Source organism: Lolium rigidum, chromosome 3 (genome assembly GCF_022539505.1).
Source record: "Lolium rigidum isolate FL_2022 chromosome 3, APGP_CSIRO_Lrig_0.1, whole genome shotgun sequence".
NCBI lineage: Eukaryota > Viridiplantae > Streptophyta > Magnoliopsida > Poales > Poaceae > Lolium > Lolium rigidum.
Genome location: NC_061510.1, coordinates 331,817,213 through 331,889,301, shown reverse-complemented (window position 1 = coordinate 331,889,301; position 72,089 = coordinate 331,817,213). Strand labels below are relative to the sequence as shown.

The window sequence follows — 72,089 nt, the reverse complement described above, 5'->3', positions numbered from 1 at the left end:
CAAGAAGTCTCTTGTGTCCCCAACACACCTAATAGGTGCACTAGTTCGGCGAAGAGATAGTGAAATACGAGGTGGTATGAATAAGTATGAGCAGTAGCAACGGTGCCGGAAAATAGCTTGCTGGCGTGTAGTTGATGGTGGTAGTATTGCGGCAGTAGTAACGCGAGTAAAACGATAAACAAGCGAGTAGTAACTCAGCGGTATTTAGGAACAAGGCCTAGGGATTACACTTTCACTAGTGGACACTCTCAACATTGATCACATAACGAGAATAGATAAATGCATACTCTACACTTTGTTGGATGATGAACACATTGCGTAGGATTACACGAACCCTCAATGCCGGAGTTAACAAGCTCCACAATAATGCTCATATTTTAGTAACCTTTAGTGTAAGATAGATCAAGAGACTAAACCAAGTACTAGCATAGCATGCACACTGTCACCTTCATGCATATGTAGGAGGAATAGATCACATCAATATTATCATAGCAATAGTTAACTTCGCAATCTACAAGAGATCATGATCATAGCATAAACCAAGTACTAACATGGTGCACACATCTGTCACCTTTGCACACGTGCAGGAGGAATAAACTACTTTAATAACAAATCACTAGAGTAGCACATAGATAAATTGTGATACAAAACATATTGCAATCATAAAGAGATATAAATAAGCACTTCACTACGCCATTCAACAGTGAATAAGTATTCTGTGAAATATGGCCTAAGAGACCCACACGGTGCACACACTTGTCACCTTTACACACGTGGGACAAGGAGTCTCCGGAGATCACATAAGTAAAACTCACTTGACTAGCATAATGACATCTAGATTACAAGCATCATCATATGAATCTCAATCATGTAAGGCAGCTCATGAGATTATTGTATTGAAGCACATAGGAGAGAGATGAACCACATAGCTACCGGTACAGCCCCGAGCCTCGATGGAGAACTACTCCCTCCTCATGGGAGCAGCAGCGGTGATGAAGATGGCGGTGGAGATGGCAGCGGTGTCGATGGAGAAGCCTTCCGGGGGCACTTCCCCGCTCCGGCAGGGTGCCGGAACGGAGACTCCTGTCCCCCGGATCTTGGCTTCGCGATGGCGGCGGATCCGGAAGGTTTTGTGGTTTTCGTCGAACGCCCCAAGGTTTTTAGGTCGGGGGCTTTATATAGGCGGAGAGGCGGCGCAGGAGGGCTTACGGGGGCCCACACCCTAGGGGGCGCGCCCCCCTTGGTCGCGCCGGGGTGTGGTGTGGTGGCCCCTGCCCCCTTCTCCGGCGGTTCTCGTGTGTTCCGGATGCTTCCGGGTAAAATAGGAACACGGGCGTTGATTTCGTCCGATTCCGAGAATATTTCGTTACTAGGATTTCCGAAACCAAAAACAGCAGAAAACAGCAAGCTGGCACTTCGGCATCTTGTTAATAGGTTAGTTCCGAGAAAATGCACGAATATGACATAAAGTGTGCATATAACATGTAGATAACATCAATAATGTGGCATGGAACACAAGAAATTATCGATACGTTGGAGACGTATCAGCATCCCCAAGCTTAGTTCTGCTCGTCCCGAGCAGGTAAAACGATAACACAGATAATTTCTGGAGTGACATGCCATCATAATCTTGATCATACAATTTTGTCACACGTTCGTTGGGCAACCCCAAGAGGAAGGTATGATGCGCACAGCAGCAAGTTTTCCCTCAGAAAGAAACCAAGGTTTATCGAACCAGGAGGAGCCAAGAAGCACGTTGAAGGTTGATGGCGGCGGGATGTAGTGCGGCGCAACACCGGAGATTCCGGCGCCAACGTGGAACCTGCACAACACAACCAAAGTACTTTGCCCCAACGAAACAGTGAGGTTGTCAATCTCACCGGCTTGCTGTAACAAAGGATTAACCGTATTGTGTGGAAGATGATTGTTTGCAGAGAAAATAGTAAAAACAAGTATTGCAGCAGATTTCTATTTCAGTATTAAAGAATGGACCGGGGTCCACAGTTCACTAGAGGTGTCTCTCCCATAAGATAAAAGCATGTTGGGTGAACAAATTACAGTCGGGCAATTGACAAATAGAGAGGGCATAACAATGCACATACATGACATGACAAGTATAGTGAGATTTAATTGGGCATTACGACAAAGTACATAGACCGCCATCCAACTGCATCTATGCCTAAAAGTCCACCTTCGGAGTTATCGTCCGAACCCCCTCCGAGTATTAAGTTGCTAAACAACGGACAATTGCATTAAGTATGGTGCGTAATGTAATCAACAACTACATCCTCGGACATAGCGCCAATGTTTTATCCCTAGTGGCAACAGCACAACACAACCTTAGAACTTTACGTCACTCGTCCCAGGTGTCAATGCGGGCATGAACCCACTATCGAGCATAAGTACTCCCTCTTGGGGTTAAAAGTAAAAACTTGGCCGAGCCTCTACTAGAAACGGAGAGCATGCAAGATCATAAACAACACATGTATAATAACTTGATAATTAACATGACATAGTATTCTCTATCCATCGGATCCCGACAAACACAACATATAGAATTACGGATAGATGATCTTGATCATGTTAGGCAGCTCACAAGATCCGACAATGAAGCACAATGAGGAGAAGACAACCATCTAGCTACTCGCTATGGACCCATAGTCCAGGGGTGAACTACTCACTCATCACTCCGGAGAGCGACCATGACGGTGTAGAGTCCTCCGGGAGATGATTCCCCTCTCCGGCAAGGTGCCGGAGGCGATCTCCTGGATCCCCCGAGATGGGATCGGCGGCGACGGCGTCTCAGTAAGGTTTTCCGTATCGTGGCTCTCGGTACTGGGGGTTTCGTCACGGAGGCTTTAAGTAGGCGGAAGGGCAAGTCAAGAGGCGGCACGGGGGGCCCACACCATAGGCCGGCGCGGCCGGGGGTGGGGCCGCGCCGCCCTAGGGTTTGGCCACCCCGTGGCCCCTCTTCGTCTCGTCTTCGGACTTCCGGAAGCTTCGTGGAAAAATAGGCCCCCGGGCTTTGATTTCGTCCAATTCCGAGAATATTTCGTTACTAGGATTTCTGAAACCAAAAACAGCGAGAAAACAAGCAATCGGCACTTCGGCATCTTGTTAATAGGTTAGTTCCGAGAAAATGCACGAATATGACATAAAGTGTGCATAAAACATGTAGGTATCATCAATAATATGGCATAGAACATAAGAAATTATCGATACGTCGGAGACGTATCAAGCATCCCCAAGCTTAGTTCTGCTCGTCCCGAGCGAGTAAAACGATAACAAAGATAATTTCTGAAGTGATATGCCATCATAACCTTGATCATACTATTTGTAAACATATGTAGTGGATGCAGCGATCAAAACAATGGTGATGACATGAGTAAACAAGTGAATCATAAAGCAAAGACTTTTCATGAATAGTACTTCAAGACAAGCATCAATAAGTCTTGCATAAGAGTTAACTCATAAAGCAATAAATCAAAGTAAAGGTATTGAAGCAACACAAAGGAAGATTAAGTTTCAGCGGTTGCTTTCAACTTGTAACATGTATATCTCATGGATAATAGTCAACATAGAGTAATATAATAAGTGCAATAAGCAAGTATGTAGGAATCAATGCACAGTTCACACAAGTGTTTGCTTCTTGAGGTGGAGAGAAATAGGTGAAACTGACTCAACATTGAAAGTAAAAGAATGGTCCTCCATAGAGAAAAAGCATCGATTGCTATATTTGTGCTAGAGCTTTGATTTTGAAAACATGAAACAATTTTGTCAACGGTAGTAATAAAGCATATGCATCATGTAAATTATATCTTATAAGTTGCAAGCCTCATGCATAGTGTACCAATAGTGCCCGCACCTTGTCCTAATTAGCTTGGACTACCCGGATTATCACCGCAATACATATGCTTTAACCAAGTTTCACAAAGGGGTACCTCTATGCCGCCTCGTACAAAGGTCTAAGGAGAAAGCTCGCATTTGGATTTCTCGCTTTTGATTATTCTCAACTTAGACATCCATACCGGGACAACATAGACAACGAGATAATGGACTCCTCTTTTAATGCTTTAAGCATTTGACAACAATTAATTCTTTTCTCATTAGAGATTTGAGGATGTTTGTCCAAAACTGAAACTTCCACCATGGATCATGGCTTTAGTTAGCGGCCCAATGTTCTTCTCTCACAATATGCATGCTCAAACCATTCAACTCAGTGTAGATCGCCCTTACTTCCGACAAGACGAACATGCATAGCAACTCACATGAAATTCAACAATGAGTTGATGGCGTTCCCCAGTAAACATGGTTATCGCACAACAAGCAACTTAATAAGAGATAAAGTGCATAATTACATATTCAATACCACAATAGTTTTTAAGCTATTTGTCCCATGAGCTATATATTGCAAAGGTGAATGATGGAATTTTAAAGGTAGCACTCAAGCAATTTACTTTGGAATGGCGGGAAAATACCATGTAGTATAGGTAGGTATGGTGGACACAAATGGCATAGTGGTTGGCTCAAGTATTTTGGATGCATGAGAAGTATTCCCTCTCGATACAAGGTTTAGGCTAGCAAGGCTTATTTGAAACAAACACAAGGATGAACCGGTGCAGCAAAACTCACATAAAAGACATATTGAAAACATTATAAGACTCTACACCGTCTTCCTTGTTGTTCAAACTCAATACTAGAAATTATCTAGACCTTAGAGAAACCAAATATGCAAACCAAATTTTAGCATGCTCTATGTATTTCTTCATTAATAGGTGCAAAGTATATGATGCAAGAGCTTAAACATGAGCACAACAATTGCCAAGTATCACATTACCCAAGACATTATAGCAATTACTACATGTATCATTTTCCAATTCCAACCATATAACAATTTAACGAAGAGGAAACTTCGCCATGAATATTATGAGCTAAGAACACATGTGTTCATATGAACCAGCGGAGCGTGTCTCTCTCCCACACAAGCATGATGTAATCCAATTTATTCAAACAAAAACAAAAACAAAAGCACACAGACGCTCCAAGTAAAGCACATAAGATGTGACCGAATAAAAATATAGTTTCAAGAGAAGGAACCTGATAATTTATCGATGAAGAAGGGGATGCCTTGGGCATCCCCAAGCTTAGACGTTGAGTCTTCTTGATATATGCAGGGATGAACCACCGGGGCATCCCCAAGCTTAGACTTTTCACTCTTCTTGATCGTAGTATATCATCCTCCTCTCTTGACCCTTGAAAACTTCCTCCACACCAAACTCGAAACAACTCATTAGAGGGTTAGTGGACAATAAAAATTAACATGTTCAGAGGTGACACAATCATTCTTAACACTTCTGGACATTGCATAAAGCTACTGGACATTAATGGATCAAAGAAATTCATCCAACATAGCAAAAGAGGCAATGCGAAATAAAAGGCAGAATCTGTCAAAACAGAACAGTCCGTAAAGATGAATTTTATTAGGCCACCAGACTTGCTCAAATGAAAATGCTCAAATTGAATGAAAGTTGCGTACATATCTGAGGATCACTCACGTAAATTGGCATAATTTTCTGAGTTACCTACAGAGAATTAGACCCAGATTCGTGACAGCAAAGAAATCTGTTTCTGCGCAGTAATCCAAATCTAGTACTTACTTTACTATCAAAGACTTTATTTGGCACAACAAAACACAAAACTAAGATAAGGAGAGGTTGCTACAGTAGTAAACAACTTCCAAGACACAAATATAAAACAAAGTACTGTAGCAAAATAACACATGGGTTATCTCCCAAGAAGTTCTTTCTTTTTAGCCATTAAGATGGGCTCAGCAGTTTTAATGATGCACTCGCAAGAAATAGTATTTGAAGAAAAAGAGAGCATCAAGAGGCAAATTCAAAACACATTTAAGTCTAACATGCTTCCTATGCATAGGAATCTTGTAAATAAACAAGTTCATGAAGAGCAAAGTAACAAGCATAGGAAGATAAAACAAGTGTAGCTTCAAAAATTTCAGCACATAGAGAGGCATTTTAGTAACATGAAAATTTCTACAACCATATTTTCCTCTCTCATAATAACTTTCAGTAGCATCATGAGCAAACTCAACTATATAACTATCACATAAAGCATTCTTATCATGAGTCTCATGCATAAAATTATTACTCTCCACATAGGCATAATCAATTTTATTAGTTGTAGTGGGAGCAAATTCAACAAAGTAGCTATCATTATTATTCTCATCAAGTGTAGGAGGCATAGTATAATCACAATAAAATTTACTCTCCATAGTAGGTTGTACCAAAAGACCACTATCATTATCATCATCACATATGGGAGACAAAGTATCATCAAAGAAAATTTTCTCCTCAATGCTTGGGGGACTAAAAATATCATGAAAACCAGCTTCCCCAAGCTTAGCATTTTCCATATCATTATCAACAATGGTGTTCAAAGCGTTCATACTAATATTACTACCAGCATGCAAATAATATTTCATAGGTTTTTTAATTTTCACATCAAACAATCCATGTTTTAAATCAGGAAATAGAATAAGAAGCTCACTCTTGTACATTATGCCAAACTAGTGTAAACAAGAAACAACAAGATGCAATTGCAGGATCTAAAGGAAATAGCTTCGAGCACACACACAACGGCGCCAGAAAAATACTTTACCTGAGACCGTAGTATGAGAGCCTTTTACCTTTCCTCCCCGGCAACGGCGCCAGAAAATAGCTTGATGTCTACGTTCCCCCTCCTTTCATGTAGACAGTGTTGGGCCTCCAAGAGCAGAGGTTTGTAGAACAGCAGCAAGTTTCCCTTAAGTGGATACCCAAGGTTTATCGAACTCAGGGAGGAAGAGGTCAAAGATATCCCTCTCATGCAACCCTGCAACCACAAAGCAAGAAGTCTCTTGTGTCCCCAACACACCTAATAGGTGCACTAGTTCGGCGAAGAGATAGTGAAATACAGGTGGTATGAATAAGTATGAGCAGTAGCAACGGTGCCGAGAAAATAGCTTGTCGGCGTGTAGTTGATGGTGTTAGTATTGCAAGCAGTAGTAACGCAGTAGAAACAAGTAAACAAGCAGTAGTAACTCAGCAGTATTTAGGAACAAGGCCTAGGGATTACACTTTCACTAGTGGACACTCTCAACATTGATCACATAACGGAATAGATAAATGCATACTCTACACTTTGTTGGATGATGAACACATTGCGTAGGATTACACGAACCCTCAATGCCGGAGTTAACAAGCTCCACAATAATGCTCATATTTTAGTAACCTTTAGTGTAAGATAGATCAACGGACTAAACCAAGTACTAGCATAGCATGCACACTGTCACCTTCATGCATATGTAGGAGGAATAGATCACATCAATATTATCATAGCAATAGTTAACTTCGCAATCTACAAGAGATCATGATCATAGCATAAACCAAGTACTAACACGGTGCACACACTGTCACCTTTGCACACGTGCAGGGAGGAATAAACTACTTTAATAACAAATCACTAGAGTAGCACATAGATAAATTGTGATACAAAACATATTGCAATCATAAAGAGATATAAATAAGCACTTCACTACGCCATTCAACAGTGAATAAGTATTCTCGTGAAATATGGCCTAAGAGACCCACACGGTGCACACACTGTCACCTTTACACACGTGGGACAAGGAGTCTCCGGAGATCACATAAGTAAAACTCACTTGACTAGCATAATGACATCTAGATTACAAGCATCATCATATGAATCTCAATCATGTAAGGCAGCTCATGAGATTATTGTATTGAAGCACATAGGAGAGAGATGAACCACATAGCTACCGGTACAGCCCCGAGCCTCGATGGAGAACTACTCCCTCCTCATGGGAGCAAAGCAGCGGTGATGAAGATGGCGGTGGAGATGGCAGCGGTGTCGATGGAGAAGCCTTCCGGGGCACTTCCCCGCTCCGGCAGGGTGCCGGAACGAGACTCCTGTCCCCGGATATTGGCTTCGCGATGGCGGCGGCTCTGGAAGGTTTTTGTGGTTTTCGTCGAACGCCCCGAGGTTTTTAGGTCGGGGGCTTTATATAGGCGGAGAGGCGGCGCAGGAGGGCTTCTGGGGGGCCCACACCCTAGGGGGCGCGCCCCCTTGGCCGCGCCGGGGTGTGGTGTGGTGGCCCTGCCCCCTTCTCCGGCGGTTCTCGTGTGTTCTGGATGCTTCCGGGTAAAATAGGAACCCGAGCGTTGATTTCGTCCGATTCCGAGAATATTTCGTTACTAGGATTTCGAAACCAAAAACAGCAGAACAACAGAACCGGCACTTCGGCATCTTGTTAATAGGTTAGTTCCGAAAATGCACGAATATGACATAAAGTGTGCATATAACATGTAGATAACATCAATAATGTGGCATGGAACACAAGAAATTATCGATACGTTGGAGACGTATCGGGCGGCGACATGGAACCGATGGACGAGGAGACGAGGAATTGGTACCGGGGCCACCGCAGCGACATCCTCCGAGCCACTACGGCCGGTCCTTCGTCGTCTCCGCCGGCTCCTACCTCGTCTACCTCACCATCTACCTCGTCGACCGCGGCTGCTTCGACGTCCACCTGCCGCTGCTTCATCGTCGCCCGCCGCAGCCGCTTCGGCCACGGCGTGTGAGGAAACTGGTCCGTCGGACACCACCGTGCCGGCCGGGACTGCCGACGAGCCTGTCTCCGTGTAATTTCCCTCCGATCGCCAATCTGTGGCTGATCCTTTTGCTCCTTTTGCCGATCAACTGGCCGTACTTGTAGCGCGGGACGGCGATTTGTTTGAATTTAAACTCTATCCGCCGAACTCCGGGTGGACGACTGGAAATACGGTACTCCCCACAACTTAATTTCGTCCAATCCAGCGGTTGTTTCGTCTGGATTTGGGCGTGGGGAGCGCCAACGAGTGGGGATGCTCTAAGAACATGAATTGTTTTCCTTCTTGTAATGTTTGATTTAGCACAATTGTAAACGTGTACTTATATTTCTTATTTGTGGATTGAAAGTACGACACACAGAACTCAACATAAAATATCCAAGAAAATGTTTCTAGGGGTAGTACGGAATACAGTGACTTTGTCGAACACATCAAAGCGGAATAAACAAACCGCATGCATGCACACATATGGTCCTGATTAACTCTAATATTGTTTTCGGCTAGATAGGTTGGGCATAAGTTGAGATTCGTAGTGATCTCTTCACCGTCCACAAACATGTTAGAGATGCCTATGGCGAAAGTGACGGTACTCTTCTTTTACGACTCTTTACGAAACATAGTACAGATTTGGAGTAAACCATACAGTGATACAAGGGATATTTCCATACGAGACAGTTACACTGATATTCCCACGCAAAAGAACACAGACATTTCCATCTCCCCGTACACGCAACTTTAACCGCAAGTAGCAGCACGGACAAGAAACAAAGGAAACTGAAAATAACTAGACACTTCAACTGCACATCAAGAAATGCTGCCTGGGGAACCATCGATCGTTCTTGTTCACAAGTGGTAAATCTGTCAACTCGATCCAATATAGACTTCGAGTAGCCAGTCGACGACCCGTCCACTATTATCGCAAATCAAGCGATAAACAATCGTGACCTAAGACATCCGCATCGATCCCCAATCCCACTATGCATGCACATCATGGTGCCGGGTTCCACTTGAAGGTCAGATCAGTGCCATCAATCGATCATCGGATGGATGGATCTGATGTCTCCTTCCACCAAAATCCAAGGGCTGAGATTCTGGCACATCCCAATGATGACGATGGATCTATAGATCATTGCCTGGACTTGTTGTTGTGTACAGTACGTAGTTTTTAGGATGGAAACCGTCATGCGCTCACCGAAAATACTTCTGCAGGTGGTTGACACAAGGTTGTGGGGGCAGATCAGAGCAACGATCAACAAGGAAAACCATATGGAAATGTCCATGGACACGAATGGAGTACTACGTTGGACGCAGAACGATATGGCTTATCGGTTATTTGTCTGTTGACACGGAGAATTCCAGGCAGGCGCAGGTGATGATGGTCTCGACATGAAGTAAAATTCATCGTGCTTGATCTGACGTGCGCGCTGGACCTCATGCGAGGAGTCGGCGTAATTAACAGTGCTCATGTTCTTCGGTCATTTCAATCGAGCGATGGAGTGTCACCCACGTGTATTTGTTCATTTCAGATCGAAGTGTTGTCTCCTGAGGTAGTTCCCTGGTTGAGATTGCTCGTAGCATACCATGGTTTTTCAAACTTAATCAGCCAGCTTGCACAGATGATTAAAGTTTTAGACATTTCTGTTTTTTTTTCCATTAACTTGATGTATTAACCCATATAAACTAGACGCAGGTGAATGTGACTTAGTCGTATGGTTTATTTCATACCTTGCCAGGGTTCTTCTAGTGTTTTCTATTCAAGTACTCTATTTATTGATGATTTTTTCTTGTTGTTTTCCATCGACTTTAATAATATTGTTATGGTTATGTGCATCCATGGATGCAGAAATTGGTGATTAAATCTTATTTTCAATTTCTTAACTACAGTTTAAAGTTCAGACAAATAATACTTTGGAAGAATTTTTGAATGTAAAAAACCACAAGCATTTTATGAACATTCACGATTTTAAACAACACTCTCATTTTTTTAATAAGTCTAAGTTTGTGTTATTTTTTCTAGGAGTTCTTGTCTTCTAATGATTTTTTTAACTTTTAATTTGTGATCGTCTTTTTAGTTTTTGTCCACTTTTGAAAAAAAAATGATTAGACTGCTATGTATGAGAAGACATGACCTCGTCATTGATCATGCCCCTTTGAGTAGGTTCAAATATCAAATCTGCCCAGCATTGAGAAAAGTCAACCAAAATTAAACTCGTATTATAGCTGAGGCTCCCAAAGGGAATATTTTCCAAGCTTAGGGACATTGTTTTTTTTTTTTGAGAAACACAGTACAAACGCAGACGCTCACATATACGCGCATACACTCACCCCTATGAACGCACACACGCACACACCCTACCCCTATGAGCACCTCCGAAAGACTGAACCAGCGGATTGGATCTTGAAATTGACGAAGTCACCACAGGCGCCTCGCTATCGACGGAAACGTCACCTCCCACTGAATGAATATTCCGCCTTTATGAGACACACATATGTCAAACCTGGGGTTTGAACTCTGGTGAGCTGGGGGTACAACCACCCTCCTAACCACCCAACCTCAAGTTGGTTCTCCTGCTTAGGGACATTGTTGAGTGTATGCATGGTCGAATAGGTCACTTTGGATATTCTTGTGTTTAAATGTAGTGCACACGATAGAACCTAAGCTCGCATTAGCTATTTAGCTAAGATAATGTCAGATTACTAGAAGTGGATTATTACATCACGCCTGCTTTACAATTTATTATGTTTTTTAAGGAAGTTACTATTGATGAGACGGGGACCTCCTATTAAGCAATTTGGTCGTGACCACTGCCGTAATACTTACCAAATCATCAATATGGGAAACACGTACGACACATCAGTTCTGAATTCTTAACAAAGATTTCATTTTGGCAAGTACATCGGTGACGTGAGTATTGTTATCTAGCAGTGTTTGTATTAAGTGGAAGTCTACGAAAGCAACCAGAAATAGTTGGGCGGCTAAGGCTAATAGGGTATCGATCTTATACGTTTTGCACTTTTAATCATTAGATTAGGTGAAGTTAATATAAAGCATGGACCTATTTGCGCCGCTCTGCCCCCAGCTTCCCTCTGCTTAGTGTGTACATATATGCACTGTGGTCTGTGGCGCAACATAGCTTTTGTTTATTTGTTGGGCCTACGCCTATCAATCTCGTTTGCAGTATGCCACAAACAAGTTGCCCATACTTGCAATGTCACCCTCGTTTTCATCCTTCTGTTCTACAAGATTATCTTTGTGTAAACATTATTATTGCTTATGTGAGGTCGGCAAATGGCAACTGAAGACATAAGGACTAACCCAGGGGGAATTTTCGGAACAGGGACACATCTGAATCCAATATTAGCCCATTATGGAGGGAGCAAAAAAAATCATACTTGTAAGTTTTATCGGGAAAATATTCATACATGTACATGTATGTAAGTGGAAAGTTCCGGCTTTTCCACGGAAACATGAAACAGAACGAGAATATGAAAATGGAAAAGGACTTTTGCGGAACCGAAATCTTTTGGCGAAAACGAAACGGGACATGTTTTTTCCAGTGGAACATGCGTGGAAATAGAAATTATGTTTCCACCTAATACATAATTTTCATTTTAGGGTTTGAAGTGCGTGCATGACCTAGTCCAGCAATCCTAATATGCGACCTTGTCAAACAAATCCGTCCAAGGGGCCCATCCCGAAACAGGCGGCCACGTTATCCCTTCGTTAGTTTGAGGAAGTTTTCACGGTTCGACCATTTCCCTATTCCCCTGTATATTGAGCGGTCGCGTTAGGATTAGTAAGGAATCAGGTTTGTTGTTGTATTGTGTTGTTTGATATTTTTTCTTCATGACTCAAGCGGTCTCTTGGTTCCGACAAAGCTATCCACTTTTCGTCCCATGTCCTCACCGTATTCGATATGTGTGTGCTTCTGACAATATTTGTTGACCGAGAACTAGGCACACCCGGATAATAAAGAAGAAATAATATGAAGCAAGTGAAAGAAAGAAGAGATATTAAGAAAAGGAAGGAGCAATGATGAAGCTTATACTCAGCAGCAGAAATAGGAAGTAAGTGAAAGATCATAACGGTCCATTTTTGGTGCAACCGATCCAAGTTAACCACCGTGGGAGTTGGAGGCAGAATGCATCTGGAATAATATGTGGTGTCTAGCATGGTCCAAGATGTCCACCCCCTATCTAGGTACACCGCGTGGGGTTTTTCCTAGTCCCGGAGCGAGTGGAAGCTTCACTAGAACACACATAGACAGGTGTACATCCTGATATGCCGGTGCTGTTGCAAATGTTGTTGTACCACTACCAGTACCACCAGCTCGATTTGTATAACGGCGTGGCGATATTTATATATATGCAGATAAATATAGTATTCGCGTGTGTGCTTGGTCCCTGGTTCTGGGTTCGAGCGGCTCCTTTAGCTCGCTAGCTCACCGTGATCATGCGTTGGCCACCCGTAGGCGCGAGCGCGGCCCTCGAGAAAGAGGCGATCATTTTCGGGTGGCCGACGTACGTGCACCGAAGTGGTGGTGGTGTGTGTATAGTCTACTATCCTCTATCGTGCGGCGAGGAACGGCGACGCGGTCGGACGGGCGGGCGCGGTGCGCGAGGAGGGCGGCGCACGGCGTTGGCGGCGTTCCGTGCGTCTTAATTTGACCGGCCAGGGAGGGCGTCTAACTCGGTCGCTTGGCGGAGACGCGCGGCAATGATTTGGCGTGGGTGGTCGACCGTTTCCGCCTGCTAAATGAGCGGCGATGCGTCCGTATATAGGTACTGCTACCTGTACGTACTTAGAGCATCTCCAGTCGCGTCCCCCAAACCGTCCCCCAAACCGCGCCGGATTGAGCGTTTGGGGGACGTGTTTCGTTCGTGCCGCGTTTGGGGGACGTTGCTCCCCAGTCGCGTCCCCCAAACAAAATTTCGCAAATTTTAAACTTGACTAGATTCGATTAGATTCGTCCAAACTTACATAGATTCGAACGAAATTTGACTAACTTTAAAACTAAACCTAATCTAGAACCACTTGCGGCGGCCGGAGGCGTCGTAGTACCGCCGGAAGTTGTACATCTCGTCGGTGACGACCTCCTCGCTTGACGCGCTCGTCCACGGGCTCGTCCTTCACCAAGCCGCTTGGTCCTCGCTCGCCGTCGTCGGTGAGGTCCACCAGCGGCTTGCCGGAGTCGCGGATGGACATGGCGATCGCCGCGTCCAGGTCGCCCTCCAGGCGTCCTTGTCGTCCATGGACGCCAAGAACGCCGCCCGCAGCCCTGGGCAGTCCTCGGGGTCGTCGCTGCCGGCGATGAGCCGCTGCCGCCGCTCGTACTCCGCCGGCAGCCGCCGCCTGCGACGCTTCCTCCGGCTCCTCCTTCACCTCCGGCTTCGGGATGAGGAGGGCGCCGCCGCGCCTCCCTTGCCGCCGCCCGCCGCCGCTACCGCCACGCCTCGTGTTGACGGGCGTCGCCGGCTCCTCCTTGACCTCCCGTTTGGGAACGGTATACGGCGCCGACCGGTACGACGACGACGGCGTCGATCGCGCCGGCCCCGAGGAAGAAGAGTGCAAGGAGGACGAGTACGTCGTCCTCCTCGGCTGCCATTGAGGAGAAGGCGGCGGCGACGACGGCATCTCCAGCCGCGGAGCGCCGTTGCGGAGGCCGCGGATGACGTTCTCGAGGGTGCGCCCGAACGCCCTGCAACAGGCGCGGCCTTCCCTGTTCCAGCTGTTGGGCCCGCCGATGAGCCCGTCGGTGCTGTGCAGCCTCGACGTCGTACTTGGCCTTGAAGTACGTCGTCCACCAGTCGTCGTTGTCCTTGGCCGCCCATGTCGGATCCGCCCGCTCCTCGGCGGTGAGTTGAGCCCGACGGGCCTTGATGGCGTCCCGCCATTGCTGCGTGTCTGGCTTCGGCGGCGGCGGGATGCCAATGCCGTTCACGACCATCTTCCAGCCCGCCGCCGCTGGCAGCCGCACGTCCGGCGGGACCGGATACCGGCGTGGTAGCGGCGCCCACGCCTCCGCCACGGTGAGGCTGCCGCGGCCGAAGCCGTTCGCCGCGGCGATCTTGCGGGAGGACGACATTTTTTGAGCGGCGAGGAGAGGATCTGGGAAGGGGGAGGCGGCGACGACGAGAAGGATTATGATGAGCGGCGATAACTGGAGGGCGTCTTAAAACAGCGGCGGCAGCGGGTGGTTGCACGCAATAACTCCGGCGCGGACGGCCACGCGGCCATGCACGACGAGACGCGTCCCTGCGTCGCCTGGGAAAACAGGGACGCCATTAACGTCGCTTGACCAAAGGTAGGCGACGGGGTTTTAGCCTTCCGTGCCGCCGACGCGTCGGCCCCGCCACTCCCGCCTCGCTTCGTTGTGTCCGGCGTCCCCGAGCGTCCCCTGTGGGACGGGGACGGGCTCGGGACGCCGGACACCGTATCGGGCCGCGCCGGACAAAAAAGGGCTTTGGGGGACGCGGCTGGAACGCTTTTTTTGTCCGGCGCGCCCCAAATCGCTTTGGGGGACGGTTTGGAGGACGCGACTGGAGATGCTCTTAGCTTCGTCGTTGGTTCCATCTTGTACAATGTGATCTGGTAACGGATAGCAACGACGTACAGTTGTAAGTGGCACATCCAGCACGGCATGCAGGGACATGGATGCCCGGCATGTCTGCGCCATCTCTTGCGATGAGGTCGCGCGTACAGTACATATACGAATGCCCGACGTGTTGAGCCTCTCTGCCAAGCAAAAGATACGCTGACCCATACAACAGACTGGCTGATCGGCCACTAGGCTTGTGTGAAACGCGTGTAGCCACGGGCCCGGTTCCGTAGGTACACTACAACCTGCGACCCGCCAGGTCACGGAGCCTGCCCAGCGAAAGAGTGAGAAATTATGTTAGACTACTCGTAACATCGCACAATCCAACATATTTTTGTGACATAACATGATAATAAATGAAAAAAAGATTGATGTGGTAACTAACTATGTTATCTTAATATCACACACTCCAAGACAAGATGAGTCTATAATATAGTAAATATAAATTTACATGATGCCACACATTTGTTACTCCCCACTATGAAAGGTAGTAACATAGATTAGTAATATGTGTTTGTTACTACTCTATTATACTCTCCACTATGACTATCCTTAGGCCATCTCCGAATGACTCGTATTTTTTTACACCAAACAGTTCGTCTTGCTTCAATTTGCGTTGGCTCGCGAACCGTCTGGAGATGTATGTCCATTTACGGGTAACAGCATACCCAACATGCTGTTTTGTTTCTAAGACCAACGATACGTCATACTGCTATAAACCGTGGATCAATGGTGGCCAACGACGAGAGGGCACAAAGGACTCGGACGACAATAGAGAAGAAAATGACGAAATTTGGGTGTCGACGAGCGCGGAGCAGGCCGTCCTACTCGAGTCCTTCTAGAACGCGCGCCAGAGCGCTTTGGAGGCAACCAAGGCGGCCTTCGATAAGAGCATCCTCCACCTGTCTAGCCAACTGTAGCCATGGAGGAACGTGACCACTTGTTCATGGCGGAAGAGTAAAACGCATGGGCAGGTCTGCATACTATCCTGGATTCCGAGCTGGAATGAGAAGAGACCGCGGCTTCCCGCTAGCTAGCGTGTTGCCTTTGTTGTGGTCCAGGCATCTAGGGCTGCCGAGCTACTGCGGGAGGACACAACGGCATTTGTACGTGTCGCCAAAGGCGGCTAGGGCCGCATAAGTCGAAGCATCTGACGAAGTGGAATCGGCGGCCTTCATGAAGGTGGTCGAACAGGAGGCCATGACCGTCGCCCTCATCAGGAGGCGGAAGCTGATCGCCGCCGACAAGACGCATTGGGCTAACAAAGCCATTGCGTTGTGGCATGCAAGGGGCACCACAAGGGGCACTGTTGACCAAGGCCAAGGAAGCTCCAATGGGCCTCATCTGTCGTCGAGGACAAGGCAACAACGGTGGCTTGTCGGGTAGCGATCATCAATGTAGCAACTACCGAACTAGCTACATAGGTGTTGGCGACAATAGCCTGATGTAATTTAATTTTAGGTGAATTGTTCTTAGCATGTAATGCCTATCAATAAAACGAATGCAATTTCCTAGCACCATTGACTTGCGGGTCATGGAGGGACACGCGACCCATCTGCGTCGTTTCCACCGGAGCGCGAATCCATCCCAAGTTTAAGATGGGAATGTGCCGAAACAAACCTCCCTGTAGGGCGCTGTCCATTTGCGAGTCACCATTGGGCCTCACTTCTCATCCCCACAGACAGCTTCAGATAGATAATGTCGGTTTGCGGACGACCATAGGCGATGTCCTTAGATTATCTCTAGAAGATACTACAAACGGGTTTTGCGGTTAACTGCGTCGAGTTTTTTCTATGCGAAAAGTGTCGCGGTGGAACAGACCCCGCATCCTCGAACTGTAAAAAAGGAACATGGACATCACCGGAATTGGTCAGAATAGGTCGGGATCAGCCATGTTCGTCGCCGGAATCGGCTAGAATAGGTCGGTTCCGTCGGAGTACACCTCAATTTTGTCTAAGTAGTACCGCTTCAGCGAGTGCTGACCAATGTTTTGGTACGCCAAATCTTTACATTTACCTTACATACTGGCCAAAATCCCGTATGTATAAAGTACGAGAGGATTCTTTAAAAGTTTGTTGCAAAAAAAATTGCAGGTCGAACCGTTTTGCGGATCTATCTAGGACAGATTTGTTTTTTATCTAACCGCAAATATATATTAGAGATGCTCTTACAGCTTTGTCACTATCTTTCCCGGAACCCTTGGCCGGCAGATGCTGCTCGCGCAGGTAACCAGGTATGGCCTGCTGCATGAATATGCACATATAGAAGCAGCACCACTAGCCCTTGCATATTCCTTAGCCTCTTGACGTAGGTTGGGCTATGTAGGAGAATGTTCACTTGACATTGGTTCGTGGCCATCCCAAGTACCACTCGCTCGAATCTCAAGAAAAGGGAAAGAAGATTCGGAGATCGCGGAATGCTGCTAGCTAGGGTGTGTCTATCTCTATCCACAACAGCTAAGCTATAGGCAGATCGAGATCCATTTACGTTCGTCAAACTTTGATGGGTAGGAGGGTATTTGGCGGATCAGGAAAGTAAAGCGGGGAGAAGAAAGAAAGGAGGATCTTTCGATTCTTTTCACCAAATTTCGCTAGATATATCCTACTCCATGTAGTGAGAGTCTGAGAGAGAGGCCTGTGACAACGAGAGCAGCAACCGGAAGTGGCGCGGTGGTACTTGTGCGCCAACGTAAAAAAATCGTTAGCTTGACTGATTTAGCAACAAAAAAACGATCAGCACGATCGAGAAAGAGGATCCCCGCCAAGGCTAAGCACTTACTCCCTCCGTTCTGAAATAATCTACATTCTACCTCCAAAATTTGTTCTGAAATACTCTACATTCTAGCTTTTAGTCAACAATAACACTGAAAACGGAGTGGTTTTGCTCTCTTTATTGGTTATTGTTATTTTCAATGTAGATTTGATTGGTTGCTCACATATCCAAGTAGTACTAATAAATGCAATACTATTTTGTCTCATTTTTTCTAGAATGTAGACTAAATCAGAACGGAGGGAGTACTTCATAAATCAGAGCCCAATAGAGAATAAAAAGCGGATATGCTACCTACTACTCCGTCCGTTTCAAAATAAGAGCCACGGCTTTTATTTAAATATAGATATATCTACAAGTAGTGTGTGTCTAGATTGGATATATCGAGATAAAATTGTGACATTTATTTTAGTAGAATAGAAGTAGTACATTCCGTTCCAAAATAAGTGCAGCCGATTTATCTAGATTCATTCGTATGTATCTCTATTTCAAAATAAACGTCATAGATTTATGTACTATCTCCGTTCCGGTTTATAGGTTATGCGTCTATCTCTAGATTGTAAATTTGACCAACATAATACAAGATATATATTAAAATAATATATTATTATAAAGTCTATATGTTCTACTTGTAACGATATAGTTTTGTGTTGTATAATTTACATTATGTTGAGCGAATTGAGGATATAGGGATGCATGTAGGTCCTATAAACCGGAATGCAGGAATTAGATTCATTCTTATGTATGTACACACTAAAACACTTACAAATACATACAAATCTTGAGAAATATGTGACACTATTTTGTGTATACACATATGTTTCAAAATAAATGTTATGGATACGTCTAGATTTATTTATTTGTATATACGTATACATTAAAACGTGTCTATATACATACAAATCTAAACAAATATGCGATACTTATTTTCAAACTTGAGGGAGTACTACTACCTCCGCTCCATAATACTAAACTGTTTTGGCAAACTAGATACACACTAAAAACACGTCCAGATCACTGGTGAAGCTTCCTTGGGGCTAACCTAGGCCGTGGCCCGCCTAGGATTCGTCCCATCATTCGTTTTTCTTGTTGAGCGCTTGAAATTGGAAATGTTCTATTTCTGAAAAATAACTGCGCATCACTGTATGCTGGCCCACCCAACAATTATTTTGAAGCTACATCATTTGTCTAGACTCTAGATACATGTAAAATCTAAATAATATCTATATCTATACCTAATAATAAAGGAGCTAAGGTTTCTGCCAAAAAGTTTCGTCAACGCTTTTTTTTGGACCGTTTTGCCCTCCCACCAAATCGCATAATACAGCAAAATGCCCTCGTACCGGTTCGTTTTCTTCTTTTCGGCTCGTCTAGCCGAGCATAGAACTGCTCTGCCCCAACACAAGTCGCGCGCATCCCGCCGACCGACTTCGGCGCTCCTCCTGCGTCCGTTCCGACGCCGGCTAGGCCCTTGCCGAACACCGGCGTCGTTCTGCGCGTCTCCCTCCACCGGCTAGGCCCTCACCGACCTCCGGCGCTCCTCCGACCGGACCCTCGCCCCCGGCGCCCTCTCCGCGCGCCTCCCGTCGCCGGCCGGGCCCGACGACCGCCGGCGCTCCTCCGGCCGGACCCTAGCCCCCGGCCCCCTCTTGCGCACCTCCCGCCGCCGGACGGGCCCGCCGTGTGGGTGTACAACCATGTGCTCGGACGTGCTGCTCCGGGAGATCAGGCGGAGGAAGGGCAGTGTGGAGCCGAACGTACAACCTGCTCATGAAGGTTGTTGTTTGAGAACGATAGGGTCAACGCCGCGCGCAGGATGCTCGATTAAATGGCTCAATAGCATAACAACAGCTGCAGCCGGGCCTGCTCGTGACGGCGTATGCTCGTCCTGCGTGCGAGAGGGTTATTGTGAAAGTAGGCGGGCTGAGCCTCCATGAGCAGATCGAGGGCGACATCGGCTGATCCTGCCAGTTGCCGGCTAGGTCCAATCCCCCATTTTGCTCGACACCGAACAACGCGCCTCATCTGCCTACTTCCACATCACACAATAGTTCGACGAGATTTGGAACGACATGCTGGCAGTCTAGCCGATGCGAGCGGATCGACCGGGCGGTCTTTCTTCTCAACGAGAGGCGGGACAGCGGGAGCGAATCTAAATCTTCTCGTGAACTTACACTGTATTATATTATGGGCATGCTGAACTTGTCGTGTCTTGGCTAAAGTACCAGCGTAAAAAAATGATTGAGTTTCTAAGCTACAGGTAAATGTGCATATCCTGAATCTTCTCCTGAATTGCCTGCTGAATATTGGGAGAGATGCGAGTTACCTGCCACGAGTAGCTGCCCTGGAGTGCAAGTAAGCCAAGTTGTTGTATCAAATGATGGAGCTAATTGCTCGTGTCTAACCGAGCGCTGCTTCTGTCTCTAATCCCGCATGGGCCACTGGGCACGTTGCTATTTTGGTGGGCCTGGTACCGATGTCAACCAATTGGGTCCGTTGTGCTACGTAAAAAGATGCTTAGGTTAGTCCCACCTCGCTATGTTACAGGGACTTCCACCGGTTTATAAACGATAAGTTTGTGGATATGAGCAAGCCAATGAAGGACGGCAAAAGAGATCAAAGATGCTCAGATGGAACTATGGAAGAAAGGCCGCGCTGAACGGAAATCGGGAATCGGGAAGCATGAGGTGTGCCTGCCGGAACGAAAACCAGGAATCAGGAAGAGACGCACGATGGGCTCGTCGCGAGTGGCAGCGCTGGGAGGAAAGTCGACCGAACGAAAGGTGCTTCCTCGCCAACGGCGGGTTGCTAGATGCACCAAAGACAAAGGAAAAAGGACGGCTCCTTGGAAGCATCGGGTAGCCAAATGCACAGGCCAACGCTGTTGGGTGCACATGTACGATCGTACGGTATATTTGATTAGACTATGAGATAAATCAATCTGGTTCACTTCTGATTTTTTGATTCACCTTCCTAAGTGTGTGTTGTAGATTTGATAATCATGGAGTAGCTCGGCTTTAGAATTTTATTATGACCATACGAGTAAATTTGAGGCAAAAAAAACCGAGGCCAAATTTGAGATGTTTGTGCTGTAGAAGCTAATGACCTGATGATCTTTTTTTTGCCTGTCTACGTTTTTTGAGCACCTTTTTTGTTTTTGCCTAACTAGAGCCATCATACCCTTTTTTCGTATAAGAAGAGTGCCGATGCAGTAACTACATGGTATTACCGAAGTATTTGGACTATATATTTATATTTTTTTCTACAATTTAGAACTTGAATTATTGATGTAGTTGATGTTTCTCATATGGCCAAAGGCCTGATATGATATTGGTTTTGGATGCAGACTCCCTTCTCTTAATGTTATATTAATGTGATATGTTAACATATCAGTTTCTTTGGTAAAAAGTAAAAAAAACAGGCCAATTAAGGACTTCATGATATTTGTTTATTTAATGTGATGCCGTAGCAACGCACGGGTTTTGTCCTATGTGATACTTATTTTAAAACAGATGAGGTATTAATATAAGCCGTTTTAGTATACTACATGTAGGCCTTTATTTTCAAACACTCAGAATTCATGTTTCAAAGAATCAAAAAATCCAAATCAAAATTCTACGGATAGCTTAAGATGTATTTACAATTGTGAAATATCTCCATACAAACTATTTTATATTCTAGCCTACGCAAAAATAACAAATTCTGACAAATTTTATAGTGAATAGTGAACATTTCAAGACTCTAAAATGTGTCAGATTTTGTTAATTTCGTGTAGCCTAGAATACAAATTAGTTTGCATTGAGATTTTACACCTTTATAGCATACATCATTAACCACCTCTAGAATTTTATATCATATTTTTTTTGAAACTATAAAATACAAATTGTGAATGTTTGAAAACATAGAGCTACATTTAGCTCGGCCTCCAAAACGTCACACTCCTAGTTTAGTTTTCCAAAACAGTTTATATTACGGAACAGAGGGATGCAATTTAGAGAGCGCAGAGAGAACTAAAGATGTCCATGTTACGAGTCCAGGGCTGATTGTTTTTGAGTTGGCACGGCCGGATATTGAGACAGGGATTCTGACGTCGTTGTTGATGACCACGAACGAACGCGTGACAGAGCGTACACTAATAATGTCCTACGAATATATGGCGCGCGCCAAGTTATTACAAGAACGATCCATCAGCGTTCGATATCGACGCAAAACCGTGTGCTCTTAATGCGACCCATGGTACTCCACTCGTGCAAACACGATGGGGACGCAAGGCTTCTGTCGAGATTTCCTGTCGATGTTATGTAGCACCAAATAATGGGGGCTACAACCTACAGGAGTGGTGAGCGTGCAGCCATTTGTACCCTTGAAGAAAAGGCGTTTAATGGACCGTCTAACAAAAGTTTCCGCCAATTATCATCACGACTTTCTTGTGAACGCTGGTTATCATCGTGACTTGGGACGTGTTTAATTATGTGATCGGCCAGGTTAACAGATGTTGTGCAACAGCTACTAGGATAAGAGGACTCACTGTCAACGTAAGCTAAGCAATCGAAAATATGGATCAAGATCGCGAGGAAGAAAGTTTGGGAAACGGGCTAAGCCCGGAGGCGAAATCCCTCTGGCAGGTCATGGGTTTTGGATCGGGCGTACTCCCTCCATTCCACTAAAACTGTCTTAATTTTATTAAAATTTAGATTTAGATGTATCTATTTGTACGGAGTACATTGGAGGCTGATGATGGCGGGTGTGGGCGGCACGCATATCGAGCCACGTTGGTGAGGCTGTGGTGGCTGGTCTCAGGAGAGCCCGCTACGGGGATCCTCGGGCGGTGAGCTGCGAGTCATCATGGATGTGGCATACGACATGATTTTTTCTCTACATGGCTCGGCGGAGGATATAGGCGGCGTAGCCCTGTAGGGCGGTGAGCGAGCTAGCACCAGCTAGCGGTGGATTCGGGAAGGCGACGATTCCAGTGAAAATCGAGTCGGCTCGGCCATGGCGCCATCTCTAACGTAGTTGTCTTGTCGAAGGCATCAACGTTGCATCTTCGTAGCCTCATATCCGAGACTTTCGGATCGAATGATGCTAGCGCTTTTGGTGTTGTTCCTCCTCTTGAAGGCATCATTTTGAAGCAGATGTTGGTTGGAGAGATGAGGAGGTCGTGCGTGGCAACTACGAAATCGACGCCGGTGAATCTCAATGGCATGGCAGCTACATCATCGAGGGTGGTGGATCTCTGCAGCGTGGCGTGTCTCGCCGTTGGATGCGTGATGATGGGCATTTCGGTTGATCGATGTATTATCTTGTAAACAATTTTTTAATAATTTAATAAAATTGTGTGCATCATTTTAACGAGAGGCCGGATTTCAACCTCCTTATCAGAAAAAAGCTGGAAAAACAGGCAGGAACACGGATGAGCTGGTTATGCCGGACGAGACGTAGAAATACGGACAGCCGCAGTGGCATGGGTCACCCATACCGCCATACATCTGTCCTACATGGTGTACGCATACACGGACACGCTATCTGTACATGCTCGGAGATTTGCCTGCCTGCCTTTGGTTGCTGCAGGCAGTGGCACCACGCTGTGTGCTCTCTCACACAGGTAAGATGTGTAGGACGATGGCGCTGACATGTTGCGTGGGTCCTGCTGTCAGCTGCGGCTTGGGCTGGTTCTGTCCCTTGCTGCATGTCTGTGCTTCTACCTACGGGGTATATAGTGCCTAGTTTGGCTCTGTCGTGCGCATGCATGGCTCCTGGATTTGCACTGAAAATTTCCACCGTATAATATACTACTAGCTAGTAGGTGTAGCATCTTTCTATCCTTTTCTATTTTTTCTCCATAAAGGGAATGTATTAATACCAAGATGATACCAATTACTCCTAATCTCTGAAACAACACAATGTCTGAAGCAAGTCTAGACATTAAAGATACACACAGCCGAAAAAACTAAAGAAGAAGAAGGAAAAAAAAATCCACGCCGAAGCAATCAGAGACCGGTCATCCTTTCCTACTAGCTAGCCATGCCATCATCCTTCGTGGTATCTCGAGAGTGGTCCGATGCAAATAGACCGAGACACTCCGTTTTGGTCCGCACGTATAGCCAAACAGACGAGAGCAACCACGCCACCACGAGTCCCCTCTTCTCGTCCCAGGACCCAACCGTCAGTGGCATACAAGTCACTCGCTACCAAAATCGCATCTCTCCCTTCGCGACACAACCCTACTATGAGGTTGTCATTTGTCCCGCCCCTCGCCACTGGCGGACACGTGAGTCTGGGCTGCTCCTAGTTGGAGGCCTGGCCTGCTCCCGACGTCCTTGCACACATTTACAGGTCCCCCGCTTGTTGCCTCGAAACCGAGCACCATCAGTGATGTCCAAGACCTGTTCAGTCATTTGTGCGGTCGAGTTTGAGGTACAAACCTAGACATGTCTGGCCTTTTGAATTGGAATAGATATTGGCTAGTGACACATATATGATCATTGTGGTGTGTTGTATGTAGATGGAGCTCAACAAGTCGACGAGCTTTCTACAAGAACGTCGTCGACACATCATCGGACGATGAGTCGGACGCTGGTTCTGAATTCATGATGGTCATAGCCACCCTCATCAATGAGCACACTAATAGGTAGAGGCATGTGCACAGGGGGGTCGGCAAGGTCACTCATCGGAAATATCCAATCAAGAAGGCAGGCACTACAGATTCTACGGAGATTATTTCCACTCTACCAATCCAATATATATAGAACATGTATTCCGGCGCGGTTATCGATTTCAAGAGAGTTGTTCTTGATTACTATGGAAGATGTGAGGGACTATTTCTCGTAATTCATATGCAAGCCTGATGTTGCCGGTACGCTTGGCTTCACTTCTTACCAGAAATGTTCCGCAGCTATTTGCAGTCTTGCATATGGAGTTGCCGGTGATCTTATTTATGAGTACTTGGAAATGACCAAGACTAAATGTCATGATTTGATGTACAATTTTTTATAAAGTCGTGATTGCGGTGTTCGGCGCTATTTACATGTGAGAGAGCCATATGTTGATGAAAGTACCGGACTGTTGTCGATCCACGAGGCAAGGGGATTTCTTGAATGATTGGAAGAATATATTTTATGCATTGGGAGTGCAAGAACTGGCATTTTGCATGACAAGAACAGTAGGAAGGCCTCCATGACCAATCAGTAAGAGGCTTGTAGGAAGGAGGCTTGTATGAAGGATGTGGAGCGGGCCTATGATGCGCTCCAATCTCGGTGGGCTATTGTTCGACACAATGTAGAACATGGAGCGTTGAGACCATGTGGGAGGTTATGACCTTTTGTGTGATGGTGCACACCATGATTGTTGAGAATGAGCGTGTTGAAGGCCTCCATGGCCAAGGGTGCCAATTTCAGGGTGAATTGGTTGCGCCACAGCCTAGGGCATCAACTTTTGAGGAGTTTCTCCATGTGCATCATGAAATATGTGATCTCCACACTTACAATCGAATTCAACGGATTTTATTAAGCATCAATGGGCATTAGCAGAAACCAGTAGTCATCTCATTTTTTTTGTTTTCATGTGAACCATGTTGTTTATTTGGTGGACTACATTGATTGTGAAATATGTTGTTTATTGGATGTGAGAGGTTTTAAATTAATTTGGTTGCAACATTATTGTTTTTGATTTTTATATGAGCCACTTGGGAAAAACCGAGAAAGAGATCAGGGTGGACTAAACACGTCGCGGCGCTGGATCTGTCGCCGACCCAAACGGAGAATGTGGGTGACATAGCCAATTTTCTTTCCACAACGTGCGTGCCAGAGGAAGCTTGCTGATGGCGGGAGCGAAATTTTTTGTAGGAGTGCGCTAACGCTATATGGGCCGCTAGAGAAACGATAAGGCTTTTAAGAGGAGAATTATGTGCCGCCATGTCCTATGAACTAGCCATATTTGTGTGTACAAATGGAACTTTCTAGTACCTCCATACTACCTCCGTCCCGGTTTACAGGGCCTACGCGTATCCCAAGATTATCAATTGATCAATATAATATAAGTTTTAATAGTAGCTAGGTAGCATCTTGATGAAATGCAATTTGATAGTAGTTAGGGCTAAACATTGTTAATTTACTAGTTCATATTAATTTTAGATGCTACCTATTAGTTCCATATGATGCATGTTAGTTCCTTGTATTATGCGCGTAGATCTATATGATGCATGTTTGTTTACCACAACACTATAGGGCATGCAACCAAACATGTTGACGACAAAAAAAAGTGCAAGATAAGTTGAAAATGAATTGTTGGCAGCCAAACTAGATGCACCATGAATTTGGATTGGCCCCTAGTAAATCGGGTGCGAGCAACCAAACTGACCCTAGATGTATTGCCAATCAAGTAGTCACTCGATTTGACTTATGCTAGTTGTTGAAAGTCGGTGGATTAGAGATTCTCTAACAGATCTCCTAAAACAGGAAAATTTTGACCCATCCAAGAACGTTTGACATTTTTTTCTAGAACATAAACACTGTGGGCACCTTTGCTTCAGATGAGACTTTAGCAATAGGTTAGAGCTTATGTAAATACAACATCTGATTTTTTTTAATGTACACCCTCAAGTTTTATCAGACTTTAGCAACGATAAAGCTCGTGAGTTTCAACATGCCTCCCCCCCCCCCCCAAAAAAAACAATTCTTTGCTAGAATCAAACCGTCTTTATCTTACCATATGATTGAAATATGCATGGCATTTGAACCATATGTTTTTCCTATTTCTATACCTTTTCTATCATATGGATCAAAAGAGCCCTTAAGATTTTCCTTGGTATTATCACTATATTATTTCTTGAATCGCCCTCTCCCTAGAAATAATGGGCATATTTATGATATCTAATTTTGTGGTACCATTTTTTTATGCACACTTTTTGTGATGTCATATGCCCAAATTTCTACCATAATAACATCAAATAACCCTAAACAAAGTTTTTACTACTGGTAACTTAAGTACTTTTAATGTAGTGTTATGAAACTACAGTAACTAGGCTTAGTAATCTATGTCGAGTCAATGTCATAGATGAAGAATTTTTGGCTCGTCTTTATAGCAAGTGAAGGATGCTGAAAGAAATATACGGACAGACCCATAAATTGGGACACTGACTTTCAAATTATTGGTATGCAAACAAATTGGATAAGATTTACAATCGATTAGAGACAGATCGATGAAAGGTCTGTTATTAGTACCTTGACACGAAACATGTAAGCTCGGTGGGTTTTCCAGTTCTTTGTCTTGTCCATGTATTAGCCACACATTAGATTGGCAACAGTTATATTTATCGAGATGTACATGAGAAAAAATTGTTGATTATTTTTTATAATTAAAAATATGTTATTTTTGGGTGGAGGGAGCATATCCACCCCGTAGCCAAATTAAATTTTAGACTTTGTTTGTGTTAAAAAAAATCATCTGAGCATCACTATCATGAAGACAATCAACATCGACCAATTTTTGCATAGAACCAAATAAGGTGTAGCCAATTCTGGCTAGAGTTGCCTCTGAAATCACAGTAGAAAAAAGAGAGCCCTCATACTAGGAAAAGAGGTGTTGTTCTAGCAGGAAATGATGCCCCCAAATTAAGCGCGTTGTATACGAAAAGTAATTTTTGATAAATATTTGATGCTTAGTCATTAGACCATGGATATTTGTTCAACCGAATGACAATGGTAGCATGGGATTTGTTAGGGTCGGTACAACTAGCGGTCTGATTGGTGTTTGGCATGTTGATACAAAGGCGTTGCATGTGATTTTTTTAGATGGATTATCCGTTTTGAGATCTTATGCAACCCGTGATTTGGAATAAACTGTAATACTATGTTCCATAAAGAAATAAAATGATGTATGCAACGATTGATGCAGAGGCTAGGACTACCTCTTTTCAAGAACAAATATAGGAGTGAAGATAGTGGTTATACTTTTGATGGTATTCTTATACTGGTATTTTGGAATCACCCTCTCCCTAGAATAATGATCATATTTATGATATTTCATTTTGCGGTAGCATGTCTCTTGCGTGCACACTTTTGTGATGCCATATGCCCAAATTTCTACCCTAGTAACGTTGAATCACCCTACACAAAGTACTACTTGTAAATTAAGTGCTTTTAACCTGGTGTGATCAAACTACAGTAGGCTATGCGAATCTATGTTGAGTCGACATCATAGATGGAGAATTTTTGTTTCATCTTTATGGCGAGTGAGAGATGCTAAAAGATATACATATATCGGGACAGATCGAGAAATTGAAGGACAGGGAAATCAATTTATATTGCAATGAAACATGTAAGCTCGGTGGTTTTCCCGGTTCTTTGTCCATGTATTAGCCACACATTACATTACATTGGATAATGTTGGACGGTTGTCAATTACGTACATTGAACTTTGCTTGTGCTACGAATTTTCACTGGAGACAATAAACATCGATCAATTTTTGCATAAAACCAAATCAAGCACGTAGTATATTACAACTCATTGCATATCTCCGGTTTGGAATGGTAACAACTTCAAAATTTGTCCATTGCCTAGCAAAAGTATAGAAACCAAAAAGCCTCCATCGCATGAAAACAGGTGTCTTGGGCTAAAGCATCTGTAGTAGTAGTAGAAAACGATCCAGAATTAGCAAACCTATGAGCAAGCAAAGCGCTAAAAGCAATGATGAACTCAGAAAACAGCATTTAGCTCCAGCCGAGACCCGCAGGCTTTGCTTTGCCGTGCATCGAATTTGGAGCTAAAGAGCAAAGGCTACATATACGTAGAAGAGGAAAAGCAAGGAACACCAGCAGCAGTAGCCGAAGAGGAGAGCAGAGGCCCCCAACAAAGCTTTCGCTTTATTCCCCTTCATATTGGCCTCCGTGCCTCACTCCCACCCCACACTGCTGCTGCTCTCCTCACTCCTCAGTCAGTCTCAGTCCGCCTGCTACTACTACCCCGTCTCCTCCTCCTGCTCGTCTCCTTGAACGCAGAGACCGCGCAGAGCAGAGCAGCGTGTCCTCGCACTGCACACCCCTCTCCCTCTCTCCCTCCACAGTCCTTCAAATCCTCCCGAGCTCCTGCGCTTGCATTGCGCGACGTGGCTCGGCTCGGCTCGCCTCTTGGTCGCCTCCGTGTCCTCCGCCGCCTCCCTCCTCGGATTCACTTTCAGGTGCTAGACCCCCATTAATTTCCGCTGTCCTGCTCCCTGGGCGTTTCTGTAAGGTAGGGGGGCATTAACTCCCGCTCGCGACCGGCATTGATCCGAGCGAGCGTCGTGAGCTGGGCAAGCCAGGCGAGCTGTAGGTTGGTGAGTGAGTGTAATACCACCTCCTCGGAGCTTTCTCTTGGAGGCCCGTGTCGCCTGGTGCCCTTTTGGCGGTCTTTAACCCTGGTCCTGGTCCCTGAATCTCGCGGTCTTTGCTTCCGTTCTTGATCTTGTCTGTTTTCCCCCAATTGAAGTACCTGCTTCATTAGTTCCTCTTGTTTCCCATCAATCCCCTCCCCTCTTCTCTTGGGATGCTGCCGCGGATTCTTGCTACTTTTGAGCTGCTGCCTGCTCGCAATTCTTAGGAATTCCGGCTTCTTTCTTGAGTCCATAGTGTGGAATCTTCCAAATAAGGGGTGAAAGTGAGAGAAGGAGAATCTATTCTCCCTTTTTCTCTAGGATACACTACTGTTCTTGAAGGGGTAGAAAGGGGAGAAGAAGAATTTGGAGGTTTTGAGGAGGGAGGTGGCGAATCCCTGGAGCTGCATGAGGAAGCACTGAGACGATGAGAGATGAGACTCCAACCAAGAACAGGGTAAGTGACCACACACCAGCAGCTTCTATCTTCATAATATTTTTTTCTCTGCCCAGTTCTGATCTTGTGTTTGCTCTTATTGGTGTGGAAAAAGCTGTCCTGGTCCAAGACCATCGTTAGGAAGTGGTTCAACATCAAAACCAAGGCTAAGGACTTCCATTCGGATTATGGAGTTGAAGAAGGTACTTGCTGTTAGCTTCAGACCACCTCTGTCAGTCTCAACCAGACGATGAGTTTCTGTTCTTTGCATGATTTTGTCTCTGTGCAAATATTTGGTTTTGTGTTATTCAGTGTTTTGGTTGACTATAATTGCGTGTTGTTTCCTGAAGCAAGTTTGACCTCTTGCTGCCCTCTCTTGTCTGATGTAGTCTAGTGACTTTTTTTTTATTTGTAAAACCAACCAAAACAGTCTTGAGAGTTGAGGCCTCAGTAAAAATGATTTTGTTTTGCCGTGTTTATCCTGAAAAGTTGTGATGCTCATTTCAGTGGGGATGCAGTGGAGGACCAGTTTCTCAGAGAGAGATGTATGCAAAGCCAAGAAGAGCAGAACAGGTACATTTTGCTTGCGTCCTCACAGTAACTACTGCATTTTCAGATCTTTCAACCCTTTCTGTTGGTGCAAAAATGACCAGTCAACATTGTGTCCTATGCATAACTGAATTATCTCTATGTTTGCTTAGAGAGGTTGCCAAGGAAGAGCTTCGATCGAGATTGTCGAGTAGGAAATGGAATCGATCGTGCTTATATCACGAACACACAGGACTACAGGTAAAATACATATTACTCCTGTAGTGTTCGGTAACAATTTGCTGACTACTATTGCTGAAGAAAACTAACTTCGATATGGCAATCCAAATATTTGTGCGTGTAGGGTCTTCGCTGGTACATGGAATGTGGGAGGAAGGTCACCATCTAGTCATCTGAACCTGGAAGACTGGCTCCATACTTCTCCTGCTGCTGATATATACGTTATTGGGTATAAGTCTATGCTGGTGCATCTGCTTAAAAAAGATATTGTTTGATGCACAAAATAGAAGACATCACCAAATGGTGCAAATAGATAATGAAATGTAACAAGTGTTGTTATCATGTCAGGTTTCAGGAAATTGTTCCTTTGAATGCTGGCAACGTCCTGCTGAATGAAGACAATGGTCCGGCGAAAAAGTGGGTTTCTCTTGTAAGGAATACACTAAATAACCTTGATCTCCAGGGCTCTGTTGCGTACAACTACCACACCCCGTCACCGGTTCCAAATCCTATTGCGGAGCTTAATGTCGACTTTGAACGATCATCAAGAAGAAGGAACTCCTCATTCTTCCACCGGCGATCATTTCAGTCCTTCAGTCGAAGTTCAAGAATTGACATGATGGATCCTCACTCCTTAGTGGACCGACGTTTCAGTGTTTGTGACCGGATTAGCTTTGGGAGCAGGCCAAGTGATGTTGACACCAGTATGAGATGTGGTGGGTCCTCTGATGATGAGAATATGGACGAGGAATCACCTGGTACTACATTCTTCTCACCAATGCCATGTGGATATGGTGCTCCACTATCAACCGATGACAATAATAGACGGTTGATTAACCCAAAGTAAGTGTCCTTGAAAATGAATATAAGTTATTTCTGCATGTAAGTTAATATTAGTTGCGAGACAAAGTAGCTAGATGACACAGTTCCCAGCTCTGTACTTGAATGTTGAAATTACTAACGTTTCATATGAAACGGCATACAGCCTTCAATCATCATTTGGAACAACAAAAAATTTCTGAACTATTCCCCAAAAGAATCTCTGAACTGAAACTCATATTTTCTATGACACAGCAGGTATTGCTTAGTTGCTAGCAAGCAAATGGTTGGAGTTTTTCTCATGGTTTGGGTGCGGAGTGATATAAGGGATCATGTGAAGAACTTGAAGGTGTCGTGCGTTGGTAGAGGCTTGATGGGATATCTTGGAAATAAGGTATTGTTTGCTATTTACTCAGTCCTTGTAGGTGTACAGTAGTCACTCCATTCCTATTCTTTTACATGTCCTTTTTTCTCAACTCAGGGATCGATATCAATCAGTATGTCTCTGCACCAAACAAGCTTCTGTTTTGTTTGCACACACTTAACGTCGGGTCAAAAAGATGGTGATGAACTTAGAAGAAATGCAGATGTGATGGAAATTTTGAAGAAAACCAGATTCCCGCATGCTCATAGTGCACGCAACGAGAAGTCGCCCGAGACAATTCTGGACCATGAGTACGTACTACTTCCAGCTCCATTATACACAATCTGGCTAGTGCACACAATGGAAGACCCTCACATATTTTGTTTCTTTCAGCCGTATAATCTGGCTAGGGGATCTGAACTACCGGATAGCTCTTTCTTATCGCTCGGTGAAGGCTTTGGTTGAAATGCACAACTGGAAACAGTTATTGGAAAAAGATCAGGTAAGCCATTTTGATCTGAACATATCAAATAGCTCCTGGAGCAACATGCGCAGCTACGGCAATTACATAAAGTGTTTCCCTTGTTTCTTACCGGAAATATTTTTGCAACAGCTTCGCATAGAGCAAAGGTTTGGGCGCGTATTTGCAGGCTGGAAAGAAGGGAGAATATATTTCCCTCCCACATACAAGTACTCGTACAATTCCGACAGATACTCAGGCGAAGATATGCATCCAAACGAGAAGAGAAGAACACCTGCATGGTAAATTTTTTTAAAAAAATACATAGGTTACTGATGTACAAGCATTTCTTTCCCATTTACTGACCAAACATTGTGTTTTGATTTTCTGTAGGTGCGATCGGATTTTATGGTATGGGAGAGGTCTAAACCAACTATGCTATGTCCGCGGCGAGTCTCGATTCTCAGACCACAGGCCCGTATACAGCATTTTCACGGCGGAGGTTAAACTACCGAGCCAGGCTCAATTCGGAAGCTTCACTCGTTCCAGCTCCCTAATGGGGGTGGACGAGCTACCGTTCCCAACTTACCCACGAAGCTACACAGATATCAATTTTTATTGATTGTGCATCCCCATGGAGCCAGGCCAAGGTTTGTATACTCTACATACCCTGCACTGCCGCATTGTTTATGGCTGATGCTGTGTCAGCTTCCCTGAATTCCATGTGGAAGGCATTGTGCTCATCATAGCTTCCACTGCAGACATTCTTTCTTCGGTAGCAGAGCGCACCAGCTCGTTCCTCCCAAGGTTCCAGCAATTGGAATGTTTCCAGATACAGGTGGTTCTGAAGAATAGGATTCCAGTGATGCAGATACTGAAGGAGATGCTTCTAACTGTAGATTTTTCTAGGTATGGTATATACTCGTGCACATCTCGAACTACTTTTAACGACTCTTTCAGCATCTACACATTAGCCGTTCTGGATTACTAATGATGCCTTTGCTGCGCTTCTCAACAGGATGATTTGCGCCGTTCTGCACAGTTTTGAGCCTGATCTTCTTCAGGCGCTGATTTCGTTTGGAACCAAACTAGAGAAAGGATTATTGGTCCCAAAACAAAGCTAGTACTAGGCACTAACAGCTGAAGCTAATTTGTGGTGTGGACGTGTGGTTTTGGATTTCCCTCCATGATACTCGGTAGATGAATACAACATTCCCTTTTCCTGAGCGATTTGTGACTCGGAAGGGAAGGCCTGTTTCCTCCATTTGCTTTTGCCTCCTGATGTAACGAGGAGCCACTTGGCTCGGCTCAGATGTTTTTTTTAGTAAAAAAGAAAAACCAGTTCTACCGTTTGTTCAGCGTTGGAACCTTCAGCTGGCTGTGCGTGATGATACTAGAGTGTTCCGGTCCATGCTTGGCTTGGCAAGGAATGATTCCAGCCAGGCTTGTGCACAAAGCAATGCTCTGAATATAAAACAAAGTGTCACGCAGAAGCTGCCCCTCTCTGCTGCTGCACCCTGCAGCCTGTCTGTTTTCTTTTGCCTTTGCCATGGGATGAAACCTACAGCTCATGGAAAAAGGGAAGGCAGAGGCTGTGTGCTTTGTGGGCAGGCCAGGGGACACGAAAGCAGTTGGGCCCGCCGAAAAAGAGAGAAGGCTCCTCGTCTCGGAGACTCGGATGCAGCAGGCAGGTGCTAGCACTCATCAAAGGGGAGGATGCATGCCAGGCCAAGAAGGCTCAAGCATGGACTGGTACGGCCGGTCAATTGCTACCACTCCTACTCCAGGACGAGTAGAACCGATGACATGCCTCTGACTGCCTTCCTTTCTCAAAAGGATAGAAACAAAAAGAGAGGAGGGGAGGGAGACCCTGCTCCTCCAAAGTAGGACCACTTGTTTGTGCTTTGTTCCTTTAATCTCTTTTGGTTTTTCACTTGGGGTATAAACCCTAGGCTGATCTCCATGGGTATCTTCATCGCCCGACACATTTCAAATACGATTTGTATCCGTTTCGGTACGTTTGTGTCGGGTCACGGGCATGAAACCGGCCGCTTCACGCCTATTATGGATTTGGGTCGGGGCCTACCCGAGCAGCTCGATGTTTTTTTTTTTTTTTGCATTTTTCATTCATAGGAAACCATAATTTACATAGTTTTAAAAAGATATATAAATATTAAAAAATAAGGCCTATTCTACTAGTCGTCGTCATGCGTCGGGACCACGAACATCAACATCGGCCATGGCTAGTCGGGTATCGGCGCAGGCAAATGGTGGACCAGCGGTGGAGGAGGCATGCCGTTGGTGGTTGTTGCTCCCGGTGTGCCCAAGAAGGCAGCGGGTACGCCATTGGGAGTTGTGGGGGGGATAGGATGGGGCTTGCACACACCACTATTCCCACGGTGAGGCCTCCATGGCCATCTTGGGAGGCATGACCGTTGCAACATAGCGCGATGAAGCTTGTGGCGGAGGTGCATGCGCTCCTGTGAGGCTTTCATGGCTAGCCTCCTTATCCACGCTTTGCGGGTGCATAGAGAGACGAAATGATTCATGCCACTCACCACCGCCAGATGAGCCCGAGTCCGCGCTATTTCCATGCCGACGAATATTCGCAGCCCAAATTTAGACCGCAGATGCATGGACGCGAACACACCAATCAGTCTGCGTTGGGCCGCTGGGTTGAGGTTTTTTCCATTTCTTGTCTACTCAAACACAAACAGTTATCTTACCACTGGAGATGCATTAAGTAAAGAGAGGAGGAGAGGACTGAATGTATGTGCCGAATATACTCCTTCCTTCGCCATGGTGTTACTCCCTCCTGCCCAAAATATGTTGCATATAAATTTTGATCAAAGGTAAACTTCATAAAGTTTAATCATCTATATTGATAAAAATATGAGCATAGACCACAAAATAATAATATTTTTAAAATTATTATGAAATATATTTCTATATTATATGCATTTGACATGGTAGATCTTTGTATTATTATCTACATCCTTGGTTAAAATTTGCACGGTTTAAGTTGCGCGAAAAATTATGCATAACATAAAATGGGCAGGAGAGAGTACCTGTCAATCGGAAATTGTTGATCACTGGCTTTATTGGGATTAGCTTAAGCCTGAACCTGACAGCCTCGAAACCAGCGGCGTCATGTGGCAAACAACTAAACAAGGGACGCGCCGTAGTCAGGTCGTGGTAACGCAAAAGTGAGCAGAGCAGGCAGGCAGCATCGGTGCCTGATGGAATGGCTCGACGGACGGGTTGGCGAATGTTGCTTGGGATAGTATATCCTCATCCCCGAACAGCTTTATTGGGATTAGCTAGCCTAACCGGAGAACCTCGAAATCAGCAGCTTCATCAGCCAAACAACAAAACAAGGCACGCGCCCAAGGCAGGAGATTGGCGTCCTGGCGACGCAAGATGGGCAGACTATGCGCATGATTGTGATTGCTGTAGAGAGTAAACGTTCGAGGGATTGATCGAAGAGTTTGATCGCCCATTGCCAGCCCCGAGGTTAGGCTACAACTGTCGCTATTTTGGGCATGACGAAGACGAGAGAATCCGCCGTACCTGAATCCTCGGCCGTGCCGGCAGACGGACGAGCGCCGCCGCCCCCCGACGTCCAGTCCCGCCGCCGCTCGTCGAACACCACACAGATTTCGCCTTCAACCGCGGCAGAGCGGCCGTGCCATTGACGCGCAGGTGTATCGTGGCTCGTGGGCCGCGACGGGTTTGGCGAGGCGCACCACCCTAGGCCCAGATCGGTCCGTGACATGGGCCATCACGGATGCCGTTGCCGTGTCCCGAAATCTATCTTTACTATTAAATGAGAGTTGGTCGTTTGACACTCAACACACTTTAGTGGTCGTCATTGGAAGCATCCGGACTGTCCAATTTAATCTTACGGCCTCTGATCACTTTTCAAGGTAAATCACCCCTCCACCTTTCCTTATAACCACTAATCACGTATTAAATTCGAATCAATACAAATATGTACTTACCTAATATATCTGAATCAATACAAATTTGTACTTACCTAATAAATCTGAATCAATACAAATATATACTTACCTAAACAAAGTTGTGTTCACCCCACGAGCCATGCACATGCATACGTGCTACACCCCACCAGCAAGCCATGAGTCCCATCCATACGCGATCGCCGCAATCTCCCCAAGCCACTATCGATCCAACATCTAGGCCCGCGAGGAAACTCCCCTACCAGCGGCGGGACGGCCGGTGAAGCAGCGCAGCTCCGCAAGCACCGGCTGCCCCTCGACACGGCCGCACTGCCCAAGGGAAAGCATGAGCCGGCAGCCGGCGACGGGAATTTAGGTGATGGCCTGAATGGATGTTCTTCATGGATTTCTCCCTGTATGGTTTTCGTGGATGGGAATGGGCATAGGGGTGGATCATGGATGGGGATTGGTGTATTTTTGGCATTGTACTTCTTTTGTTCTTGATCTGATCCTGTATACGTGACAATTCCAATTTTTGGTTACACGGAAAGATGTTCTGGATGGCGTTCTTGACAAGGGCATTTTCCTTGTAGTCAGATCCGTTTTTTATGTAGACTGGTTCATGCGCAGTCCTGATTTTCATGTCCTGGGTCGTATTCTTGATCAGATCAGGGAATATGTTGCATGATTTTTTTGGGTATTTCAAAGTGATCATTTGGTGCAAGATTTATTTATCCAAGTTTTTAGCTTTCTCCACTCTCCTGTCTGCTTCTATTTTTCCAAGCCAAACACGGTAGATGATAACAGATAAAATATTGGATCTCTATTTTTTTATTTGCTCATAAAATGGACACCCCCCATATTGAGTAAGATTTTGGATGGATTTCTAGAGGAACTTTATCCAATAAACTAATAAGCAACTGCAGCTATGTGCTATAGAGGTGTGCACACTACCGAATGAGCTGATGCATGCGAGCCTGATGTTGGAGTGACATTTCTGATTGCCTGCACTTTCCCGATGAAGCAAAGGTACAATTTTAGGGTTGTCATTTTTAAAGAAATTTGGTGTTCTCTTTGGAAAATATATATTGTTTGTAGATTGAACTCCTAATATAGGAAAATACAAGTCAAGTTGTCCATTATTAGTTGCGTAGACCCGTGTCTAATTCAGCTATTATTTTGGACAAAGTTTGATCTTACCAAGTGTGGAATGTCTAGGCAAACTCAAGAATATATGAGAATGGGTAGAATGCGATATTTATCCTCTAAAAAAGTTACTTACTTTGTTCACTAATATAAGACGATGCAGTGATTGTATGGACATAGGAGATGTCTATTTGATTCTTACCACTTCTAAAACTTCAGTCAATTGGAGTAAACTATAGCATATGTATACGTGTAGTTGATAATGCTTGTGCTGCTGGCAACATTTTTATTCCTTGATGAAATCTTCTCTGGTTGATTATTTGATTTACTTTCACACATGTTGGTATAATCTGTGCTCAGATTCAGTTTACTCATGTTCTCTCTCATATGTGTAAATACAAATGTTACGAATTTCAGCTCCGTACAGTGTTGTAGATTACTGTAGTTGAGTATAGATTTTGGGAACTACTGTAACTATATCTTCTTCTGATGATCGAAGATCCCTTGAACTTTCTTGACTACTGGTCTGATGGAAAATTTTCTAGAGTGTTGAGGAGCACAATTCCTGGTTGGTAAAAAAGATATTTACAAAGTTTAACATTTTTTTGCCTTCCACACATACTCATGCTTTTGCGATTTATTTTGCACACATTTACGTATCTTTACATGTTTATATCTCTGATTTCCGTCCAAGATTTTATATGCGGAGTTTTTTATCTGCCATTGCATTATCTTGGGGTTCTTCCTTTCGGTCAATGATTAGGTGAAAGAAAAACATCTCATGTACACACGCTTCAGAGAAGATTAGGCCGAGCTATAGCTGGAGTAGAGAAAATGATTAGGTCGATGCACATCTATAAGAATATTTCTTAGAATAGAGGAATTTTTTCGCACCATAGGTAATCGATAATTGTAGAGAAGCCGGAGATTTGCTAGCACTTCATGATATTTATGCATGACAGAAATTTTTCATGAGGAAAGCATCATATACAAACAGGAGGACCAACTTATATCTGGTTTGACAAGTATCTCGAATATATTTGATATGGCAATATGCAGATTAAGTTTGATAATCTGTTGAAAGAATATTATAAACTAACTATTTAAACTTACACTGTCTATGTCTATACTCTACAGTATGAACTAACTATTTGAACTTACACTGTCTATGTCTATACTCTACACGCAGTGGTATACACCATAATGGTGAATGCATTTATAGTGGAAGCAAAATTCTATGCACCTCGAAGGCCGCCCTGAAGTGATTGATTTGCTATATGTGGAAGGACGAAGAGAAGCTGGTCTCGACCAGTGGCACCAAAGCGCAGGAAGGCCGCAGGTAAGGTGGTGGAGACGGGCGACGATGATTCAATGGTTGCTCTTGCAGCGCCAGAAAGAGGATGCAGTTTATGCTGTTAATAATTGAAAATGACGACGATCATTTAAACAGTTGTCTATGTAGTTTGCGTTGTTAAGACTCTAAAGACTGAATTATCCCAGTTATTTGTGCCAATTTAGATTGAGCTGTCTACACAACCAGGTTAAAAAATTACATTACCAGTATCTTTCTATAATTTTTTTGATAAAAAATTACTTTGAGGTGCATCACCTCATCATACATGTTTACATGCTATAATACCATAATACACACAAATAGAACATTGTGTAGATAAATATTATCCATTACACATTTAATTGTGTATCGGCTCGAATCCACCTCAACTGTAAATTTGAAAGAAAAAAATGTCCATGAGACAGCCTGGTTCCTTCGTTTTCCTTCGCTTCAGTGCTACTGATTCTATCGCTTCACTCCACTACACCATCTCATGCCATAAGTCGTTATCGTAAAAACAACATCACAAATCAATGATATCGTGTTTGCATTTTAACTATCCTTTAAAATATTTACATCTATTATTTTCGCCCATGGCAACTGTTTACCGGTTTGTTTAGTGCTCAATTGACTAACCCGATGACGTATGGCGTCATGACCAAAGCAAAACATAACGAGCAAAGTAGAATGTTATTCAGTGAGAAGTATTTGTTAGTTTATTGCTTATCGATGTGATGTGGAATTATGTATTTTTTCTTGAAAATACATTGCAACTAAATTCTATTTTTGGAATATTGTGTGGATATATTTTCTATGTAAATTTTAGTGTGTATTATATTTATATCGAAAATAATTTACGGACCGTAGCAACGCACGGGCATTCAACTAGTACCTAATAATAAAGGAGCTAAGGTTTCTGCTAAAATTTTCGTCCAACTTTTATTTGGTCCGTTTTACCCTCCCACCAATTGACATATTACAGAAAATGCCACCAGGAAGAAACGTGATGTGCACCTGTCTTCATCACGAACTGGGCCCTTCTCATCAGCGAACTGGGCTCACAAAGAAAGTTACGGACGGCCAGCCCGATCGTTCGCAAAAGCGCTTGCAGGCAAAGCATCGATCCAATTCATCCCAAAAATCGCTTCGTTATTCTATGTTAAATAGTCCCACATCGCTCCCCCACAATGATTATCACCAGTTTATATATGTTTGAATTTGCGTGGAATATCAGCAAGGTGAATCAAAAGTAGCAACATTGGTTGGTCTCAAATCCGCTGCCTAAAAGCTGCACGGTGTTGTAAATCTGAAAGGAAAGGATGAAAGGAAAGGACGATGTGAGGATATGCTTGGTGATTGAAAAAGATCTGCCGCCCGGGCTATCAAGAAAAATACCCGGCCAGAGAGAATTTGGATGAAGACGTCGAGGAGGACGGCGGAGCGCGGCTCCGGGGAATATAGGATCTGGCGGTAGACTGCATCGGCCGATAGAGCATCGACGAGCGGCAGGGTCGGAGTAAGGTGAGACGCGGCGCGAGAAGGGCCCTGGACCTCAACAGGAGGCGGCGGCGGTAGGGAAAAACCCCTTACTTGATAATGTGTATTGAAAAATCCGCACGGACACACTTATTTGTGAACAGATGGATGGTCGCAACGCACGGGCACTTCTGCTAGTATAATACTTAGTACAGTAACTATCAAGTTCTCAAAAAAAAAATAGTACAGTAACTATCAAGGAACATTGTCCAAAAAAACTATCAACGAACAATGTTTTTGGACGGAGATTTTTTTTGCTACTGAGCACCGGTGCTCCTTCAGATTCAGAAAATAAAAAATCATATTTATGAGTTTCAAAAAAATTATAAAAAACCATTTTGTAACCAATGATTTATCCCACAAATTTACAATATTTCAATTTTAACTATTTTGTATTCTAGGCTACACAAAAATGACAAATGTGTGAATCTAGGTATGCATGTTTCAAATCTCCAATTTCAACAGATTTTGTCTTTCTTGTATAGCCCATAATATAAATAATTTCACATTAAAATTTTGCACGCTTGTGGAAGCTTTGTATTTGTATTTTATTCTTTCTTTTACCGCTTTCTTGTTCTGAGAAAAAAATCTTAGACCGAAACTCTTTTAGGAAATCAAAAAATCCATATACAAATGGATGATGTATATATCATGCATATATCATAAAGGAGTATGGAGCCGCTAGTGGGAATCGAACCCGCCGTATCAAAGGATTTTCAAAAATTCAAGATAGATCTAATTAGACTTTTGCATTAATAGACCAGAATGGTAAAAAAACATATTTAGGATAATAATTAGATACGAGAGCCTCCACCCTGTCAATGGATCTTGATTTCTACAGTGAGCTTCATGGTCTCAATACTGTTAGAGTATCAACGAACATATAGATGAATTGTTGATTAGTGTAGATGAATTCTTGATTGATGTTTGTAGGTGATGTTCGTAATATTTGACCTGATGGAGAAAAATAAGCGATGCCTTTTTATTTTATGGATCTAGTCCTTTTGACTAAGCAATCGTAATGTGGGAGGTTTTGGTTAGGGATGCAGAAATAGTGCTTCAGATTATGCTGCCGGCGCATCAATATTGAAGCATGCCGGTTGCAAATACCACCGGCGCACCAGATACACGCCGCGCCAACAAAGAACATATACCCCCGACGCACAGGAAGAGTGGTCCACCGGCGGTCAATGTTGGCCTGGTCTCCACCTCGTCCGGGCCTGGTCCAAGAATTACTGCCGGCGGACCAGGCCGAGGGCGCCGGCAATAATAGAATAATGTCGGCGCGCCCCGGGCTTGGCGCGCCGGCAGTAATTCTTGGGCCAGGCTCGGACAAGATACCTGGGATATCTCCAACTACTGTCGGCGCACCCCTACCTTGGTGCGCCGACAGTAACCTGGGATATTTCCCGGCACTTATTACTGCCCACCCACTCTCCCCACTAGTGCTCCCACACACTCAACCCAACCCTTTTCCGAACCAAGCTCATTTTTTTCCATTTCTACTCCAAATTTAGCCGATTTGACTAAAAAATAAGATATTTTTTTAGCAAATCTTCCCATCCTACATGCATCCCACATCCTCTATGTAGATCTTGATCAATGTTCAAGAAATCGTTAATCGTTAAGTTCTCGGTGGGCCTCAAAATGAAGATTAATCGCTTATCGGTCGATTAATCGATTTAATTGGTTGCCATTTATCGGCTTGTTTTTTTTGATAAATCCTAACTTTTGGCAATAAATTTTCTGTAATATATTGCTCAAAAATAATACTGGAGCATTGAACAACATTTAAATCAATAAAAATGTAAATTTGAGCTAATGCACAAGTTCTACAAGACTATAGGACGAAAATATTGTCCATCAGACCAAGTTTCGGCAAAATTTCATTGAAAAACAAACGAAATATCGGCCCTCCGACTGAAAATCGGGAGATATATCGGCTACCAGACTGAAAATCGGCAAAAATATCGATGCCGACGATAAATCAACCGATATGCTAAAATCTTATCGGTTACCACCCGACACGATAAATCGGTATCTCAACTGATTTTTTGAACAAAGGATCTATCTATCCGGCATTGACCACTCAATCTAGATCTAGATCTAGAAAATAGGAACTCATAAGTCGTGGTCGGCGTGACGTCTCGATCTTGTCTACTAAATATATCAACGAAATAGGTGATTAATGAACAAATTACGGAATGAAATCGCTTGTGTGTATATATTGGAACTTTGAAGCTAATCGTGTGCCATATATATGTTGTATTTTTGTGTTTGTGACCGAACGATTTGATGAGATGAAAATGAGTTGCCAATGTTGCAAATGTTGATACGTTAAGTTTCTATTTCGTCACATTTATCGCGCTGTCCTAATGTGTAGGAAGGTCATGCCAAAATTTTCCGTGAAAATTACCAACGGGTGCATGGTTCTAATCAATTACCGACGGATGTCGCGTGAGGACGGGCCATTCAAATCGCTGGAGGGTTGCCGTCCATTCCCTAAGAAGCGTACAACCTGATCCTACGATGTGAACGCTTTTGCTTAGCTTGAGCGATACGTCGATGAGCTTGCGTACTGTAATTGCTATTCTAACCCGATCGACTTATCGCTTTTATTTAGTTTGTACGGATGTGCATGTGAACTCGTTAGCTTGCTTCTAGTAATTCGTTACTCGTTGGAATCAGACACACCAAGTTATCTTAATCATTTCCGTTTACTTTGGTATTTCTAGATTATGGCATGCTTATCTTAATCATTTCCATTTACTCGAACCTTACTTAGCTCGTATTTGGAGTTCGCTGATGATTAAAATGTTTGGTCACTTGTACACTCTAGGTGGAGCCAGTGAACCTGGTGTGATAAAAAAATATCAATCTCTTGTGCATCCTACTTGGCTTCGTTGACTCCCCCTGAATGTTAATATTTGTTTCGACCAATAAAATATGAGACATACTATTTAGTTGATACTATTTGTCTCGTATTTGAGTTGACGTTCTTCGTTTACTTTTGGTCTTTCTTCCATATTTGTGCCGATGATTAAAATGCTTGGTCACTACAATCGGGGGCGGTGCAAGTGAGTCTGGTGTGATGGCACAAATATCAATCTCTTGTGCATCCTACCTGACCTCACTTACACCGTTCCTAAATGTTAATATTTGTTTCGACCAGCAAAATATGAGGCACATTATTTAGTTGATCCTACTTCTTAATTAATTCTATTGGCTTTACTTCTCATATATACTTATATGTTGCAAGTATATATATCATCTATGATTTTGGTACTGACGTTTTATTTATCTTGTGCATGGAGATGCCGACATATGTCGTGTACAAGAGGAGGATTCCTGAAGTCTACGCCGATTGGGAGGATTGTCGGAGACAGGTGCATCATTTTAGCGGCAACAGCTACAAAGGATACCCCAATAGGGTGGAGGCAGAAGAAAGATACGTGCACTATCTAGCGGGGGAGATGAGAAAGATGAGGAGGAATCGGATGAAGACCATGGGCTTCGTGAAGATGCTCATCGCGACCATGATCATGCTTAGGTTAGTAGCTAAATTGTGAGGTGTATGACACTGGTGACTATGTATCGACTTCTAACTTTATCAAACTTCGTTCGGTGTTGCATGTGTATTGTGTGAATCAAGATTCGAAACGAGACTTGACTATTTACATATTGATACCGAAATGAGACTTGACTCTATGTGTTTTTCATATTGCATGTGTACTGTATAAATATCAACTGTATTAGACCGTATAAATATGCAGGAAAATGCTGGAAAAAAGGAATTTCGAATAATACCGCCGGCGAACCTACATCTCTACTTCCGGCGCACAAGAATGCGCCACTACTTCCTGGACTAGTGCCGGCGCACTCAGCGGCCACGCCGGTGGTACAACATTACTGATGCGCCGGCAATAACTGACCTACCGCTGGCGCACTAGCTAATGCGCCGGCAGTAGCCAGTTACCACCGGCCCGTTCCCAACGGCTGGCTCTGGTGCGCGCCGGCAGTATCCAAAATTGGTGCGCCGGTAATAGTCCTTTTCCTAGTAGTGACGCGTCCAAGGCCTTTTGTTCTTCTTCGCATCCGTTATTTTCGCACAAGTTTTTGGTTCAAAAATGAAATAGTTTGAAAAGGTTACGTCATTTTCTACGTCTAGATTTATTTTCAGATGTTTTGGAACTAATGTGTACGAGATTTTTTTTTTAAAAAGTAGGAGCAATAGTGCTCACGAGCCCGCGAAGTTTTCTCTCTATATAAAAAGCCAAAGAGCGGATCAACAAAGGAAATTTATCTGTTTCTAAAGAAAAAACCTACATCTCCTCTATTTCAATTATATAAGACGTTTTGGGAAATGTTTTATATTAGTGCAGTCGAGCTTGGTGTAATAAAACACGAAGCTCAGGAGCTTAACGAGTACTCGAAAACTTGGCTCGACTCTGAGCTAATATTTTTGGCATGTCAGGAAAACAAGCTTTATGAGTTTAGTTGTTAGTAATAGGTAAGCTCGTTCATATCATAGCACTAATATATTAGCTTATGGATTAGTCGACACTAAGTATATGTATAATATGAGGTGACGTCAGCGTGCCATGTATGATATTTTCTGAGTTGGAGTAGAGCGAATAGAGAAAGAGAAAGAAAATTTTGCCTTTCCTTAGCTATGGGATGCTTCCTTCAAAATTAAGAGAACACTATTTTCTCTATTGGTACCACTGTGTCTTCCCTTAGCAACTTAATTTTATATAAATATTTAATTAATTATTATTAGTTGCAAGAAATAAAAATAAGAGACAATACATATATACACGTTATAGTTATTGTCTTCCCTAAATAACATAAAGGGCTAAGAGAAGATGTGCCTTCTCTATTATTATGCATGCCCTAAGGAAAATGCCATAGATATACTGTATGAAATATGAGTATGAGTACTATGAAAAGAGTCGCAACGCCCTTGTTTATTTATTTATATGTATGAACATGCCTTGCTAGGAAACTTAAACTTACATCATTGTACCGACTACCGAGCCGAGCCACACTTATTTATGCTACTCCCGAGTGTAGTAGATACTAGACGCACGTACAAGTCCAACTCTTAAACTGCTCGGGCTCCCGCTCGCTCGATCACTGACACACTGTCACCGGCCTTGCACCTTCAGAACGCACCGGCTGCCATCCTCAGGAAACTCTCCACGGCCTCCTCACCACGACCGCGGTGGCGCCATTCCTCCTCCCCCTGCCCCTGCTGCTGCTCTGGTCCGGCGAAGAAGCCCTCGTCTTGCTGCGCGTCGAGCACCGCGTCAATCTCCCTCGCTGGCGCGCCGAACGTCAGCTCCTTGGCGGGCCTGTCCAGCTTCCCGAGCACGTTGTTCTTCCCGGCGAGCCACACCCTCTCGTTCTTTTGGGCGTTGATCTCGAAGCACACGACCTGGAGGTTGTCGCTGCCGCGGGACGACGAGATCTCCACGACGGGGTGGCCCGGGGGCACCACGAACGCCGAGCCGGGCGACACCCGGGCACGGATCGTCTCGTACTTCTGCTGCTGCTGCTGTTGCTGCTCCTCCGACTCCGACTCGGATCCGCTGCCGCGTCCTTGCTGCTGGTGTTGTTGCTCGCGCTCGTCGTCTTCTTCCTCGCGCCCCCTGCCCTTGCCGCGCTCGCTCTGACCTTGTTGGTGGCGCTGGCTTTCCTGCGACAGGTGCGGGCACACGATCTCCACCTCGCCCTCGCCTTCCAGCACCAAGGCGATCTTCACGGACTGCGTGTTGTAGTACGGCGCGGTCATGGAGCCCTGCCGATCCATCGACGCAAACAGAAAAGGTTCAGTTCAGAAACATAGTACGTGCTGTGACAACGTCTGGCTGCGGTTAACTGCAGAATTTAAGGGTCGATTGCGCACAGCGGTGATGTTGGCGAAGGCGACGCGGATGTCATGGTCGCCGAGGGCGCGGAAGCTGCGGGCGTCGGCCTCGTAGAGGCGGCCATGGCGGTTGGCGACGGTGGGCCTCTGCTGCAGGAGGTTGTAGGTGTCACGGGAGTCGCCGCCGAACGGGGGGAGAGGCCAGTGGTGGCTCTGGCCGCCCTCGGACGCCTGGCGGCGCAGCTCCCTGACCTGCTCCTCGGAGGCGCGGACGATGAACCCCTGCTTCTGCCCTTGCCTCCCGAACAGCTTCTCCAGCCGGTCCTCCGAAGTCTGTCAGCAAGACGTCGTGAGTTCTCTGATAGACAATTTACGGAGTACTGTACTTCGCAGATTGTGCGCGCGTACCTTGAAAGCAGCTCTTTGGACTCGTTTGCTCAAGCTTGACACGAGCGACTCGCCCAAGAAATACTGCATGCCACAGTGTATATCCACGTGTCAGTCCGTACACGTACATGATTCGAATTTTGGGCGGCAAAAGTAGCGAGCTAGGCAGAAAGTTGTACCTGGAATTTGCCGGGCACGGAGATGGTGTGGAGAATATTGGCGACGATCAGCTTCCTCCGGCCGTCGGTGTTGGCCAGGTGCCTGATCGTCCCGGCCGGCGCAACGACGACATCGCCCTGACGGACGGTATAGGACCTCTTCTCACCGTTCTCTATCAGCGTCACCACCCCCTCGCCTGCGTGTGCAAGATAAAGTAAACACACAGACGCATTGATGCCGATGCCGTTCGTGCGTGAACCGTGTACAAATAGGTACCTTGAACGACGTAGCTGATGGTGTCAGCATCCGGGTACCCTGGCACGATGAAGGAGCGCGGGTTGGCCTTGATGATGGTGACGCGGTAGTTCTTGATGCCCCGGAGGAGCCGGGACTCCTCGTTGAATGGGCGAAGGGCCTCGACGGAGCCCTGGTCGCTCCGGACGATGCGCTGGAAGCTGCGCGGGCCGAATACGTACGGTCGGCGGCTGTCCTGCTCTTGCTCCTGCTCACCCTCACGCCCGCGGCCCTGCTTCCCGTGCTGGTGCTCCCATTGCTCGCTGCGCCTGCCCTCCTCCTCCCTGGAGGTCCCGACGGCCGCTGCGAAGAGGAGACCTGCTGCGAGGAGGAAGAGGAGAGGGATGCTTGCTTTGATCACCATGATTTACTCGTTGCTAGCTCTGGTGCTGGGAGTGGAACTTCAGCCATCCTATTTGTAGCTCGCGAGCTACTGTACGTGGCATGGTGGCGCGGCTACGTGGAGGGAAGCTGCGTGGCAGGGGAGAGGCGGGTCGCCACGTCCCGCGGCGATGCTTATCCGGCCTTCGGCAGGGTGCGCTCCAGCGTGTGTGTTGCCTGTCGTGGCGTGCTCGCTTACTCGCTGTGCAGAACGACGGTGCTGGTTCAGTGGATTCGGTGCTAGACGACCAGGTACAGAGCACCTGGACGCTAGACGGACTGCTCGACTAGAACGTCTAGTGATTCCAGTGGGAACTCCGGCTGGATATGTCCTCACCGGCCCGACCTCTGAACTCATCGACTTCGCACAAGAATCGTCCGTTCTGAGCTCAATTGTAATGAGAGATATCGTTTGTTTCTTCGGTTTTCGAAATGCACGATTCTTCTAACCTCAGTCATTTTGTATCTACCTTGATCAACATCTAACTCCACGCCTTCACGCGACTCTGAAAGTTTGCGCGTACGACGTTGACTGATTAGTAGACGGAGAACTAAGCTAGTGCTTAGTGGACTCTTGCAACTTAAATTTGCATTGTGATCCTTTGCATTGCTATTGGAAACGCACACAACATTACTATTGGAAACTTTTGTTCCCACTCTATGCTAGTTAGAAATTGATCTTGCTTTAAGAGAGATCCCAACATATGAATAGCCAAAAACAAGTATTTCTCTCAAGTTCAATTTTTTTATAATAGCATTGAAAACAATATTCCATCTTGCATAATAGTTATTATTGTTTTATCAATTTCGAATGGTCATAAAATGTCCTCCAATTAATTTAGGAATTGTCACATTTTCACACATTCATACCAGCTCGGCTTAAAAAGAAAGCTTTTGTTCACCTTGGGCATCCCCATACATAGGTACAAAGGAGCACTCAAATACATCACCTTTCAATCTCAAGTGGATTTTAACCATAAAATCACCCTCATTAACCTTTTTCGATCCGGCGACCGATCGGACGAAAAGATCGGTCGCCCTCTCCCCCGCACGAGCTCACCCATGTGCAGCGCCTCATCCATTTATTTTCAGTTCGATTGCCCTATATATTTTACATGGTACGGCCTGCATTCTTTGGATTCTTGGAACATAGAGAGATCCCTCTCTCTCTCTTTGTGCGCGTACTTGTTGTGACTTTTCTCGCCGGATAGCTGCGACACTGCTAGCTGTGCTATCAACTGCTGGCCTGCTGCTAACTTAGCATCTGCATGTATTACATAGAAGACCCCAATTGCTATTGTACCACACATAGGCTACACGTTGTAATCATTTTAGATTATTGAAAAAATTGTTGATGATTTTTGTTGTAATTTCATGTGTAGCAAATTACTTGTTACCTTACCACTTTTGCATTATTTGGAAATATATTTTTGTTGTAATTATTTGTGACTATTGTAAAATAGTTGGTGATTTTTGTTGCAATTCAATCTATAGAAAATTATGTTTGCGAACATATTATGTCTGAGGTACAAACACCAACTTGTCTTGGTTCATCTAGCTTGATCGCTAGCTTCGTCATGCCACACTAGAGATGTTGTATATGTCTGTTAATTTTTTAACGAGTGAGTTCAAATTTTATAGAGAAAGCACATTAGCGATGTTGTAATCTTTACCTGGCCGTTTAAACAACTTTGTGGTTTTTGTTCTAATCGACTATATTTTCTGGTAAAACAGTTGGTGATTTTTGTTATAACTAAATTTGTAGTAAATTTGTTATTTCTTAGCCTTCATACAATGATATTTTTTTGTTGTATTAGTTATTATTATTATTATTTTTGTTGTAATTTGTTCCCAAATTTTGTTTTAAACAACTTGTAGCAAAATAATTGCTATTTAACCACTTTTTATTATTTAAATTTTGTTGTGAAGAGTTTGTTGTAATAGTATATTTTTTTTGCAAGCGAGTGGGAGATTTTGTTATAATACTATGTATGAATTGGATTTGTCGTGGGGTGGTATTTTTGTTGTAAATATTGGGTACCGTAAAAATATGGGTATGCTATGGGTATACTTTACACCCATGGGTAGCACTCATACCTTACCCGTCATGGGTTGGGCACGGGTATAGCCTCGTACCCGTAGGTATACCCCATACCCTGCCTATTTATTGTCAATCTATCACGTGACACATCTACCCTTGTTGACTTATGAGTTAGAATATGAGATTGCGATTTCTACATTTTGATAATATTTATGTACTCAACTACCTAGTATTGAGCTGAGAGAATTCTTTTTTTATATCAAATTTGTCATCGACAAATATAAAATTGTGAATGATTTGTGTACTATTTGACCTACCCGCTGGGTATCCAATGCATACGGGTATCCAATGGGTATGGGTATGTATGTGTATACTTTGGGTAGAAATTTGTACACATGTATGGGTATGATATTGATATATCCTGTCTATACCCTACACATTGTTATCTTTACCCAAATGGATATACCTTTTCGGTTTAATAGGGGAAGCTAATAACCGCGGGCTGAGTTCCAAAACCTAAAGTGCAAAACACAAAACTCGCATTATGGTTGATTATGTACGTTAGATTGCGATCGGGCGGCGCGGAGGACAAATGACTTTTAGCTTATTGACCGATGCTTAGGGTTGCCCTTTTCTAGATTCCTTATTACGAGGGCTGTTTTTGAAAAGTCACCCGGCGATGCCCACATTTGCCTTTCTGGCGATGCTGCAGCACCCTACCTTTTAATAAATGCAAGATATCTGTGTATAGTGCTATTCCCGGGATCACTGATAGCACACACATTTCAAAATATAGTAATCATTGCAATAGTATCAAATTACTACATCGTTGATCCAGAGGGTAAAGCAAAACCTTACAAATTGCATAGTCACATGGACTAGCTCAATAAAATATTCAGAACAAACACAGCGGAAAGTACATTATCAATGAGCCTTCATGATCTTCATGTGCCACAGGCAGTCATGTTGGAATGTAGACTCGAGATCCTACCACGTACTTCTCCTCAGAAAATCCTGCACGTTTGAATATGCAGCCCCACAGGCGGAGGTCAGTACAATGATGTACTGGCAAATGACACTTCTTTGGTGGCATTTTTAGGCATGACTATCTACATGATATTTGGCTAGTGGAGTTTAGGAAAATTTGCATAAAGCCAATTTTATCCTACATTTTATTTAAAACAAAACATTTTGAAATCCTTTTAATGACATTATGAAATCACACCATGGTTAAATCCTCCATGGGTTTTAGAATAATCACATGGTTACATCTCCCATGAGTTTTCAAAGGTTGATACAAAATTCTAAATACATTCATAAAAGGTGATGAGATTCTTCCGTACATTCCTTGCCTAGGAGCTCAAATTGTCCATAACCGGGGACACGGCTAAGATCTTAGGTTTAACTCTCGAGAGGTCGTGCACTTTCACCTTACGACCCACCCTTCCCAAAAGAAGAATGAGACAAGATCTTTCAGAAGAAGGTTTCAACCATAACCAGCTAGACCCGTTCCCGTTTGGTTGCAAGCCACATCATCATGTCTAGCAACAAGTTTGACCTCACAACTTACTTAATCCCGGCAGAGCCCATAATACCATAAGGCTGCACTGGAAGCTATCTAAAACATGGACGGCATAATAATCTCTTTAATCCTGAGTGGCCAACCACAAGTGCACTCTCAGGCGACGACAACCACATGACAAGTACTAGACAGGAGTCATGTGGCCCTGAGTAGTCACTCAACATTTGTGCACCCTCAGGCGAAGACAACCACATGACAAGTACTAGACAGGAGTCATGTGGCCCTGAGTAGCCGCCCACCAAGAAATACCAATCCACTCAGGTGTTTCATTAAGGTTGTTAGTTTTAATTTTTCAAACATTCCCATTCAACAACGAAACAACACTTGGCATTTGATCTTGCAGACAAAAGTAAAACATCCTAGCAATGGGTTCAGGAGTAGCTACAGACTACTAGGGTTTTGCTAAGCATAACATAATACTTTACTTTTGAAATCAAAATCCTACCATGCATACTAGGTTTCAAAACACTAATACATAATATGAAATAGATAGGATTTGAATGTCACTTGCATTTTTGGTAGTCGAAGCACACTCACTTCTCTTATTCAAAATACGTGCCTCTCCGTACGAACTATAATATAAAATATAGCACAACATAAACACACCATTCAATAACAACAACAAAATCAAACAACGGAAATCACTCTATGGTACTAAGGTGTGGCATGAGGTCTGGCTTGCAAGATGCGGTGAGAGTTTGGGCGGAAAGTCACATGATTAGAAGGAATTGGATAATCTAAGATATAATTGAAGAATCTTTATGCTTTACAAAAGCATGAAAAGAATTCGGAACGGCTGAATTGAATCACATAGGTGAAAAAAAAGTGCAACACAAATACTATTGAATAAGTGTGACAACAATTACTCAAAATAGTATATATTACACATAAGCTTGAGTATGTATTTGTGATATATTGAATTACTCTATTAACTCATTTGTAAATTGAATAGTTCAATATAAGCCAGTAAGAACAAGTGTGCATGAGGTGGAATTTGTATGAAAGATATTTAGAAAGATGGTGGCTGTTTGGACTCATGGTATGTGTGATATGAGGTGGAGTGTATCAAACACAAGTATCCCAGGCATACCTAATTGAGACACATTACCATTTACTGAAATAACTCAATTGAATATATGTGAACTAGGCGAAGAGGTTTGATGTAGTAAGGATATTGGTTCAAGGTGTAATATCTAAATGGATTTGGTAGATGGATAAGATAAGATCATAAGGTTTACTTTTGTAGAAGGATTTATATTGAAGGGAATCATAGAATTAATTCTATAATGAACATACTCAAATCCACATTTTTGAATTTGAATATTTGCAAAGTGATTCAAATATTTTGGACAGTGGTGCTATTGGATGGAATATTGTAAAACGAGGCTTATGCAATTGACATAGTGTGACAACACTTATCAGATTAGCACAAGGTCACACATAGCATTGGATATGAACTAATAATATATTGAACTACTCAAATAACTCATTTGAAAGTTGAATAGTTCGAACTAAGTGGAAGAGTTGAATGGCATGAGATTGTATATGTGTGAATGATATCGTGATTTGATTCGCGGAGCCTAATGGATAACAAGGGTTCATCACACGCGATATGGGTAGAGTATCTCCACCCTACTAAAGCAATGTAAAAATCTAAACTAGGACATGTCACACTTTACTCAAATAACTCAATTGTTATTTGAATAATCATGAACCAGATGATACGTCTCCGACGTATCGATAATTTCTTATGTTTCATGTCACATTATTGATGATATCTACATGTTTTATGAATACTTTATGTCATATTTATGCGTTTTCCGGAACTAACCTATTGACGAGATGCCGAAGGGCCAGTTGCTGTTTTCTGCTGTTTTTGGTTCCAGAAATCCTAGTAAAGAAATATTCTCGGAATCGGACGAAATCAACGCCCAGAGTATTATAATTGGAAGAAGCTTCCAGAACACCCGAGAGCCGCGGAGGAGGCCACGTGGGCCCCGGCGACGGCAGGGTGGCGCGGCCCGAGCCTTGGCCGCGCCCCCTAGTGTGCCGTCGCCTCGTTGACCCTCCGAGGCTGCCCTTCCGCCTACTTAATGTCTCCGTCGCGAAAACCCTATCACGTTCGACGAAACCAGAGAAAACCTTCCAGAGCCGCCGCTGATGGCGTGTAACTCACACGTTCGTTGGGAACCCCAAGAGGAAGGTATGATGCGCACAGCAGCAAGTTTTCCCTCAGAAAGAAACCAAGGTTTATCGAACCAGGAGGAGCCAAGAAGCACGTTGAAGGTTGATGGCGGCGGGATGTAGTGCCAACGTGGAACATGCACAACACAACCAAAGTACTTTGCCCCAACGAAACAGTGAGGTTGTCAATCTCACCGGCTTGCTGTAACAAAGGATTAACCGTATTGTGTGGAAGATGATTGTTTGCGGAGAAAACAGTAAAAACAAGTATTGCGACAGATTTGTATTTCGGTATAAAAGAATGGACCGGGGTCCACGAGTTCACTAGAGGTGTCTCTCCCATAAGATAAAAGCATGTTGGGTGAACAAATTACAGTCGGGCAATTGACAAATAGAGAGGGCATAACAATGCACATACATGTCATGATAAGTATAGTGAGATTTAATTGGGCATTACGACAAAGTACATAGACCGCCATCCAAGCTGCATCTATGCCTAAAAGTCCACCTTCGAGGTTATCGTCCGAACCCCTCCGGTATTAAGTTGCAAAGCAACGAGACAATTGCATTAAGTATGGTGCGTAATGTAATCAACAACTACATCCTCGGACATAGCGCCAATGTTTTATCCCTAGTGGCAACAGCACAACACAACCTTAGAACTTTACGTCACTTGTCCCAGGTGTCAATGCGAGGCATGAACCCACTATCGAGCATAAATACTCCCTCTTGGAGTTAAGAGCAAAAACTTGGCCAGAGCCTCTACTAATAACGGAGAGCATGCAAGATCATAAACAACACATATGTAATAACTTGATAATTAACATAACATGGTATTCTCTATCCATCGGATCCCGACAAACACAACATAGAGTATTACGAGATAGATGATCTTGATCATGTTAGGCAGCTCACAAGATCCAACAATGAAGCACAATGAGGAGAAGACAACCATCTAGCTCTTGCTATGGACCCATAGTCCGGGGGTGAACTACTCACTCATCACTCCGGAGAGCGACCATGGCGGTGTAGAGTCCTCCGGGAGATGAATCCCCTCTCCGGCGGGGTGTCGGAGGAGATCTCGAGAATCCCCGAGATGGGATTGGCGGCGGCGGCGTCTCGGTAAGGTTTTCCGTATCGTGGTTTTTCGCATCGGGGGTTTCGCGACGGAGGCTTTAAGTAGGCGGAAGGGGCGGAGTCGGAGGGCCGACGAGGGGCCCACACCATAGGGCGGCGCGGGCCCCCTCGGCCGCGCCGCCCTATGGTGGCGGCGCCTCGTCGCCCCACTTCGTATGCCCTTTCGGTCTTCGGAAGGTTCGTGGCAAAATAGGCCCCTGGGTCTTGATTTCGTCCAATTCAGAGAATATTTCGTTACTAGGATTTACTGAAACCAAAAACAGCAGAAAACGACAGCGGCACTTCGGCATCTTGTTAATAGGTTAGTTCCGAGAAAATGCACGAATATGACATAAAGTGTGCATAAAACATGTAGGTATCATCAATAATATGGCATGGAACATAAGAAATTATCGATACGTCGGAGGCGTATCAAGCATCCCCAAGCTTAGTTACTGCTCGTCCCGAGCGGAGTAAAAGCGATAACAAAGATAATTTACGAAGTGACATGCCATCATAACCTTGATCATACTATTTGTAAACATATGTAATGAATGCAGCGATCAAAACAATGGTAATGACATGAGTAAACAAGTGAATCATAAAGCAAAGACTTTTCATGAATAGTACTTCAAGACAAGCATCAATAAGTCTTGCATAAGAGTTAACTCATAAAGCAATAAATCAAAGTAAAGGTATTGAAGCAACACAAAGGAAGATTAAGTTTCAGCGGTTGCTTTCAACTTGTAACATGTATATCTCATGGATAATTGTCAACATAGAGTAATATAACAAGTACAATATGCAAGTATGTAGGAATCAATGCACAGTTCACACAAGTGTTTGCTTCTTGAGGTGGAGAGAGATAGGTGAGCTGACTCAACATAAAAGTAAAAAGAATGGTCCTTCAAAGAGGAAAGCATCGATTGCTATATTTGTGCTAGAGCTTTTATTTTGAAAACATGAAACAATTTTGTCAACGGTAGTAATAAAGCATATGAGTTATGTAAATTATATCTTACAAGTTGCAAGCCTCATGCATAGTATACTAATAGTGCCCGCACCTTGTCCTAATTAGCTTGGACTACCGGATCTTTGCAATGCACATGTTTTAACCAAGTGTCACAATGGGGTACCTCCATGCCGCTTGTACAAAGGTCTAAGGAGAAAGCTCGCATTTTGGATTTCTCGCTTTTGATTATTCTCAACTTAGACATCCATACCGGGACAACATGGACAACAGATAATGGACTCCTCTTTAATGCATAAGCATGTGGCAACAATTATTATTCTCATATGAGATTGAGGATATATGTCCAAAACTGAAACTTCCACCATGAATCATGGCTTTAGTTAGCGGCCCAATGTTCTTCTCTAACAATATGCATGCTCCAACCATTAAGGTGGTAGATCTCTCTTACTTCGAGACAAGACGGACATGCATAGCAACTCACATGATATTCAACAAAGAATAGTTGATGGCGTCCCCGAAGCATGGTTATCGCACAACAAGCAACTTAATAAGAGATAAAGTGCATAAGTACATATTCAATACCACAATAGTTTTTAAGCTATTTGTCCCATGAGCTATATATTGCAAAGGTGAATGATGGAATTTTAAAGGTAGCACTCAAGCAATTTACTTTGGAATGGCGGATAAATACCATGTAGTAGGTAGGTATGGTGGACACAAATGGCATAGTGGTTGGCTCAAGTATTTTGGATGCATGAGAAGTATTCCCTCTCGATACAAGGTTTAGGCTAGCAAGGTTATTTGAAACAAACACAAGGATGAACGGTGCAGCAAAACTCACATAAAAGACATATTGTAAACATTATAAGACTCTACACCGTCTTCCTTGTTGTTCAAAACTCAATACTAGATGTTATCTAGACTCTAGAGAAACCAAATATGCAAACCAAATTAGCAAGCTCTAAGTGTTTCTTCATTAATGGGTGCAAAGTATATGATGCAAGAGCTTAAACATGAGCACAACAATTGCCAAGTATCAAATTATCCAAGACATTTTAGAATTACTACATGTAGTATTTTCCAATTCCAACCATATAACAATTTAACGAAGAAGAAACTTCGCCATGAATACTATGAGTAGAGCCTAAGGACATACTTGTCCATATGCTACAGCGGAGCGTGTCTCTCTCCCACAAAGTGAATGCTAGGATCCATTTTATTCAAACAAAACAAAAAACAAAAACAAACCGACGCTCCAAGCAAAGTGCATAAGATGTGACGGAATAAAAATATAGTTTCAGGGGAGGAACCTGATAATGTTGTCGATGAAGAAGGGGATGCCTTGGGCATCCCCAAGCTTAGACAGCTTGAGTCTTCTTATAATATGCAGGGGTGAACCACCGGGGCATCCCCAAGCTTAGAGCTTTCACTCTCCTTGATCATATTGCATCATACTCCTCTCTTGATCCTTGAAAACTTCCTCCACACCAAACTCGAAACAACTCATTAGAGGGTTAGTGCACAATAAAAATTAACATGTTCAGAGGTGACACAATCATTCTTAACACTTCTGGACATTGCATAAAGCTACTTGGACATTAATGGATCAAAGAAATTCATCCAACATAGCAAAAGAGGCAATGCGAAATAAAAGGCAGAATCTGTCAAAACAGAACAGTCCGTAAAGATGGATTTTATTAGGCCACCAGACTTGCTCAAATGAAAATGCCCAAATTGAATGAAAGTTGCGTACATATCTGAGGATCACTGCACGTAAATTGGCTTAATTTTCTGAGCTACCTACAGGGAGGTAGACCCAGATTCGTGACAGCAAAGAAATCTGGAACTGCGCAGTAATCCAAATCTAGTACTTACTTTACTATCAAAGACTTTACTTGGCACAACAAAACATCAAAACTAAGATAAGGAGAGGTTGCTACAGTAGTAAACAACTTCCAAGACTCAAATATAAAACAAAAATACTGTAGTAAAAACATGGGTTGTCTCCCATAAGCGCTTTTCTTTAACGCCTTTCAGCTAGGCGCAGAAAGTGTAACTCAAGTGTTATCAAAGGGTGGTGCATCTACAGCGGGGTTTGGAGTTTTCTCAACCATGCATAGTATATTGGATACATAAGTTTCAGCGTCTTCCTTTTCATTAGTCTTGGGCTTGCTACTCTCATCGAACAAATTTTCAGGAACAAGCCAAGCATAGTTATTTTCTAGTGCATCGTTCATAGCTAGGAGTTTACATGGTATTGGTGCTTTGATCTCCCCACCATCATTAGCATTATTAGTGTACCTTATCCTATCCATGTCCATTTTTTCAAGGAGACTAACAAAATTAGTATGAGAACCAAGCATATTAAATTTAGCGAAGACCTTTCTAGCCTCTCTTGCTAGACCACCAAATTCTCTAAGAAGGGTTTCTAAAACAAAATCTTTCTTTTCCCCTCTTCCAAATCACCAAGTGTAAGAAACATGTGTTGGATTATAGGATTGAGATTAACAAATTTAGTTTCCAACATGCGAACTAAAGCGGCAGCAGCAATTTCATAAGTAGGAGCAAGTTCTACCAAGTGTCTATCTTCAAAATCTTCAACGGTACTAACATGACTGAAGAATTCTTCTATATTGTTTCTCCCAATGATAGACCCGTGTCCTACCGGTATGTTTTTTGTGGTAAAATTAAAAGGAAACATGATGAATTAAGTAAAGTAAATGCAAGTAACTAATTTTTTGTGTTTTTGATATAGAGTGCAAGACAGTAAATAAAGTAAAACTAGCAACTAATTTTTTTGTGTTTTGATATAATGCAGCAAACAAAGTAGTAAATAAAATAAAGCAAGACAAAAACAAAGTAAAGAGATTGGGAAGTGGAGACTCCCCTTGCAGCGTGTCTTGATCTCCCGGCAACGGCGCCGAGAAAAGAGCTTGATGGCGTGTAACTCACACGTTCGTTGGGAACCCCAAGAGGAAGGTATGATGCGCACGGCGGCAAGTTTTCCCTCGGAAAGAAACCAAGGTTTATCGAACCAGGAGGAGCCAAGAAGCACGTTGAAGGTTGATGGCGGCGGGATGTAGTGCGGCGCAACACCGGAGATCCCGGCGCCAACGTGGAACCTGCACAACACAACCAAAGTACTTTGCCCCAACGAAACGGTGAGGTTGTCAATCTCACCGGCTTGCTGTAACAAAGGATTAACCGTATTGTGTGGAAGATGATTGTTTGCGAGAAAACGAGTAAAACAAGTATTGCGACAGATTTGTATTTCGGTATTAAAGAATGGACCGGGGTCCACGAGTTCACTAGAGGTGTCTCTCCCATAAGATAAAAGCATGTTGGGTGAACAAATTACGGTCGGGCAATTGACAAATAGAGAGGGCATAACAATGCACATACATGTCATGATAAGTATAGTGAGATTTAATTGGGCATTACGACAAAGTACATAGACCGCCATCCAAGCTGCATCTATGCCTAAAAAGTCCACCTTCGAGGTTATCGTCCGAACCCCCTCCGGTATTAAGTTGCAAAGCAACGAGACAATTGCATTAAGTATGGTGCGTAATGTAATCAACAACTACATCCTCGGACATAGCGCCAATGTTTTATCCCTAGTGGCAACAGACACAACACAACCTTAGAACTTTCGTCCATTGTCCCGAGTGTCAATGCGAGGCATGAACCCACTATCGAGCATAAATACTCCCTCTTGGAGTTAAGAGCAAAAACTTGGCCAGAGCCTCTACTAATAACGGAGAGCATGCAAGATCATAAACAACACATATGTAATAACTTGATAATTAACATAACATGGTATTCTCTATCCATCGGATCCCGACAAACACAACATAGAGTATTACGGATAGATGATCTTGATCATGTTAGGCAGCTCACAAGATCCAACAATGAAGCACAATGAGGAGAAGACAACCATCTAGCTACTGCTATGGACCCATAGTCCAGGGGTGAACTACTCACTCATCACTCCGGAGGCGACCATGGCGGTGTAGAGTCCTCCGGGAGATGAATCCCCTCTCCGGCGAGGGTGCCGGAGGAGATCTCCGGAATCCCCCGAGATGGGATTGGCGGCGGCGGCGTCTCGGTAAGGTTTTCCGTATCGTGGTTTTTCGCATCGGGGGTTTCGCGACGGAGGCTTTAAGTAGGCGGAAGGGCGGAGTCGGAGGGCGACGAGGGGCCCACACCATAGGGCGGCGCGGGCCCCCTGCGGCCGCGCGGCCCTATGGTGGCGGCGCCTCGTCGCCCCACTTCGTATCCTCTTCGGTCTTACGGAAGGTTCGTGGCAAAATAGGCCCCCGGGTCTTGATTTCGTCCAATTCGAGAATATTTCGTTACTAGGATTTCGAAACCAAAAACGAGCAGAAAACAGAAGCGGCACTTCGGCATCTTGTTAATAGGTTAGTTCCGAGAAAATGCACGAATATGACATAAAGTGTGCATAAAACATGTAGGTATCATCAATAATATGGCATGGAACATAAGAAATTATCGATACGTCGGAGGCGTATCGCCCGCCATCGCGAAGCCAAAATCCGGGGGACAAGGAGTCTCCGTCGCCGGCACGCCGCCGGGACGGGAAGTGCCCCCGGAAGGCTCCTCCATCGACACCACCGCCATCTTCATCAACGCTGCTTGTCTCCCATGAGGAGGGAGTAGTTCTCCATCGAGGCTCGGGGCTGTACCGGTAGCTATGTGGTTAATCTCTCTCCTATGTACTTCAATACAATAATCTCATGAGCTGCCTTACATGATTGAGATTCATATGATGATGCTTGTAATCTAGATGTCATTATGCTAGTCAAGTGGGTTTTACTTATATGATCTCCGGAGACTCCTTGTCCCACGTGTGTAAAGGTGACGGTGTGTGCACCGTGTGGGTCTCTTAGGCTATATTTCACAGAATACTTATTCACTGTTATGAATGGCATAGTGAAGTGCTTATTTATATCTCTTTATGATTGCAATGTGTTTTGTATCACAATATATCCGTGTGCTACTCTAGTGATGTTATTAAAGTAGTTTATTCCTCCTGCACGGTGTAATGGTGACAGTGTGTGCATCGTGTAGTACTTGGCGTGGGCTATGATTGTGATCTCTTGTAGATTATGAAGTTAACTATTGCTATGATGGTATCGATGTGATCTGTGCCTCCTTTCGTAGTGTGAAGGTGACAGTGTGCATGCTATGTTAGTACTTGGTTTGGTTATGTTGATCTGTCATGCACTCTAAGGTTATTTAAACATGAACATTGAATATTGTGGAGCTTGTTAACTCCGGCATTGAGGGTTCGTGTAATCCTACACGCTAGTGGTGTTCATCATCCAACAAGAGGGTGTAGAGTCTAGCATCTATCTATTTATTCTGTTATGATCAATGTTGAGAGTGTCCACTAGTGAAAGTATGATCCCTAGGCCTTGTTCCTAAATACTGCTATCGTTGCTTGTTTCTTGTTTCATTGCATCTATACTTCTTGCAATATTACCACCATCAACCACATACCGTCCTGGAGCAAAGCACTTTTCTGGTGCCATTGCTACTGCTCACATTTATTCATACCACCTGTATTTCACTATCTCTTCGCCGAACTAGTGCACCTATTAGGTGTGTTGGGGACACAAGAGACTTCTTGCTTTGTGGTTGCAGGGTTGCATGAGAGGGATATCTTTGACCTCTTCCTCCACGAGTTCGATAAACCTTGGGTGATCCACTTAAGGGAAACTTGTTGCTTGTTCTACAAACCTCTGCTCTTGGAGGCCCAACACTGTCTACAAGAATAGAAGCACCCAGTAGACATCAAGCTATTTTACGGCGCCGTTGCCGGGAGGAAAGGTAAAAGGCACTCATACTCCGGTCCCAGGTAAAAGTACTTTTCTGGCGCCGTTGTGTGTGTGCTCGAAGCTATTTCCTTTAGATCCTGCAATTGCATCTTTTTGTTTCTTGTTTACACTAGTTAGGCATAATGGACAACAATGAGCTTCTTATTCTATTTCCTGATTTAAGACATGGATGGTTTGATGCGAAAATTAAAAAACCCATGGAACATATTAGTATGAACACTTTGAACACCATTGTTGCTAATGATATAGAAAGTTCTAAGCTTGGGGAAGCTGGTTTTGATGAGCATGATCTTTTTAGTCCCCCAAGCATTGAGGAGAAAATTTACTTTGATGATACTTTGCCTCCTATTTATGATGATTATAATAATGATAGTCTTTTAGTACCACCTGTTATGGAGGATAAATTTGATTATGATTACAATATGCCTCCTATATTTGATGATGAGAATAATAATGATAGCTACTTTGTTGAATTTGCTCCCACTACAACTAATAAAATTGATTATGCTTATGTGGAGAGTAATAATTTTATGCATGAGACTCATGATAAGAATGCTTTATGTGATAGTTATATTGTTGAGTTTGCTCATGATGCTACTGAATAGTTATTATGAGAGAGGAAAATATGGTTGTAGAAATTTTCATGTTACTAAAACACCTCTCTATGTGCTGAAATTTTTGAAGCTACACTTGTTTTATCTTCCTATGCTTGTTACTTTGCTCTTCATGAACTTGTTTATTTACAAGATTCCTATGCATAGGAAGCATGTTAGACTTAAATGTGTTTTGAATTTGCCTCTTGATGCTCTCTTTTGCTTCAACTACTATTTCTTGCGAGTGCATCATTAAAACTGCTGAGCCCATCTTAATGGCTATAAAGAAAGAACTTCTTGGGAGATAACCCATGTGTTTATTTTGCTACAGTACTTCTATTTTATATTTGAGTCTTGGAAGTTGTTACTACTGTAGCAACCTCTCCTTATCTTAGTTTTGTTGCATTGTTGTGCCAAGTAAAGTCTTTGATAGTAAGGTTCATACTAGATTTGGATTACTGCGCAGTAAACAGATTTCTTGCTGTCACGAATCTGGGCCTAATTCTCTGTAGGTAACTCAGAAAATTATGCCAATTTACGTGAGTGATCCTCAGATATGTACGCAACTTTCATTCAATTTGGGCATTTTCATTTGAGCAAGTCTGGTGCATCAATAAAATTCGTCTTTACGGACTGTTCTGTTTTGACAGATTCTGCCTTTTATTTCGCATTGCTTCTTTCGCTGTGTTGGATGGATTTTCTTTGTTCCATTACCTTCCAGTAGCTTTGGGCAATGTCCAGAAGTATTAAGAATGATTGTGTCACCTCTGAACATGTGAATTTTTGATTATGCACTAACCCTCTAATGAGTTTGTTTCGAGTCTGGTGTGGAGAAAGTTTTCAAGGGTCAAGAGAGGAGGATGATATACTATGATCAAGAAGAGTGAAAGCTCTAAGCTTGGGGATGCCCCGGTGGTTCACCCCTGCATATTTCAAGAAGACTCAAGCATCTAAGCTTGGGGATGCCCAAGTCATCCCCTTCTTCATCGACAAATTATCTGGTTCCTTCTCTTGAAACTATATTTTTATTCGGTCACATCTTATGTACTTTGCTTGGAGCGTCTGTTTGTTTTTGTTTGAATAAATGCTTGTGTGGGAGAGAGACACGCTCCGCTGGTTCATATGCACTAACCCTCTAATGAGTTTGCTTAAAGTTTGGTGTGGAGGAAGTTTTCAAGGGTCAAGAGAGGAGGATGATATACTATGATCAAGAAGAGTGAAAACTCTAAGCTTGGGGATGCCCCGGTGGTTCATCCCTGCATATTTCAAGAAGACTCAAGCGTCTAAGCTTGGGGATGCCCAAGGCATCCCCTTCTTCATCGACAAATTATCAGGTTCCTTCTCTTGAAACTATATTTTTATTCGGCCACATCTTATGTACTTTACTTGGAGCGTCCGTGTTGCTTTTGTTTTTGTTTTTGTTTTTGTTGGAATAAATGCTTGTGTGGGAGAGAGACACGCTCCGCTGGTTCATATGAACACATGTGTTCTTAGCTTTATCTTTTAGTGTTCATGGCGAAGGTTAAAACTGCTTCGTTCATTTTTATATGGTTGGAATTGGAAAATGCCACATGTAGTAATTGGTATGATGTCTTGAATAACTTGATACTTGGCAATTGTTGTGCTCTTATTTAAGCTCTTGCATCATATACCTTGCACCTATTAGTGAAGAAATACATAGAGCTTGTTAAAATTTGGTTTGCATGAGTGGTTTCTCTAGAGTCTAGATATTTTCTAGTGAGGTGTTTGAACAACAAGGAAGACGATGTATAGTCTTATAATGCTTGTAATATGTCTTTTATGTGAGTTTTGTCTGTACTAGTTCGTGCTTGTGTTTGTTTCAAATAACCTTGCTAGCCTAAACCTTGTATCGAGAGGGAATACTTCTCATGCATCCAAAATACTTGAGCCAACCACTATGCCATTTGTGTCCACCATACCTACCTACTACATGGTATTTATCCGCTATTCCAAAGTAAATTGCTTGAGTGCTACCTTTAAAATTCCATCATTCACCTTTGCAATATATAGCTCATGGGACAAATAGCTTAAAAACTATTGTGGTATTGAATATGTACTTATGCACTTTATCTCTTATTAAGTTGCTTGTTGAGCGATAACCATGTTTCGGGGACGCCATCAACTATTCTTTGTTGGATATCATGTGAGTTGCTATGCATGTCCGTCTTGTCTGAAGCAAGAGAGATCTACCACCTTCATGGTTGGAGCATGCATATTGTTAGAGAAGAACTTTGGGCCGCTAACTAAAGCCATGATTCATGGTGGAAGTTTCAGTTTGGACATATATCCTCAATCTCACATGAGAATAATAATTGTTGCCACATGCTTATGCATTAAAGAGGAGTCCATTATCTGTTGTCCATGTTGTCCCGGTATGGATGTCTAAGTTGAGAATAATCAAAAGCGAGAAATCCAAAATGCGAGCTTTCTCCTTAGACCTTTGTACGAGGCGGCATGGAGGTACCCCATTGTGACACTTGGTCAAAACATGTGCATTGCAAAGATCCGGTAGTCCAAGTTAATTAGGACAAGGTGCGGGCACTATTAGTACACTATGCATGAGACTTGCAACTTGTAAGATATAATGTACATAACTCATATGCTTTATTACTACCGTTGACAAAATTGTTTCGTGTTTTAAAAATAAAAGCTCTAGCACAAATATAGCAATCAATGCTTTCCTCTTTGAAGGACCATTCTCTTTACTTTTATGTTGAGTCAGTTCACCTATCTTTCTCCACCTCAAGAAGCAAACATTTGTGTGAACTGTGCATTGATTCTTACATACTTGCTTATTGCACTTGTTATATTGCTTTGCATTGACAACTATCCATGAGATATACATGTTACAAGTTGAAAGCAACCGCTGAAACTTTATCTTCCATAGTGTTGCTTCAATGTCTCTACTAAGAATTTATTGCTTTATGAGTAACTCTTATGCAAGACTTATTGATGCTTGTCTTGAAAGTACTATTCATGAAAAGTCTTTGCTATATGATTCAATTGTTTACTCATTGCATTAACATTGTTTTGAATCGCTGCATTCATCTCATATGCTTTACAATAGTATGATTAAGATTATGTTGGTAGCATGTCACCTCAGAAATTATCTTTTAATCGTTTACCTACTCGAGGACGAGTAGGAACTAAGCTTGGGGATGCTGATACGTCTCCAACGTATCTATAATTTCCGATGTTCCATGCTTGTTTTATGACAATACCAACATGTTTTGTTCACACTTTATATCATTTTTATGCGTTTTCCGGAACTAACCTATTGACGAGATGCCGAAAGGCCGATTCTTTGTTTTCGCTGTTTTTGGTTTCAGAAATCCTAGTAAGGAAATATTTTCGGAATCGGACGAAATCAATTCCGGGATCTTATAATTTCGCGAAGCTTCCGAAGCACCGAGAAGGGCCGGAGAGGGTGCCGTGGGGCCCAAACCACACCCGGCGCGGCCGGGGGGCGCGCCCCCTATGGTTTGGGCAGCCCGTGGCCCCTCCGACTCCGATTCTTCGCCTATATAAGCCGTCGTGACCTAAAAACATCGACAGAAAAGAACCACGAGACGAAAACCCATCCAGAGCCGCCGCCATCGCGAAAGTCAATTTCGGGGGACAGAACTCTCTGTTCCGGCACCCTGCCGGGACGGGGAATTGCCCCCGGAGCCGTCTCCACCGCGGCCTTCACCGACATCTTCACCGCCATCGCTGCCTCCATGATGAGGAGGAGTAATCCATCCTCGAGGCTCGAGGGCTTCGCCGTAGCTATGTGGTTCATCTCTCTCCCATGTACCTCAATACAATAATCTCATGAGCTGCTTTACATGATTGAGATTCATATGAGTTTTGTATCACAATTCATCTATGTGCTACTCTAGTGATGTTATTAAAGTAGTTCTATTCCTCCTGCACGTGTGTAAAGGCGACGGTGTGTGCACCGTGTTAGTACTTGGTTTATGCTATGATCATGATCTCTTGTAGATTGCGAAGTTAACTATTGCTATGATAATATTGATGTGATCTATTCCTCCTACATATGCATGAAGGTTACGGTGTGCATGCTATGCTAGTACTTGGTTTAGTCTGTTGATCTATCTTACACTAAAGGTTACTAAAACATGAGCATTATTGTGGAGCTTGTTAACTCCGGCATTGAGGGTTCGTGTAATCCTACGCAATGTGTTCATCATCCAACAAAAGTGTAGAGTATGCATTTATCTATTCTGTTATGTGATCAATGTTGAGAGTGTCCACTAGTGAAAGTGTAATCCCTAGGCCTTGTTCCTAAATATCTGCTATCGCTACTTGTTTACTTGTTTCTATTGCGTTACTCTCTGCTGCAATACTACCACCATCAACTACACGCCAGCAAGCTATTTTACGGCACCGTTGCTACTTATTCATACCACCTGTATTTCACTATCTCTTCGCCGAACTAGTGCACCTATTAGGTGTGTTGGGGACACAAGAGACTTCTTGCTTTGTGGTTGCGGGGTTGCATGAGAGGGATATCTTTGACCTCTTCCTCCCTGAGTTCGATAAACCTTGGGTGATCCACTTAAGGGAAAACTTGCTGCTGTTCTACAAACCTCTGCTCTTGGGGGCCCAACACTGTCTACAGGAAAGGAGGGGGAACGTAGACATCAGTCTCTCTAAAGTCTAGATAATTTCTAGTAAAGAGTTTGAACAACAAGGAAGACGGTGTAGAGTATTATAATGTTTACAATATGTCTTTTATGTGAGTTTTGCTGCACCGGTTCATCCTTGTTTGTTTCAAATAACCTTGCTAGCCTAAACCTTGTATCGAGAGGGAATACTTCTCATGCATCCAAAATCCTTGAGCCAACTACTATGCTATTTGTGTCCACCATACCTACCAACTACATGGTATTTCTCCGCCATTCCAAAGTAAATTGCTTGAGTGCTACCTTTAAACAATTCAAAATTTATCACCTCTGATTTGTGTCAATGTTTTATAGCTCATGAGGAAGTATGTGGTGTTTATCTTTCAATCTTGTTGGGCAACTTTCACCAACGGACTAGTGGCTTCATCCGCTTATCCAATAATTTTGCAAAAAGAGCTGGCAATGGGATTCCCATTCCCAAATTAATTAACAAAAATAGACACTCCTCCATGGTATGTGATTGTTGGACGGCACCCGAAGGATTCGGTTAGCCATGGCTTGAGAAAGCAAAGGTGGGGACGAGTGTCATCATAATAAAACTAAAATAAAAAGGCACTCCTTCATGGTATAAGATTGTTGGCAGGCACCCGAGGATTCGGTTAGCCATGGTTTGTGAAAGAAAGGTTGGAAGGAGTGCCACACAAAAATAAAAATAATTCATGGGAGCCGCTCTTTGAAGGTTTGTCTGGCAAGGGGGTTAGAGTGCCCACTACCATTCGTTGATAACAACAAACACCTCTCAAAATTTTACTTTTATGCTCTCTATATGTTTTCAAAACCAAAGCTCTAGCACAAATATAGCAATCAATGCTTCCCTCTGCGAAGGGCCTTTCTTTTACTTTTATGTTGAGTCAGTTCACCTATTTCTCTCCATCTCAAGAAGCAAACACTTGTGTGAACTGTGCATTGATTTCTACATACTTGCATATTGCACTTGTTATATTACTTTGCATTGACAATATCCATGAGATATACATGTTACAAGTTGAAAGCAACCGCTGAAACTTACTCTTCATTTGTGTTGCTTCAATGCCTTTACTTTGAATCTATTGCTTTATGAGTTAACTCTTATGCAAGACTTATTGATGCTTGTCTTGAAAGTACTATTCATGAAAAGTCTTTGCTTTATGATTCAGTTGTTTACTCATGTCATTACCATTGTTTTGATCGTTGCATTCATTACATGTGTTTACAATAGTATGATCAAGGTTATGATGGCATGTCACTCCAGAAATTATCTTTGTTATCGTTTACCTGCTCGGGACGAGCCGGAACTAAGCTTGGGGATGCTGATACGTCTCCGACGTATCGATAATTTCTTATGTTCCATGCCACATTATTGATGATATCTACATGTTTTATGAATACTTTATGTCATATTTATGCGTTTTCCGGAACTAACCTATTGACGAGATGCCGAAGGGCCAGTTGCTGTTTTCTGCTGTTTTTGGTTCCAGAAATCCTAGTAAGGAAATATTCTCGAAATCGGACGAAATCAACGCCCAGAGTCTTATAATTGGACGAAGCTTCCAGAACACCCGAGAGCCGCGCAGGAGGGCCCCGTGGGCCCCAGACGACGAGGTGGCGCGGCCCGAGCCTTGGCCGCGCCCCCCTAGTGTGTCGTCGCCTCGTTGACCCTCCGAGGCTGCCCTTCCGCCTACTTAAGGTCTCCGTCGCGAAAACCCTATCATGTTCGACGAAACCAGAGAAAACCTTCCAGAGCCGCCGCCATCGCGAAGCCAAGATCTGGGGGACAGGAGTCTCTGTTCCGGCACGCCGCCGGGACGGGGAAGTGCCCCCGGAAGGCTCCTCCATCGACACCACCGCCATCTTCATCAACGCTGATGTCTCCCATGAGGAGGGAGTAGTTCTCCATCGAGGCTCGGGGCTGTACCGGTAGCTATGTGGTTAATCTCTCTCCTATGTACTTCAATACAATAATCTCATGAGCTGCCTTACATGATTGAGATTCATATGATGATACTTGTAATCTAGATGTCATTATGCTAGTCAAGTGGGTTTTACTTATGTGATCTCCGGAGACTCCTTGTCCCACGTGTGTAAAGGTGACAGTGTGTGCACCGTGTGGGTCTCTTAGGCTATATTTCACAGAATACTTATTCACTGTTATGAATGGCATAGTGAAGTGCTTATTTATATCTCTTTATGATTGTAATGTGTTTTGTATCACAATATATCTGTGTGCTACTCTAGTGATGTTATTAAAGTAGTTTATTCCTCCTGCACGGTGTAATGGTGACAGTGTGTGCATCGTGTAGTACTTGGCGTAGGCTATGATTGTGATCTCTTGTAGATTATGAAGTTAACTATTGCTATGATGGTATTGATGTGATCTATGCCTCCTTTCGTAGTGTGAAGGTGACAGTGTGCATGCTATGTTAGTACTTGGTTTGGTTATGTTGATCTGTCATGCACTCTAAGGTTATTTAAACATGAACATTGAATATTGTGGAGCTTGTTAACTCCGGCATTGAGGGTTCGTGTAATCCTACACGGTTAGTGGTGTTCATCATCCAACAAGAGGGTGTAGAGTCTAGCATCTATCTATTTATTCTGTTATGTGATCAATGTTGAGAGTGTCCACTAGTGAAAGTATGATCCATAGGCCTTGTTCCTAAATATCGCTATCGCTTGTTTGTTTACTTGTTTTACTTGCATCTATACTTCCTGCAATATTACCACCATCAACCACACACCAGTCCTGGACAGCAAAGCACTTTTCTGGTGTCGTTGCTACTGCTCGCATTTATTCATACCACCTGTATTTCACTATCTCTTCGCCGAACTAGTGCACCTATTAGGTGTGTTGGGGACACAAGGGACTTCTTACTTTGTGGTTGCAGGGTTGCATGAGAGGGATATCTTTGACCTCTTCCTCCCTGAGTTCGATAAACCTTGGGTGATCCACTTAAGGGAAACTTGCTGCTGTTCTACAAACCTCTGCTCTTGGAGGCCCAACACTGTCTACAAGAATATAAGCACCCGTAGACATCACCAGACAACCAGGGGTAAGCTATGCATTATCTGTGAACATGATAAAGATTTATAACTGGTCTTGGAAGATGGGTATGATGTTAAAGATCATTTTGGCTAAAAGAACTATATCAAAACCAGTTATAGGACTACATTTTTCATGAACAGTCATTAGAAGAAGTTTTCCGGATGGAAGAACTTTCTACACGAAAATTGTAGAGAATTCCATTACAAGCGTACCGCTAAAAGAATCTCTTGGAAAAAGATTGTAGGATTTATTTTATAGACGATGTTGCGAATCAAAGGGATACCGCGAAAATAAAGTGTGCGAAACTGGCATGCAATATGTCTAAGATGATCTACGTGATTGGCCGATTTCGACGGTATAGGGTTTGTCGAAATCCAACGTGTAAAACTTAAGATATGGATTTTACAAAACTAGGCAGAAGTGGTTGCAGTTCTAATGGTGTATGAAAAGTTGTCCAACCAAGTTGCTCGGATGGAAAAACTTCCTACACGAAAGTTGAAGAGGATGTAATTACAAACTTAACGGAAGAACCACTATTCTAAACGGAGGTGTTGATCTAAGGAAATAAAATTACGAAGTTAACCGTGGGACGCCTCGCGCAAGGTTAACTGCCCAGCGCCGCCATCGTCTCCTCTCTGCTGCAACTGCGCCGCTGCAATTCGTCGTGCCCCTCCCCACCCTCTCCACAACGCCGCACATCCCCCTGACATCCCGCGCGCCACTTCCCAGATCGCCGCACCTGCGCCCCGTGCAAGGCGCTCAACGGTGTTCTACTCGCCACCCATCGTCGCTGTCGTTGCCCTGGTTCCCTCCAAAGAGAGATCTGCCATGGACTAAGATCGTTGCACAATCGGACGCGTAAGGATCTTGGATGCCGCTGCCGCCCCATTCCTCACACTGATGCGTTGGCCTGGAAGGTCGCTGAGACGTGATTTGCACCTCCAATTCCTCACGCTAACGCGTCCGTCTGGAATGTCCCTGAGACGTGATCTGCCATCGCCGGTTGTTTCACAATCTCCCGTCAAAATCGATCGGCCCTACGCTGTGCTACGCACAACCTGTCTTACTCCAATTTGTAAAGTACGCTTTGACGCTTTGTCATCCTTTGTCATATAAAATTATCTTCTTTGTCATGTTCAGCAGGAAAACAATACGAATTGCCAGCCTCTCAGACCTCCAATAATTATACCAAGTAGCATATGCATATTATACCAGGTTTTTATTACTAACATGCGTATGGTCTTTACAGGGACAATACATGTTTGAAGCAATCCTTTGTACACACAATGACAGCATGTAAGGGCGCAAATTTCGTTGTGTTCAGGATTTTATTTATAATCCTTGGCAGTAGTAGAGCAAAGAAAAGTGTGGTATATTGTAAATTCTCCAAATGCTAATTCCAAATTTTATTATCATAAATTATAGTGACATTATTTGTACTCTTGCAGTTTGGAATATCTGTGATACTTCTTCAGGCGGGGATCTGATTTAGAATCTATTTCTTCTTCTTTTTTGGGCAGGTGATGTGGTATAAATAGAATGTTCCAATTGCACAACTGGTACAATCTGATTTGTGTGGTACGATTATGAAATAATTTGCATATTCAATTATTGGGGGTCTACTTTCCATGTATCATTGAAGTTATATTTACAGATATTGGTTTATTCACATGAGCCTAGGCACCTTTTTCATTATAAAATAATTTTCTAACTATTTTTTTGAATCGACTGCATGATGTTTCATGTGTCAGGATGGTCAAGATAAGAGAGGAAGGTGCAGAGGCAATATGAGAAAAAGTTGTCGATGAAACATAGGAACTTATATTATCTCTTCGCATTGCAGGTTAGCATCTTGTGTTATGTTTTGTTTTACTATACCATCAAATTTATCATGTTGTAAGCTAGAGTGGTGCACTGTAGCCAGAATTTTGCAGATGTTGTTGGCATGGTTGAAACTTGTGTAGCAACCAAACTGTAGAAAGCAATGTAAGGTGCTAGGAGCTATACTCCAAAGTTATGGATAGTTAATTTGGCTGCTTAATTTTTTTCAAGGTTCTCGGGATGTTTCTTTTTGTACACCAGGGCACCAATAAACCATTCCCTTAGCCCTTCTACAGGAGAAAAGAATGCCTGATCCTTGTTCAATCTTATTTGTCCCGGAAGCATTTATTTGTTCATGCCAATGATTAAGTTGTCTTAGAAAGTTTAACGAAGCAGCTCTGGTATGGTGCAAGTAGAACCATTTGCAAAAAATTGTCTCCGGATATTTTTTCTGCACATTGTAGAGCCAGAGAGAAAGCATTGAGTTTTTTTTTTGTCTCCGGTTACCTTTTTTGCTGCAATATGTGCAATAGAGATATGATACGAGTAAATGTTGCTTTTCTCAAGCAAAATAAAAAAAAACTCTGTAATTTTCAGTATTGGACTGTTTATCAACGAGTGTAATCATATTTGGATTTAATTTTGTATGAGCACGTCTGTGCCACACACAAGAAATTTGATGTATCTAATCATATTTGGACTTAATTTTTTATCTTATCCCAATCAGGATTAGCGGAGATGAAGAATAAATATGATCTTATCTTCAGGAGGTAGGCTGCTAATAATTGCAGTGCTTTGGAGGCTATCTCCTTCCCATTCTCACTTATGTTCTTGAGAAGCCATAGTAAAGCACGAACTGCACGAGCAATCC

At 43.6% G+C, this 72,089-nt stretch overlaps 2 protein-coding genes across 3 annotated transcripts; one reads left to right on the top strand and one right to left on the bottom strand.

Annotated features, from left to right (window-relative positions):
• Positions 1 to 29,717: 29,717 nt before the first annotated feature.
• On the top strand, positions 29,718 to 33,874 carry LOC124703883 (type IV inositol polyphosphate 5-phosphatase 7-like). 2 transcript variants are annotated; one of them, XM_047236121.1, is made up of 13 exons: positions 29,718 to 29,862; positions 29,957 to 30,044; positions 30,349 to 30,414; positions 30,543 to 30,630; positions 30,734 to 30,838; positions 30,958 to 31,452; positions 31,687 to 31,822; positions 31,910 to 32,103; positions 32,186 to 32,294; positions 32,406 to 32,554; positions 32,646 to 32,902; positions 33,014 to 33,161; positions 33,271 to 33,874. In XM_047236121.1, the coding sequence occupies exons 1-11, from the start codon at positions 29,833 to 29,835 to the stop codon at positions 32,872 to 32,874; spliced, it is 1,689 nt and encodes a 562-aa protein (XP_047092077.1). In that variant the 5' UTR covers positions 29,718 to 29,832; the 3' UTR covers positions 32,875 to 32,902; positions 33,014 to 33,161; positions 33,271 to 33,874. The 2 variants fall into 2 exon arrangements, with proteins under 2 accessions (XP_047092077.1, XP_047092076.1); XM_047236120.1 differs by having other exon boundaries at positions 31,684 to 31,822.
• Positions 33,875 to 45,317: 11,443 nt separating this feature from the next.
• LOC124697055 (63 kDa globulin-like protein) lies at positions 45,318 to 47,299 on the bottom strand. Its single transcript, XM_047229697.1, has 5 exons — positions 46,918 to 47,299; positions 46,662 to 46,837; positions 46,504 to 46,566; positions 46,135 to 46,428; positions 45,318 to 46,026 (listed from the first exon to the last, which is right to left on the bottom strand). Exons 1-5 carry the CDS (start codon positions 47,297 to 47,299, stop codon positions 45,391 to 45,393), a joined length of 1,551 nt encoding a protein of 516 aa, XP_047085653.1. The 3' UTR covers positions 45,318 to 45,390.
• Between the last annotated feature and the right edge of the window lie 24,790 nt (positions 47,300 to 72,089).

What these genes read in the sequence shown, in the direction of transcription:
- LOC124703883 (XM_047236120.1), top strand. Translation starts at nt 29,833, where the DNA reads ATGAGAGATGAGACTCCAACCAAGAACAGG. An exon ending in ACGAACACACAGGACTACAG is followed by an intron (nt 30,631 to 30,733) that starts GTAAAATACATA and finishes TTGTGCGTGTAG; the next exon opens with GGTCTTCGCTGGTACATGGA. An exon ending in AGACGGTTGATTAACCCAAA is followed by an intron (nt 31,453 to 31,683) that starts GTAAGTGTCCTT and finishes TCTATGACACAG; the next exon opens with CAGGTATTGCTTAGTTGCTA.
- LOC124697055 (XM_047229697.1), bottom strand. Translation starts at nt 47,299, where the DNA reads ATGGTGATCAAAGCAAGCATCCCTCTCCTCTTCCTCCTCGCAGCAGGT. An exon ending in CATCAGCTACGTCGTTCAAG is followed by an intron (nt 46,838 to 46,917) that starts GTACCTATTTGT and finishes TTGCACACGCAG; the next exon opens with GCGAGGGGGTGGTGACGCTG. An exon ending in CCTTCGCCAACATCACCGCT is followed by an intron (nt 46,027 to 46,134) that starts GTGCGCAATCGA and finishes ATGGATCGGCAG; the next exon opens with GGCTCCATGACCGCGCCGTA.